Genomic DNA, 72,089 nt, shown 5'->3' with positions numbered 1-72,089 from the left:
CCAACTCGTTACTTGTGAAATCTTTTGCAAATTTTATATATAAAATATCAATTATTTAAATTTTAAAGAGTAAAAATTAGTAAAAAATTAAAAAAGTGTCACAAAAAGAAGAATATTTTCAAATTTCATAACACCAATAATCCCTTTGACAATTTGCAACAAGTTTCTTCTGAAATTTTGAGCAATTTTTATGAAAAAACAACATATATTTAAATTGTAAATAGTAGAAAGTAGTAAAAAATAATTGAAAATTTGTTACCTATAGATTGAATTTTATAAATTTCAGAAACTAATCCCATTTGAGTATCTTCCAACCTGTTTCTTATGAAATTTTTAGATCTTTTTGTACATATCAGTTGAATTATTTGAATTGCAAATAGTTAAAAATAGTAAAAAGAATTAAAAATTGTTACCAAGGGATGGAATTTTTCAAATTTAAGAGCACAAATCCTATGCTAGTATTGGCCAACTCGTTACTTGTGAAATTTTTTGCATTTTTTATATATAAAATATCAATTATTTAATTTGTAAAGAGTAAAAATTAGTAAAAAATTAAAAAAGTGTCACAAAAAGAAGAAAATTTTCAAATTTTATAATACCAATAATCCCTTTGAAAATTTGAACAATTTTCTTCTGAAATTTTGAGCAATTTTTATGAAAAAAACATGATTTATTTAAATTGTAAATAATAGAAAGTAGTAAAAAACAATTGAAAAATATGTTACCTATAGATTGAATTTTATAAATTTCAGAAACTAATCCCATTTGAGTATCTGCCAACCTGTTTGTTATGAAATTTTTAAATCTTTTTGTACATATCAGTTCAATTATTTGAATTGCAAATAGTTAAAAATAGTAAAAAGAATTAAAAAATTGATACCAAGAGATGGAATTTGTCAAATTTAAGAGCACAAATCCTATGCTAGTATTGGCCAACTCGTTACTTGTGAAATTTTTTGCAATTTTTATATATAAAATATCAATTATTTAAATTGTAAAGAGTAAAAATTAGTAAAAAATTAAAAAAGTGTCACAAAAAGAAGAAAATTTTCAAATTTCATAACACCAATAATCCCTTTGACAATTTGCAACAAGTTTCTTCTGAAATTTTCAGCAATTTTTATGAAAAAGACATGATTTATTTATATCGTAAATAGTAGAAAGTAGTAAAAAACAATTGAAAAATTGTTACCTTGAGATTGAATTTTTTAAATTTAGAAACAAATTGTTTGAGTATTCGCGAACCTGTTTTTTATGAAATTTTGAGATATTTTTGTACATAAAATTTTAATTACTTGAATTGTAAATAGTTAGAAATAGTAAAAAGAAATAAAAAAGGGTTACCAGGTGATGGAATTTGTCAAATTCAAGAACACAAATCCTATCCTAGTATTGGTTAACTTGTATCTTGTTAAACTTTTTGCAATTTTTTTATATAAAATATCAATTATTTAATTTGTATATAGTAAGAATTAGTAAAAAATTAAAGAAGTGTGACAAAAAGAAGAAAATTTTCAAATTTCATAACACCAATAATCCTCTTTGACTATTTGCAACAAGTTTCTCATGAAATTTTGAGCAATTTTTAAGTAGAAAACATGAATTATTTAAATTGTAAACAGTAGAAAGTAGTAAAAAACCATTGAAAATTTGTTACCTAGAGATCGAATTTTATAAATTTCAGAAAATAATCCCATTTGAGTATCTGCCAACCTGTTTGTTATGAAATTTTGAGATCTTTTTGTACATATAAGTTCAATTATTTGAATTGTAAATAGTTAAAAATAGTAAAAAGAATTAAAAAATTGTTACTAGGAGATGGAATTTGTCAAATTTAAGAACACAAATCCTATCCTAGTATTGGCCCACTCGTTACTGGTGAAATTTTTTTCAATTTTTATATATAAAATATCAATTATTTAAATTGTAAAGAATAAAAATTAGTAAAAAATTAAAAAAGTGTCACAAAAAGAAGAACACAAATAAGCCCTTTGACAATTTGCAAAAAGTTTCTACTGAAATTTTGAGGAATTTTTATGAAAAAAACATGACTTATTTAAATGGTAAATAGTAGAAAGTAGTAAAAAACCATTGAAAATTTGTTACCTAGAGATTGAATTTTTTAAATTTAGAAACAAATTGCATTTGAGTATCCGCAAACCTGTTTGTTATGAATTTTTGAGATATTTTTGTACATAAAATTGTAATTACTTGAATTGTAAATAGTTAAAAATAGGAAAAAGAATTAAAAAAGGGTTACCAGGAGATGAAATTTGTCAAATTCAAGAAAACAAATCCTATCCTAGTATTGGTTAACTTGTATCGTGTTAAACTTTTTGCAATTTTTTTTATATAAAATATCAACTATTTAATTTTTATATAGTAAAAATTAGTAAAAAATTAAAGAAGTGTGACAAAAAGAAGAAAACTTTCAAATTTCATAACACCAATAATCCTCTTTGACTATTTCCAACAAGTTTCTCATGAAATTTTGAGCAATTTTTATGTAGAAAACATGAATTATTTAAATTGTAAATAGTACAAAGTAGTAAAAAACCATTGAAAATTTGTTACCTAGAGATTGAATTTTATAAATTTCATAAACTAATCCCATTTAAGTATCTGCCAACTTGTTTGTTATGAAATTTTGAGATCTTTTTGTACATATAAGTTCAATTATTTGAATTGTAAATAGGTAAAAATAGTAAAAAGAATTAAAAAATTGTTACCAGGAGATGGAATTTGTCAAATTTAAGAACACAAATCCTATCCTAGTATTGGCCAAGTCGTTACTTGTGAAATTTTTTGCAATTTATATATATAAAATATCAATTATTTAAATTGTAAAGAGTAAAAATTAGTAAAAAATAAAAAAAATGTCACAAAAAGAAGAAAATTTTCAAATTTCATAACACCAATAATCCCTTTGACAATTTGCAACAAGTTTCTTCTGACATTTTGAGCAATTTTTATGAAAAAAAACATGATTTATTTAAATTGTAAATAGTAGAAAGTTGTAAAAAACAATTGAAAAATTGTTACCTAGAGATTGAATTTTTTAAATTTAGAAACAAATTCCATTTGAGTATCCGCGAACCTGTTTGTTATGAAATTTTGAGATATTTTTGTACATAAAATTTTTATTACTTGAATTGTAAATAGTTAAAAATAGTAAAAAGAATTAAAAAAAGGGTTACCAGGAGATGGAATTTGTCAAATCCAAGAACACAAATGCTTTCCTAGTATTGGTTAACTTCTTTCTTGTTAAACTTTTTGCAATTTTTTTATATAAAATATGAATTATTCAATTTGTATATAGTAAAAATTAGTAAAAAATCAAAGAAGTGTGACAAAAAGAAGAAAATTTTAAAATTTCATAACACCAATAATCCTCTTTCACTATTTGCAACAAGTTTCTCATGAAATTTTGAGCAATTTTTATGTGGAAAACATGAATTATTGTAAATAGTAGAAAGTAGTAAAAAACAATTGAAAATTTGTTACCTAGAGATTGAATTTTATGAATTTCAGACACTAATCCCATTTGAGTATCTGCCAACTTGTTTGTTATGAATATTTGAGATCTTTTTGTACATATAAGTTCAATTATTTGAATTGTAAATAGTTAAAAATAGTAAAAAGAATTAAAAAATTGTTACCAGGAGATGGAATTTGTCAAATTTAATAACAAAAATCCTATCCTAGTAATTGCCAACTCGTTACTTGTGAAATTTTTAGCAATTTTTATATATAAAATATCAGTTATTTAAATTGTAAAGAGTAAAAATTAGTAAAAAATTAAAAAAGTGTCACAAAAAGAAGAAAATTTTCAAATTTCATAACACCAATAATCCTCTTTGACTATTTGCAACAAGTTTCTCATGAAATTTTGAGCAATTTTTATGAAGAAAACATGAACAATTTAAATTGTAAATAGTAGAAAGTAGTAAAAAACAATTGAAAATTTGTTACCTAGAGATTGAATTTTATAAATTTCAGACACTAATCCCATTTGAGTATCTGCCAACATGTTTGTTATGATAATTTGAGATATTTTTGTACATATAAGTTCAATTATTTGAATTGTAAATACTTAAAAATAGTAAAAAGAATTAAAAAATTGTTACCAGGAGATGAAATTTGTCAAATTTAATAACAAAAATCCTATCCTAGTAATTGCCAACTCTTTACTTGTGAAATTTTTAGCAATTTTTATATATAAAATATCAGTTATTTAAATTGTAAAGAGTCAAAATTAGTAAAAAATTAAAAAAGTGTCACAAAAACAAGAAAATTTTCAAATTTCATGACACCAATAATCCCTTTGACAATTTGCAACAAGTTTCGTATGAAATTTTGAGCAATTTTTTTGAAGAAAACATGAATTATTTAAATTGTAAATAGTAGAAAGTAGTAAAAAAAATTAAAAAATTGTTACCTAGAGATTGAATTTTTTAAATTTCGAAACAAATTGCGATTGAGTATCCGCAAACCTGTTTGTTCTGAAATTTTGAGATATTTTTGTACATAAAATTTTAATTACTTGAATTGTAAATAGTTAAAATTAGTAAAAAGAATTTGAAAAAGGGTTACCAGGAGATGGAATTTGTGAAATTCAAGAACACAAATCCTATCCTAGTATTGGTTAACTTGTTTCTTGTTAAACTTTTTGCAATTATTTATATAAAATATCAATTATTTAATTTGTATATAGTAAAAATTAGTAAAAAATCAAATTTCATAACACCAATCATCCCTTTGACAATTTGCAACAAGTTTCGTATGAAATTTTGAGCAATTTTTATGTGGAAAACATGAATTATTTAAATTGTAAATAGAAGAAACTAGTAAAAAACAATTGAAAATTTGTTACCTAGAGATTGAATTTTATAAATTTCAGAAACTAATTCGATTTGAGTATCCGCAAACGTCTTTGTTATGAAATTTTGAGTTCTTTTTGTACATAAAAAGAATTAAAAATTTGTTACCAAGAGATGGAATTTGTCAAATTTAAGAACACAAATCCTATCCTAGTATTGGCCAACTCGTTACTTGTGAAATTTTTAGCAATTTTTATTTATAAAATATCAATTATTTAAATTGTAAATACTAAAAATTAGTAAAAAATTTAAAAAGTGTGACAAAAAGAAGAAAATTTTCAAATTTCAAAACCCCAATAATCCTCTTTGACTATTTGCAACAAGTTTCTCATAAAATTTTGAGTAATTTTTATGTAGAAAACATGAATTGTTTAAATTGCAAATAGTAGAAAGTAGTAAAAAACAATTGAAAATTTGTTACCTAGAGATTGAATTTTATAAATTTCAGAAACTAATCCCATTTGAGTATCTGCCAACCTGTTTGTTATGAAATTTTGAGATCTTTTTGTATATAAAAGTTCAATTATTTGGATTGTAATTAGTTAAAAATAGTAAAAAGAATTAAAAAAGTGTTACCAGGAGATGGACTTTGTCAAATTTCAGAACACAAATCCTATCCTAGTATTGGCCAACTCGTTACTTGTGAAATGTTTTGCAATTTTTATATATAAAATATAAATTATTTAAATTGTAAAGAGTAAAACTTAGTAAAAGAATTAAAATAAACGGTAGAAAAACAGGAAATTTTTCAAATTTCATAACACCAGTAATCCCCTTTGAGTATTTGCGACAAGTTTCTTAAGAAACTTTGACCAATATTTATGTAGAAAACATGAATTATTTAAATTGTAAATAGTAGAAAGTAGTAAAAAACAATTGAAAATTTGTTGCCTAGAGATTGAATTTTTTAAATTTCAGAAACTAATCCAATTTAAGAACACAAATTCTATCCTAGTATTGGCGAACTTAATTCTTGTGATTTTTTTCCCATTTTCATATATAAAATTTCAATTATTTAGATCTTAAATAGTAAAAATGAGTAAAAAATTAAGGAACTGTCACGAAAACAAGAAAAATTTCAAATTTCGTAACACCATTAATCCCCTTTGAGTATTTGCAACAAGTTTCTCATGAAAATTTGAGCAATTTGTATGTAGAAAACATGAATTATTTAAATTGTATATGGTAGAAAGTAGTAAAAAAAATTGAAAAATTGTTACCTAGAGATTTAATTTTTTAAATTTCAGAAACAAATCGCATGTGAGTATCTGTCAACCTGTTTGTTATGAAATTTTGAGATATCTTTGTACATAAAATTTCAATTATTTCAATTGTAAATAGTTAAAACTAGTAAAAAGAATTAAAAAAGTGTTACCAGGAGATGAAACTTGTCAAATTTAAGAACACAAATCCTATCCTAGTATTGGCGAACTTAATTCTTGTGATTTTTTTCCCATTTGCATATATAAAATTACGATTATTTAGATCTTAAATAGTAAAAATTAGTAAAAAATTAAGGAACTGTCACGAAAACAAGAAAAATTTCAAATTTCGTAACACCATTAATCCCCTTTGAGTATTTGCAACAAGTTTCTCATGAAAATTTGAGCAATTTGTATGTAGAAAACATGAATTATTTAAATTGTATATGGTAGAAAGTGGTAAACAAAATTGAAAAATTGTTACCTAAAGATTTAATTTTTTAAATTTCAGAAACAAATCAAATTTGAGTATCTGTCAACCTGTTTGTTATGAAATTTTGAGATATCTTTGTACATAAAATTTCAATTATTTCAATTGTAAATAGTTAAAACTAGTAAAAAGAATTACAAAAGTGTTACCAGGAGATGGAACTTGTCAAATTTAAGAACACAAATCCCATCCTGGTATTGGCGAACTTGTTTCTTGTGTAAATTTTTTGAAATTTTTATATATAAAATATCAATTATTTAATTAGTAAATAGTAAAACTTTGTAAAAGAATTAAAATAAACGGTAGAAAAACAGGAAATTTTTCAAATTTCATAACACCCGTAATCCACTTTGAGTATTTGCGACAAGTTTCTTAAGAAACTTTGAGCAATATTTATGTAGAAAACATGAATTATTTAAATTGTAAATAGTAGAAAGTAGTAAAAAACAATTGAAAATTTGTTGCCTAGAGATTGAATTTCTTAAATTTCAGAAACTAATCCAATTTGAGTATCCGCCAACATGTTTGTTATGAAATTTTGAGATCTTTTTGTACATGAAAGTTCAATTATTTGAAATGTAAATAGTTAAAAATAGTAAAAAGAATTTAAAAAGTGTTACAGGAGATGGAACTTGTCAAATTTAAGAACACAAATCCTATCCTAGTATTGGCGAACTTAATTCTTGTGATTTTTTCCCATTTTCATTTATAAAATTTCGATTATTTAGATCTTAAATGGTAAAAATTAGTAAAAAATTAAGGAACTGTCACGAAAACAAGAAAAATTTCAAATTTCGTAACACCATTTATCCCCTTTGAGTATTTGCAACAAGTTTCTCATGAAAATTTGAGCAATTTGTATGTAGAAAACATGAATTATTTAAATTGTATATGGTAGAAAGTAGTAAAAAAAATTGAAAAATTGTTATCTAGAGATTTAATTTTTTAAATTTCAGAAACAAATCGCATATGAGTATCTGTCAACCTGTTTGTTATGAAATTTTGAGATATCTTTGTACATAAAATTTCAATTATTTCAATTGTAAATAGTTAAAAATAGTAAAAAGAATTAAAAAAGTGTTACCAGGAGATGGAACTTGTCAAATTTAAGAACACAAATCCCATCCTGGTATTGGCCAACTTGTTTCTTGTGTAAATTTTGTGAAATTTTTATATATAAAATATCAATTATCTAATTAGTAAATAGTAAAACTTCGTAAAAGAATTCAAATAAACGGTAGAAAAACAGGAAATTTTTCAAATTTCATAACACCCGTAATCCCCTTTGAGTATTTGCGACAAGTTTCTTAAGAAACTTTGAGCAATATTTAAGTAGAAAACATGAATTATTTAAATTGTAAATAGTAGAAAGTGGTAAAAAACAATTGAAAATTTGTTGCCTAGAGATTGAATTTTTTAAATTTCAGAAACTAATCCAATTTGAGTATCCGCCAACATGTTTGTTATGAACTTTTGAGATCTTTTTGTACATGAAAGTTCAATTATTTGAAATGTAAATAGTTAAAAATAGTAAAAAGAATTGAAAAAGTGTTACAGGAGATGGAACATGTCAAATTTAAGAACACAAATCCTATCCTAGTATTGGCGAACTTAATTCTTGTGATTTTTTTCCCATTTTCATATATAAAATTACGATTATTTAGATCTTAAATAGTAAAAATTAGTAAAAAATTAAGGAACTGTCACGAAAACAAGAAAAATTTCAAATTTCATAACACCAGTAATCCCCTTTGAGTATTTGCGACAAGTTTCTTAAGAAACTTTGAGCAATATTTATGTAGAAAACATGAATTATTTAAATTGTAAATAGGAGAAAGTAGTAAAAAACAATTGAAAATTTGTTGCCTAGAGATTGAATTTTTTAAATTTCAGAAACTAATCCAATTTAAGAACACAAATTCTATCCTAGTATTGGCGAACTGAATTCTTGTGATTTTTTTCCCATTTTCATATATAAAATTTCAATTATTTAGATCTTAAATAGTAAAAATTAGTAAAAAATTAAGGAACTGTCACGAAAACAAGAAAAATTTCAAATTTCGTAACACCATTAATCCCCTTTGAGTATTTGCAACAAGTTTCTCATGAAAATTTGAGCAATTTGTATGTAGAAAACATGAATTATTTAAATTGTATATGGTAGAAAGTAGTAAACAAAATTGAATAATTGTTACCTAGAGACTTAATTTTTTAAATTTCAGAAACAAATCGCATATGAGTGTCTGTCAACCTGTTTGTTATGAAATTTTGAGATATCTTTGTACATAAAATTTCAATTATTTCAATTGTAAAGAGTTAAAACTAGTAAAAAGAATTAAAAAAGTGTTAGCAGGAGATGGAACTTGTCAAGTTTAAGAACACAAATCCCATCCTGGTATTGGCCAACTTGTTTCTTGTCTAAATTTTTTGAAATTTTTATATATAAAATATCAATTACTTAATTAGTAAATAGTAAAACTTAGTAAAAGAATTAAAATAAACGGTAGAAAAACAGGAAATTTTTCAAATTTCATAACACCAGTAATCCCCTTTGAGTATTTGCGACAAGTTTCTTAAGAAACTTTGAGCAATATTTATGTAGAAAACATGAATTATTTAAATTGTAAATAGTAGAAACTAGTAAAAAACAATAGAAAATTTGTTGCCTAGAGATTGAAGTTTTTAAATTTCACAAACTAATCCAATTTGAGTATCCGCCAACATGTTTGTTATGAAATTTTGAGATCTTTTTGTACATGAAAGTTCAATTATTTGAAATGTAAATAGTTAAAAATAGTAAAACGAATTGAAAAAGTGTTACAGGAGATGGAACTTGTCAAATTTAAGAACACAAATCCTATCCTAGTATTGGCGAATTTAATTCTTGTGATTTTTTTCCCATTTTCATATATAAAATTTCGATTATTTAGATCTTAAGTGGTAAAAATTAGTAAAAAATTAAGGAACTGTCACGAAAACAAGAAAAATTTCAAATTTCGTAACACCATTAATCCCCTTTGAGTATTTGCAACAAGTTTCTCATGAAAATTTGAGCAATTTGTATGTAGAAAACATGAATTATTTAAATTGTATATGGTAGAAAGTAGTAAAAAAAATTGAAAAATTGTTATCTAGAGATTTAATTTTTGAAATTTCAGAAACAAATCGCATATGAGTATCTGTCAACCAGTTTGTTATGAAATTTTGAGATATCTTTGTACATAAAATTTCAATTATTTCAATTGTAAATAGTTAAAACTAGTAAAAAGAATTAAAAAAGTGTTACCAGGAGATGGAACTTGTCAAATTTAAGAACACAAATCCCATCCTGGTATTGGCCAACTTGTTTCTTGTGTAAATTTTTTGAAATTTTTATATATAAAATATCAATTATTTAATTAGTAAATAGTAAAACTTCGTAAAAGAATTAAAATAAACGGTAGAAAAACAGGAAATTTTTCAAATTTCATAACACCCGTAATCCCCTTTGAGTATTTGCGACAAGTTTCTTAAGAAACTTTGAGCAATATTTATGTAGAAAACATGAATTATTTAAATTGTAAATAGTAGAAAGTAGTAAAAAACAATTGAAAATTTGTTGCCTAGAGATTGAATTTTTTAAATTTCAGAAACTAATCCAATTTGAGTATCCGCCAACATGTTTGTTATGAAATTTTGAGATCTTTTTGTACATGAAAGTTCAATTATTTGAAATGTAAATAGTTAAAAATAGTAAAAAGAATTGAAAAAGTGTTACAGGAGATGGAACTTGTCAAATTTAAGAACACAAATCCTATCCTAGTATTGGCGAACTTAATTCTTGTGATTTTTTTCCCATTTTCATATATAAAATTTCGATTATTTAGATCTTAAATAGTAAAAATTAGTAAAAAATTAAGGAACTGTCACGAAAACAAGAAAAATTTCAAATTTCGTAACACCATTAATCCCCTTTGAGTATTTGCAACAAGTTTCTCATGAAAATTTGAGCAATTTGTATGTAGAAAACATGAATTATTTAAATTGTATATGGTAGAAAGTAGTAAAAAAAATTGAAAAATTGTTACCTAGAGGTTTAATTTTTTAAATTTCAGAAACAAATCGCATGTGAGTATCTGTCAACCTGTTTGTTATGAAATTTTGAGATATCTTTGTACATAAAATTTCAATTATTTCAATTGTAAATAGTTAAAACTAGTAAAAAGAATTAAAAAAGTGTTACCAGGAGATGGAACTTGTCAAATTTAAGAACACAAATCCCATCCTGGTATTGGCCAACTTGTTTCTTGTGTAAATTTTTTGAAATTTTTATATATAAAATATCAATTATTTAATTAGTAAATAGTAAAACTTTGTAAAAGAATTAAAATAAACGGTAGAAAAACAGGAAATTTTTCAAATTTCATAACACCCGTAATCCCCTTTGAGTATTTGCGACAAGTTTCTTAAGAAACTTTGACCAATATTTATGTAGAAAACATGAATTATTTAAATTGTAAATAGTAGAAAGTAGTAAAAAACAATTGAAAATTTGTTGCCTAGAGATTGAATTTTTTAAATTTCAGAAACTAATCCAATTTGAGTATCCGCCAACATGTTTGTTATGAAATTTTGAGATCTTTTTGTACATGAAAGTTCAATTATTTGAAATGTAAATAGTTAAAAATAGTAAAAAGAATTGAAAAAGTGTTACAGGAGATGGAACTTGTCAAATTTAAGAACACAAATCCTATCCTAGTATTGGCGAACTTAATTCTTGTGATTTTTTTCCCATTTTCATATATAAAATTTCGATTATTTAGATCTTAAATAGTAAAAATTAGTAAAAAATTAAGGAACTGTCACGAAAACAAGAAAAATTTCAAATTTCGTAACACCATTAATCCCCTTTGAGTATTTGCAACAAGTTTCTCATGAAAATTTGAGCAATTTGTATGTAGAAAACATGAATTATTTAAATTGTATATGGTAGAAAGTAGTAAAAAAAATTGAAAAATTGTTACCTAGAGGTTTAATTTTTTAAATTTCAGAAACAAATCGCATGTGAGTATCTGTCAACCTGTTTGTTATGAAATTTTGAGATATCTTTGTACATAAAATTTCAATTATTTCATTTGTAAATAGTTAAAACTAGTAAAAAGAATTAAAAAAGTGTTACCAGGAGATGGAACTTGTCAAATTTAAGAACACAAATCCCATCCTGGTATTGGCCAACTTGTTTCTTGTGTAAATTTTTTGAAATTTTTATATATAAAATATCAATTATTTAATTAGTAAATAGTAAAACTTTGTAAAAGAATTAAAATAAACGGTAGAAAAACAGGAAATTTTTCAAATTTCATAACACCCGTAATCCCCTTTGAGTATTTGCGACAAGTTTCTTAAGAAACTTTGACCAATATTTATGTAGAAAACATGAATTATTTAAATTGTAAATAGTAGAAAGTAGTAAAAAACAATTGAAAATTTGTTGCCTAGAGATTGAATTTTTTAAATTTCAGAAACTAATCCAATTTGAGTATCCGCCAACATGTTTGTTATGAAATTTTGAGATCTTTTTGTACATGAAAGTTCAATTATTTGAAATGTAAATAGTTAAAAATAGTAAAAAGAATTTAAAAAGTGTTACAGGAGATGGAACTTGTCAAATTTAAGAACACAAATCCTATCCTAGTATTGGCGAACTTAATTCTTGTGATTTTTTTCCCATTTTCATATATAAAATTTCGATTATTTAGATCTTAAATAGTAAAAATTAGTAAAAAATTAAGGAACTGTCACGAAAACAAGAAAAATTTCAAATTTCGTAACACCATTAATCCCCTTTGAGTATTTGCAACAAGTTTCTCATGAAAATTTGAGCAATTTGTATGTAGAAAACATGAATTATTTAAATTGTATATGGTAGAAAGTAGTAAAAAAAATTGAAAAATTGTTACCTAGAGGTTTAATTTTTTAAATTTCAGAAACAAATCGCATGTGAGTATCTGTCAACCTGTTTGTTATGAAATTTTGAGATATCTTTGTACATAAAATTTCAATTATTTCAATTGTAAATAGTTAAAACTAGTAAAAAGAATTAAAAAAGTGTTACCAGGAGATGGAACTTGTCAAATTTAAGAACACAAATCCCATCCTGGTATTGGCCAACTTGTTTCTTGTGTAAATTTTTTGAAATTTTTATATATAAAATATCAATTATTTAATAGTAAAACTTTGTAAAAGAATTAAAATAAACGGTAGAAAAACAGGAAATTTTTCAAATTTCATAACACCCGTAATCCCCTTTGAGTATTTGCGACAAGTTTCTTAAGAAACTTTGACCAATATTTATGTAGAAAACATGAATTATTTAAATTGTAAATAGTAAAAAGTAGTAAAGAACAATTGAAAATTTGTTGCCTAGAGATTGAATTTTTTAAATTTCAGAAACTAATCCAATTTGAGTATCCGCCAACATGTTTGTTATGAAATTTTGAGATCTTTTTGTACATGAAAGTTCAATTATTTGAAATGTAAATAGTCAAAAATAGTAAAAAGAATTTAAAAAGTGTTACAGGAGATGGAACTTGTCAAATTTAAGAACACAAATCCTATCCTAGTATTGGCGAACTTAATTCTTGTGATTTTTTTCCCATTTTCATATATAAAATTTCGATTATTTAGATCTTAAATAGTAAAAATTAGTAAAAAATTAAGGAACTGTCACGAAAACAAGAAAAATTTCAAATTTCGTAACACCATTAATCCCCTTTGAGTATTTGCAACAAGTTTCTCAAGAAAATTTGAGCAATTTGTATGTAGAAAACATGAATTATTTAAATTGTATATGGTAGAAAGTAGTAAAAAAAATTGAAAAATTGTTACCTAGAGGTTTAATTTTTTAAATTTCAGACACAAATCGCATGTGAGTATCTGTCAACCTGTTTGTTATGAAATTTTGAGATATCTTTGTACATAAAATTTCAATTATTTCAATTGTAAATAGTTAAAACCAGTAAAAAGAATTAAAAAAGTGTTACCAGGAGACGGAACTTGTCAAATTTAAGAACACAAATCCCATCCTGGTATTGGCCAACTTGTTTCTTGTGTAAATTTTTTGAAATTTTTATATATAAAATATCAATTATTTAATTAGTAAATAGTAAAACTTAGTAAAACAATTAAAATAAACGGTAGAAAAACAGGAAATTTTTCAAATTTCATAACACCAGTAATCCCGTTTGAGTATTTGCGACAAGTTTCTTAAGAAACTTTGAGCAATATTTATGTAGAAAACATGAATTATTTAAATTGTAAATAGTAGAAAGTAGTAAAAAACAATTGAAAATTTGTTGCCTAGAGATTGAATTTTTTAAATTTCAGAAACTAATCCAATTTGAGTATCCGCCAACATGTTTGTTATGAAATTTTGAGATCTTTTTGTACATGAAAGTTCAATTATTTGAAATGTAAATAGTTAAAAATAGTAAAAAGAATTGAAAAAGTGTTACAGGAGATGGAACTTGTCAAATTTAAGAACACAAATCCTATCCTAGTATTGGCGAACTTAATTCTTGTGATTTTTTTCCCATTTTCATATATAAAATTTCGATTATTTAGATCTTAAATAGTAAAAATTCGTAAAAAATTAAGGAACTGTCACGAAAACAAGAAAAATTTCAAATTTCGTAACACCATTAATCCCCTTTGAGTATTTGCAACAAGTTTCTCATGAAAATTTGAGCAATTTGTATGTAGAAAACATGAATTATTTAAATTGTATATGGTAGAAAGTAGTAAAAAAAATTGAAAAATTGTTACCTAGAGGTTTAATTTTTTAAATTTCAGACACAAATCACATGTGAGTATCTGTCAACCTGTTTGTTATGAAATTTTGAGATATCTTTGTACATAAAATTTCAATTATTTCAATTGTAAATAGTTAAAACCAGTAAAAAGAATTAAAAAAGTGTTACCAGGAGATGGAACTTGTCAAATTTAAGAACACAAATCCCATCCTGGTATTGGTCAACTTGTTTCTTGTGTAAATTTTTTGAAATTTTTATATATAAAATATCAATTATTTAATTAGTAAATAGTAAAACTTAGTAAAACAATTAAAATAAACGGTAGAAAAACAAGAAATTTTTCAAATTTCATAACACCAGTAATCCCGTTTGAGTATTTGCGACAAGTTTCTTAAGAAACTTTGACCAATATTTATGTAGAAAACATGAATTATTTAAATTGTAAATAGTAGAAAGTAGTAAAAAACAATTGAAAATTTGTTGCCTAGAGATTGAATTTTTTAAATTTCAGAAACTAATCCAATTTGAGTATCCGCCAACATGTTTGTTATGAAATTTTGAGATCTTTTTGTACATGAAAGTTCAATTATTTGAAATGTAAATAGTTAAAAATAGTAAAAAGAATTGAAAAAGTGTTACAGGAGATGGAACTTGTCAAATTTAAGAACACAAATCCTATCCTAGTATTGGCGAACTTAATTCTTGTGATTTTTTTCCCATTTTCATATATAAAATTTCGATTATTTAGATCTTAAATAGTAAAAATTAGTAAAAAATTAAGGAACTGTCACGAAAACAAGAAAAATTTCAAATTTCGTAACACCATTAATCCCCTTTGAGTATTTGCAACAAGTTTCTCATGAAAATTTGAGCAATTTGTATGTAGAAAACATGAATTATTTAAATTGTATATGGTAGAAAGTAGTAAAAAAAATTGAAAAATTGTTACCTAGAGATTTAATTTTTTCAATTTCAGAAACAAATCGCATATGAGTATCTGTCAACCTGTTTGTTATGAAATTTTGAGATATCTTTGTACATAAAATTTCAATTATTTCAATTGTAAATACTTAAAACTAGTAAAAAGAATTAAAAAAGTGTTACCAGGAGATGGAACTTGTCAAATTTAAGAACACAAATCCCATCCTGGTATTGGCCAACTTGTTTCTTGTGTAAATTTTTTGAAATTTTTATATATAAAATATCAATTATTTAATTAGTAAATAGTAAAACTTAGTAAAAGAATTAAAATAAACGGTAGAAAAATAAGAAATTTTTCAAATTTCATAACACCAGTAATCCCGTTTGAGTATTTGCGACAAGTTTCTTAAGAAACTTTGAGCAATATTTTTGTAGAAAACATGAATTATTTAAATTGTAAATAGTAGAAAGTAGTAAAAAACAATTGAAAATTTGTTGCCTAGAGATTGAATTTTTTAAATTTCAGAAACTAATCCAATTTGAGTTTCCGCCAACATGTTTGTTCTGAAATTTTGAGATCTTTTTGTACATGAAAGTTCAATTATTTGAAATGTAAATAGTTAAAAATAGTAAAAAGAATTGAAAAAGTGTTACAGGAGATGGAACTTGTCAAATTTAAGAACACAAATCCTATCCTAGTATTGGCGAACTTAATTCTTGTGATTTTTTCCCATTTTCATATATAAAATTTCGATTATTTAGATCTTAAATAGTAAAAATTAGTAAAAAATTAAGGAACTGTCATGAAAACAAGAAAAATTTTAAATTTCGTAACACCATTAATCCCCTTTGAGTATTTCCAACAAGTTTCTCATGAAAATTTGAGCAATTTGTATGTAGAAAACATGAATTATTTAAATTGTATATGGTAGAAAGTAGTAAAAAAAATTGAAAAATTGTTATCTAGAGATTTAATTTTTGAAATTTCAGAAACAAATCGTATATGAGTATCTGTCAACCTGTTTGTTATGAAATTTTGAGATATCTTTGTACATAAAATTTCAATTATTTCAATTGTAAATAGTTAAAACTAGTAAAAAGAATTAAAAAAGTGTTACCAGGAGATGGAACTTGTCAAATTTAAGAACACAAATCCCATCCTGGTATTGGCCAACTTGTTTCTTGTGTAAATTTTTTGAAATTTTTATATATAAAATATCAATTATTTAATTAGTAAATAGTAAAACTTCGTAAAAGAATTAAAATAAACGGTAGAAAAACAGGAAATTTTTCAAATTTCATAACACCCGTAATCCCCTTTGAGTATTTGCGACAAGTTTCTTAAGAAACTTTGAGCAATATTTATGTAGAAAACATGAATTATTTAAATTGTAAATAGTAGAAAGTAGTAAAAAACAATTGAAAATTTGTTGCCTAGAGATTGAATTTTTTAAATTTCAGAAACTAATCCAATTTGAGTATCCGCCAACATGTTTGTTATGAAATTTTGAGATCTTTTTGTACATGAAAGTTCAATTATTTGAAATGTAAATAGTTAAAAATAGTAAAAAGAATTGAAAAAGTGTTACAGGAGATGGAACTTGTCAAATTTAAGAACACAAATCCTATCCTAGTATTGGCGAACTTAATTCTTGTGATTTTTTTCCCATTTTCATATATAAAATTTCGATTATTTAGATCTTAAATAGTAAAAATTAGTAAAAAATTAAGGAACTGTCACGAAAACAAGAAAAATTTCAAATTTCGTAACACCATTAATCCCCTTTGAGTATTTGCAACAAGTTTCTCATGAAAATTTGAGCAATTTGTATGTAGAAAACATGAATTATTTAAATTGTATATGGTAGAAAGTAGTAAAAAAAATTGAAAAATTGTTACCTAGAGGTTTAATTTTTTAAATTTCAGAAACAAATCGCATGTGAGTATCTGTCAACCTGTTTGTTATGAAATTTTGAGATATCTTTGTACATAAAATTTCAATTATTTCAATTGTAAATAGTTAAAACTAGTAAAAAGAATTAAAAAAGTGTTACCAGGAGATGGAACTTGTCAAATTTAAGAACACAAATCCCATCCTGGTATTGGCCAACTTGTTTCTTGTGTAAATTTTTTGAAATTTTTATATATAAAATATCAATTATTTAATTAGTAAATAGTAAAACTTTGTAAAAGAATTAAAATAAACGGTAGAAAAACAGGAAATTTTTCAAATTTCATAACACCCGTAATCCCCTTTGAGTATTTGCGACAAGTTTCTTAAGAAACTTTGACCAATATTTATGTAGAAAACATGAATTATTTAAATTGTAAATAGTAGAAAGTAGTAAAAAACAATTGAAAATTTGTTGCCTAGAGATTGAATTTTTTAAATTTCAGAAACTAATCCAATTTGAGTATCCGCCAACATGTTTGTTATGAAATTTTGAGATCTTTTTGTACATGAAAGTTCAATTATTTGAAACGTAAATAGTTAAAAATAGTAAAAAGAATTGAAAAAGTGTTACACGAGATGGAACTTGTCAAATTTAAGAACACAAATCCTATCCTATTATTGGCGAACTTAATTCTTGTGATTTTTTTTCCCATTTTCATATATAAAATTTCGATTATTTAGATCTTAAATAGTAAAAATTAGTAAAAAATTAAGGAACTGTCACGAAAACAAGAAAAATTTCAAATTTCGTAACACCATTAATCCCCTTTGAGTATTTGCAACAAGTTTCTCATGAAAATTTGAGCAATTTGTATGTAGAAAACATGAATTATTTAAATTGTATATGGTAGAAAGTAGTAAAAAAAATTGAAAAATTGTTACCTAGAGGTTTAATTTTTTAAATTTCAGAAACAAATCGCATGTGAGTATCTGTCAACCTGTTTGTTATGAAATTTTGAGATATCTTTGTACATAAAATTTCAATTATTTCAATTGTAAATAGTTAAAACTAGTAAAAAGAATTAAAAAAGTGTTACCAGGAGATGGAACTTGTCAAATTTAAGAACACAAATCCCATCCTGGTATTGGCCAACTTGTTTCTTATGTAAATTTTTTGAAATTTTTATATATAAAATATCAATTATTTAATTAGTAAATAGTAAAACTTAGTAAAAGAATTAAAATAAACGGTAGAAAAATAGGAAATTTTTCAAATTTCATAACACCAGTAATCCCCTTTGAGTATTTGCGACAAGTTTCTTAAGAAACTTTGAGCAATATTTATGTAGAAAACATGAATTATTTAAATTGTAAATAGTAGAAAGTAGTAAAAAACAATTGAAAATTTGTTGCCTAGAGATTGAATTTTTTAAATTTCAGAAACTAATCCAATTTGAGTATCCGCCAACATGTTTGTTATGAAATTTTGAGATCTTTTTGTACATGAAAGTTCAATTATTTGAAATGTAAATAGTTAAAAATAGTAATAAGAACTGAAAAAGTGTTACAGGAGATAGAACTTGTCAAATTTAAGAACACAAATCCTATCCTAGTATTGGCGAACTTAATTCTTGTGATTTTTTTCCCATTTTCATATATAAAATTTCGATTATTTAGATCTTAAATAGTAAAAATTAGTAAAAAATTAAGGAACTGTCACGAAAACAAGAAAAATTTCAAATTTCGTAACACCATTAATCCCCTTTGAGTATTTGCAACAAGTTTCTCATGAAAATTTGAGCAATTTGTATGTAGAAAACATGAATTATTTAAATTGTATATGGTAGAAAGTAGTAAAAAAAATTGAAAAATTGTTACCTAGAGGTTTAATTTTTTAAATTTCAGAAACAAATCGCATGTGAGTATCTGTCAACCTGTTTGTTATGAAATTTTGAGATATCTTTGTACATAAAATTTCAATTATTTCAATTGTAAATAGTTAAAACTAGTAAAAAGAATTAAAAAAGTGTTACCAGGAGATGGAACTTGTCAAATTTAAGAACACAAATCCCATCCTGGTATTGGCCAACTTGTTTCTTGTGTAAATTTTTTGAAATTTTTATATATAAAATATCAATTATTTAATTAGTAAATAGTAAAACTTTGTAAAAGAATTAAAATAAACGGTAGAAAAACAGGAAATTTTTCAAATTTCATAACACCCGTAATCCCCTTTGAGTATTTGCGACAAGTTTCTTAAGAAACTTTGACCAATATTTATGTAGAAAACATGAATTATTTAAATTGTAAATAGTAGAAAGTAGTAAAAAACAATTGAAAATTTGTTGCCTAGAGATTGAATTTTTTAAATTTCAGAAACTAATCCAATTTGAGTATCCGCCAACATGTTTGTTATGAAATTTTGAGATCTTTTTGTACATGAAAGTTCAATTATTTGAAATGTAAATAGTTAAAAATAGTAAAAAGAATTGAAAAAGTGTTACAGGAGATGGAACTTGTCAAATTTAAGAACACAAATCCTATCCTAGTATTGGCGAACTTAATTCTTGTGATTTTTTCCCATTTTCATATATAAAATTTCGATTATTTAGATCTTAAATAGTAAAAATTAGTAAAAAATTAAGGAACTGTCATGAAAACAAGAAAAATTTTAAATTTCGTAACACCATTAATCCCCTTTGAGTATTTCCAACAAGTTTCTCATGAAAATTTGAGCAATTTGTATGTAGAAAACATGAATTATTTAAATTGTATATGGTAGACAATAGTAAAAAAAATTGAAAAATTGTTACCTAGAGGTTTAATTTTTTAAATTTCAGAAACAAATCGCATGTGAGTATCTGTCAACCTGTTTGTTATGAAATTTTGAGATATCTTTGTACATAAAATTTCAATTATTTCAATTGTAAATAGTTAAAACTAGTAAAAAGAATTAAAAAAGTGTTACCAGGAGATGGAACTTGTCAAATTTAAGAACACAAATCCCATCCTGGTATTGGCCAACTTGTTTCTTATGTAAATTTTTTGAAATTTTTATATATAAAATATCAATTATTTAATTAGTAAATAGTAAAACTTAGTAAAAGAATTAAAATAAACGGTAGAAAAATAGGAAATTTTTCAAATTTCATAACACTAGTAATCCCCTTTGAGTATTTGCGACAAGTTTCTTAAGAAACTTTGAGCAATATTTATGTAGAAAACATGAATTATTTTAATTGTAAATAGTAGAAAGTAGTAAAAGACAATTGAAAATTTGTTGCCTAGAGATTGAATTTTTTAAATTTCAGAAACTAATCAAATTTGAGTATCCGCCAACATGTTTGTTATGAAATTTTGAGATCTTTTTGTACATGAAAGTTCAATTATTTGAAATGTAAATAGTTAAAAATAGTAATAAGAACTGAAAAAGTGTTACAGGAGATAGAACTTGTCAAATTTAAGAACACAAATCCTATCCTAGTATTGGCGAACTTAATTCTTGTGATTTTTTTTCCCATTTTCATATATAAAATTTCGATTATTTAGATCTTAAATAGTAAAAATTAGTAAAAAATTAAGGAACTGTCACAAAAAAAAGAAAAAATTTCAAATTTCGTAACACCATTAATCCTCTTTGAGTACTGCAACAAGTTTCTCATGAAAATTTGACCAATTTGTATGTAGAAAACATGAATTATTTAAATTGTATATGGTAGAAAGTAGTAAAAAAAATTGAAAAATTGTTACCTAGAGATTTAATTTTTTCAATTTCAGAAACAAATCGCATATGAGTATCTGTCAACCTGTTTGTTATGAAATTTTGAGATATCTTTGTACATAAAATTTCAATTATTTCAATTGTAAATAGTTAAAACCAGTAAAAAGAATTAAAAAAGTGTTACCAGGAGATGAAACTTGTCAAATTTAAGAACACAAATCCCATCCTGGTATTGGCCAACTTGTTTCTTGTGTAAATTTTTTGGAATTTTTATATATAAAATATCAATTATTTAATTAGTAAATAGTAAAACTTAGTAAAACAATTAAAATAAACGGTAGAAAAACAAGAAATTTTTCAAATTTCATAACACTAGTAATCCCGTTTGAGTATTTGCGACAAGTTTCTTAAGAAACTTTGACCAATATTTATGTAGAAAACATGAATTATTTAAATTGTAAATAGTAGAAAGTAGTAAAAAACAATTGAAAATTTGTTGCCTAGAGATTGAATTTTTTAAATTTCAGAAACTAATCCAATTTGAGTATCCGCCAACATGTTTGTTATGAAATTTTGAGATCTTTTTGTACATGAAAGTTCAATTATTTGAAATGTAAATAGTTAAAAATAGTAAAAAGAATTGAAAAAGTGTTACAGGAGATGGAACTTGTCAAATTTAAGAACACAAATCCTATCCTAGTATTGGCGAACTTAATTCTTGTGATTTTTTTCCCATTTTCATATATAAAATTTCGATTATTTAGATCTTAAATAGTAAAAATTAGTAAAAAATTAAGGAACTGTCACGAAAACAAGAAAAATTTCAAATTTCGTAACACCATTAATCCCCTTTGAGTATTTGCAACAAGTTTCTCATGAAAATTTGAGCAATTTGTATGTAGAAAACATGAATTATTTAAATTGTATATGGTAGAAAGTAGTAAAAAAAATTGAAAAATTGTTACCTAGAGGTTTAATTTTCTAAATTTCAGACACAAATCGCATGTGAGTATCTGTCAACCTGTTTGTTATGAAATTTTGAGATATCTTTGTACATAAAATTTCAATTATTTCAATTGTAAATAGTTAAAACCAGTAAAAAGAATTAAAAAAGTGTTACCAGGAGATGGAACTTGTCAAATTTAAGAACACAAATCCCATCCTGGTATTGGTCAACTTGTTTCTTGTGTAAATTTTTTGAAATTTTTATATATAAAATATCAATTATTTAATTAGTAAATAGTAAAACTTAGTAAAACAATTAAAATAAACGGTAGAAAAACAAGAAATTTTTCAAATTTCATAACACCAGTAATCCCGTTTGAGTATTTGCGACAAGTTTCTTAAGAAACTTTGACCAATATTTATGTAGAAAACATGAATTATTAAAATTGTAAATAGTAGAAAGTAGTAAAAAACAATTGAAAATTTGATGCCTAGAGATTGAATTTTTTAAATTTCAGAAACTAATCCAATTTGAGTATTCGCCAACATGTTTGTTATGAAATTTTGAGATCTTTTTGTACATGAAAGTTCAATTATTTGAAATGTAAATAGTTAAAAATAGTAAAAAGAATTGAAAAAGTGTTACAGGAGATGGAACTTGTCAAATTTAAGAACACAAATCCTATCCTAGTATTGGCGAACTTAATTCTTGTGATTTTTTTCCCATTTTCATATATAAAATTTCGATTATTTAGATCTTAAATAGTAAAAATTAGTAAAAAAATTAAGGAACTGTCACGAAAACAAGAAAAATTTCAAATTTCGTAACACCATTAATCCCCTTTGAGTATTTGCAACAAGTTTCTCATGAAAATTTGAGCAATTTGTATGTAGAAAACATGAATTATTTAAATTGTATATCGTAGAAAGTAGTAAAAAAAATTGAAAAATTGTTACCTAGAGATTTAATTTTTTCAATTTCAGAAACAAATCGCATATGAGTATCTGTCAACCTGTTTGTTATAAAATTTTGAGACATCTTTGTACATAAAATTTCAATTATTCCAATTGTAAATAGTTAAAACCAGTAAAAAGAATTAAAAAAGTGTTACCAGGAGATGGAACTTGTCAAATTTAAGAACACAAATCCCAACCTGGTACTGGCCAACTTGTTTCTTGTGTAAATTTTTTGAAATTTTTATATATAAAATATCAATTATTTAATTAGTAAATAGTAAAACTTAGTAAAAGAATTAAAATAAACGGTAGAAAAACAGGAAATTTTTCAAATTTCATAACACCAGTAATCCCCTTTGAGTATTTGCGACAAGTTTCTTAAGAAACTTTGAGCAATATTTATGTAGAAAACATGAATTATTTTATTTGTAAATAGTAGAAAGTAGTAAAAGACAATTGAAAATTTGTTGCCTAGAGATTGAATTTTTTAAATTTCAGAAACTAATCAAATTTGAGTATCCGCCAACATGTTTGTTATGAAATTTTGAGATCTTTCTGTACATGAAAGTTCAATTATTTGAAATGTAAATAGTTAAAAATAGTAATAAGAACTGAAAAAGTGTTACAGGAGATAGAACTTGTCAAATTTAAGAACACAAATCCTATCCTAGTGTTGGCGAACTTAATTCTTGTGATTTTTTTCCCATTTTCATATATAAAATTTCGATTGTTTAGATCTTAAATAGTAAAAATTAGTAAAAAATTAAGGAACTGTCACAAAAAAACGAAAAAATTTCAAATTTCGTAACACCATTAATCCTCTTTGAGTATTGCAACAAGTTTCTCATGAAAATTTGAGCAATTTGTATGTAGAAAACATGAATTATTTAAATTGTATATGGTAGAAAGTAGTAAAAAAATTGAAAAATTGTTACCTAGAGATTTAATTTTTTCAATTTCAGAAACAAATCGCAGATGAGTATCTGTCAACCTGTTTGTTATGTAATTTTGAGATATCTTTGTACACAAAATTTCAATTATTTCAATTGTAAATAGTTAAAACTAGTAAAAAGAATTAAAAAAGTGTTACCAGGAGATGGAACTTGTCAAATTTCAGAACACAAATCCTTTCCTGATATTGGCCAACTAATCCAATTTGAGTATCCGCCAACATGTTTGTTATGAAATTTTGAGATCTTTTTGTACATGAAAGTTCAATTATTTGAAATGTAAATAGTTAAAAATAGTAATAAGAATTGAAAAACTGTTACAGGAGATGGAACTTGTCAAATTTAAGATCACAAATCCTATCCTAGTATTGGCGAACTTAATTCTTGTGATCTTTTTCCCATTTTCATATATAAAATTTCGATTATTTGGATCTTAAATAGTAAAAATTAGTAAAAAATTAAGGAACTGTCACAAAAAAAAAAAATTTCAAATTTCGTAACACCATTAGTCCCCTTTGAGTATTTGCAACAAGTTTCTCATGAAAATTTGAGCAATTTGTATGTAGAAAACATGAATTATTTAAATTGTATATGGTAGAAAGTAGTAAAAAAAATTGAAAAATTGTTACCTAGAGATTTAATTTTTTCAATTTCAGAAACAAATCGCATATGAGTATCTGTCAACCTGTTTGTTATGAAATTTTGAGATATCTTTGTACATAAAATTTCAATTATTTTAATTGTAAATACTTAAAACTAGTAAAAAGAATTAAAAAAGTGTTACCAGGAGATGGAACTTGTCAAATTTAAGAACACAAATCCCATCCTGGTATTGGCCAACTTGTTTCTTGTGTAAATTTTTTGAAATTTTTATATATAAAATATCAATTATTTAATTAGTAAATAGTAAAACTTTGTAAAAGAATTAAAATAAACGGTAGAAAAACAGAAAATTTTTCAAATTTCATAAAACCCGTAATCCCCTTTGAGTATTTGCGACAAGTTTCTTAAGAAACTTTGACCAATATTTATGTAGAAAACATGAATTATTTAAATTGTAAATAGTAGAAAGTAGTAAAAAACAATTGAAAATTTGTTGCCTAGAGATTGAATTTTTTAAATTTCAGAAACTAATCCAATTTGAGTATCCGCCAACATGTTTGTTATGAAATTTTGAGATCTTTTTGTACATGAAAGTTCAATTATTTGAAATGTAAATAGTTAAAAATAGTAAAAAGAATTGAAAAAGTGTTACAGGAGATGGAACTTGTCAAATTTAAGAACACAAATCCTATCCTAGTATTGGCGAACTTAATTCTTGTGATTTTTTTCCCATTTTCATATATAAAATTTCGATTATTTAGATCTTAAATAGTAAAAATTAGTAAAAAATTAAGGAACTGTCACGAAAACAAGAAAAATTTCAAATTTCGTAACACCATTAATCCCCTTTAAGTATTTGCAACAAGTTTCTCATGAAAATTTGAGCAATTTGTATGTAGAAAACATGAATTATTTAAATTGTATATGGTAGAAAGTAGTAAAAAAAATTGAAAAATTGTTACCTAGAGGTTTAATTTTTTAAATTTCAGACACAAATCGCATGTGAGTATCTGTCAACCTGTTTGTTATGAAATTTTGAGATATCTTTGTACATAAAATTTCAATTATTTCAATTGTAAATAGTTAAAACCAGTAAAAAGAATTAAAAAAGTGTTACCAGGAGATGAAACTTGTCAAATTTAAGAACACAAATCCCATCCTGGTATTGGTCAACTTGTTTCTTGTGTAAATTTTTGAAATTTTTATATATAAAATATCAATTATTTAATTAGTAAATAGTAAAACTTAGTAAAAGAATTAAAATAAACGGTAGAAAAACAGGAAATTTTTCAAATTTCAACACACCAGTAATCCCGTTTGAGTATTTGCGACAAGTTTCTTAAGAAACTTTGAGCAATATTTATGTGGAAAACATGAATTATTTAAATTGTAAATAGTAGAAAGTATTAAAAAACAATTGAAAATTTGTTGCCTAGAGATTGAATTTTTTAAATTTCAGAAACTAATCCAATTTGAGTATCCGCCAACATGTTTGTTATGAAATTTTGAGATCTTTTTGTACATGAAAGTTCAATTATTTGAAACGTAAATAGTTAAAAATAGTAAAAAGAATTGAAAAAGTGTTACAGGAGATGGAACTTGTCAAATTTAAGAACACAAATCCTATCCTAGTATTGGCGAACTTAATTCTTGTGATTTTTTTCCCATTTTCATATATAAAATTTCGATTATTTAGATCTTAAATAGTAAAAATTAGTATAAAATTAAGGAACTGTCACGAAAACAAGAAAAATTTCAAATATCGTAACACCATTAATCCCCTTTGAGTATTTGCAACAAGTTTCTCATGAAAATTTGAGCAATTTGTATGTAGAAAACATGAATTATTTAAATTGTATATGGTAGAAAGTAGTAAAAAAAATTGAAAAATTGTTACCTAGAGATTTATTTTTTTAAATTTCAGAAACAAATCGCATGTGAGTATCTGTCAACCTGTTTGTTATGAAATTTTGAGATATCTTTGTACATAAAATTTCAATTATTTCAATTGTAAATAGTTAAAACCAGTAAAAAGAATTAAAAAAGTGTTACCAGGAGATGGAACTTGTCAAATTTAAGAACACAAATCCCATCCTGGTATTGGCCAACTTGTTTCTTGTGTAAATTTTTGAAATTTTTATATATAAAATATCAATTATTTAATTAGTAAATAGTAAAACTTAGTAAAAGAATTAAAATAAACGGTAGAAAAACAGGAAATTTTTCAAATTTCATAACACCAGTAATCCCATTTGAGTATTTGCGGCAAGTTTCTTAAGAAACTTTGAGCAATATTTATGTAGAAAACATGAATTATTTAAATTGTAAATAGTAGAAAGTATTAAAAAACAATTGAAAATTTGTTGCCTAGAGATTGAATTTTTTAAATTTCAGAAACTAATCCAATTTGAGTATCCGCCAACAAGTTTGTTATGAAATTTTGAGATCTTTTTGTACATGAAAGTTCAATTATTTGAAATGTAAATAGTTAAAAATAGTAAAAAGAATTGAAAAAGTGTTACAGGAGATGGAACTTGTCAAATTTAAGAACACAAATCCTATCCTAGTTTTGGCGAACTTAATTCTTGTGATTTTTTTCCCATTTTCATATATAAAATTTCGATTATTTAGATCTTAAATAGTAAAAATTAGTTAAAAATTAAGGAACTGTCACGAAAACAAGAAAAATTTCAAATTTCGTAACACCATTAATCCCCTTTGAGTATTTGCAACAAGCTTCTCATGAAAATTTGAGCAATTTGTATGTAGAAAACATGAATTATTTAAATTGTATATGGTAGAAAGTAGTAAAAAAAATTGAAAAATTGTTACCAAGAGATTTAATTTTTTAAATTTCAGAAACGCATATGAGTATTTGTCAACCTGTTTGTTATGAAATTTTGAGACATCTTTGTACATAAAATTTCAATTATTTCAATTGTAAATAGTTAAAACCAGTAAAAAGAATTAAAAAAGTGTTACCAGGAGATGGAACTTGTCAAATTTAAGAACACAAATCCCATCCTGGTATTGGCCAACTTGTTTCTTGTGTAAATTTTTTGAAATTTTTATATATAAAATATCAATTATTTAATTAATAAATAGTAAAACTTAGTAAAAGAATTAAAATAAGTGGTAGAAAAACAGGAAATTTTTCAAATTTCATAACACCAGTAATCCCCTTTGAGTATTTGCGACAAAGTTTCTTAAGAAACTTTGAGCAATATTTATGTAGAAAACATGAATTATTTAAATTGTAAATAGTAGAAAGTAGTAAAAAACAATTGAAAATTTGTTGCCTAGAGATTGAATTTTTTAAATTTCAGAAACTAATCCAATTTGAGTTTCCGCCAACATGTTTGTTATGAAATTTTGAGATCTTTTTGTACATGAAAGTTCAATTATTTGAAATGTAAATAGTTAAAAATAGTAAAAAGAATTGAAAAAGTGTTACAGGAGATGGAACTTGTCAAATTTAAGAACACAAATCCTATCCTAGTATTGGCGAACTTAATTCTTGTGATTTTTTTCCCATTTTCATATATAAAATTTCGATTATTTAGATCTTAAATAGTAAAAATTAGTAAAAAATTAAGGAACTGTCACGAAAACAAGAAAAATTTCAAATTTCGTAACACCATTAATCCCCTTTGAGTATTTGCAACAAGTTTCTCATGAAAATTTGAGCAATTTGTATGTAGAAAACATGAATTATTTAAATTGTATATGGTAGAAAGTAGTAAAAAAAATTGAAAAATTGTTACCTAGAGATTTATTTTTTTAAATTTCAGAAACAAATCGCATGTGAGTATCTGTCTTCCTGTTTGTTATGAAATTTTGAGATATCTTTGTAGTTCAATTATTTCAATTGTAAATAGTTAAAACCAGTAAAAAGAATTAAAAAAGTGTTACCAGGAGATGGAACTTGTCAAATTTAAGAACACAAATCCCATCCTGGTATTGGCCAACTTGTTTCTTGTGTAAATTTTTGAAATTTTTATATATAAAATATCAATTATTTAATTAGTAAATAGTAAAACTTAGTAAAAGAATTAAAATAAACGGTAGAAAAACAGGAAATTTTTCAAATTTCATAACACCAGTAATCCCGTTTGAGTATTTGCGGCAAGTTTCTTAAGAAACTTTGAGCAATATTTATTTAGAAAACATGAATTATTTAAATTTTAAATAGTAGAAAGTATTAAAACACAATTGAAAATTTGTTGCCTAGAGATTGAATTTTTTAAATTTCAGAAACTAATCCAATTTGAGTATCCGCCAACATGTTTGTTATGAAATTTTGAGATCTTTTTGTACATGAAAGTTCAATTATTTGAAATGTAAATAGTTAAAAATAGTAAAAAGAATTGAAAAAGTGTTATAGGAGATGGAACTTGTCAAATTTAAGAACACAAATCCTATCCTAGTATTGGCGAACTTAATTCTTGTGATTTTTTTCCCATTTTCATATATAAAATTTCGATTATTTAGATCTTAAATAGTAAAAATTAGTAAAAAATTAAGGAAATGTCACGAAAACAAGAAAAATTTCAAATTTCGTAACACCATTTATCCCCTTTGAGTATTTGCAACAAGTTTCTCATGAAAATTTGAGCAATTTGTATGTAGAAAACATGAATTATTTAAATTGTATATGGTAGAAAGTAGTAAAAAAAATTGAAAAATTGTTACCTAGAGATTTAATTTTTTAAATTTCAGAAACAAATCGCATGTGAGTATCTGTCAACCTGTTTATGATGAAATTTTGAGATATCTTTGTACATAAAATTTCAATTATTTCAATTGTAAATAGTTAAAACCAGTAAAAATAATTAAAAAAGTGTTACCAGGAGATGGAACTTGTCAAATTTAAGAACACAAATCCCATCCTGGTATTGGCCAACTTGTTTCTTTAGTAAATTTTTTGAAATTTTTATATATAAAATATCAATTATTTAATTAGTAAATAGTAAAACTTAGTAAAAGAATTAAAATAAAAGGTAGAAAAACAGGAAATTTTTCAAATTTCATAACACCAGTAATCCCGTTTGAGTATTTGCCACAAGTTTCTTAAGAAACTTTGAGCAATATTTATGTAGAAAACATGAATTATTTAAATTGTAAATAGTAGAAAGTAGTAAAAAACAATTGAAAATTTGTTGCCTAGAGATTGAATTTTTTAAATTTCAGAAACTAATCCAATTTGAGTATCCGCCAACATGTTTGTTATGAAATTTTGAGATCTTTTTGTACATGAAAGTTCAATTATTTGAAACGTAAATAGTTAAAAATAGTAAAAAGAATTGAAAAAGTGTTACACGAGATGGAACTTGTCAAATTTAAGAACACAAATCCTATCCTATTATTGGCGAACTTAATTCTTGTGATTTTTTTTCCCATTTTCATATATAAAATTTCGATTATTTAGATCTTAAATAGTAAAAATTAGTAAAAAATTAAGGAACTGTCACGAAAACAAGAAAAATTTCAAATTTCGTAACACCATTAATCCCCTTTGAGTATTTGCAACAAGTTTCTCATGAAAATTTGAGCAATTTGTATGTAGAAAACATGAATTATTTAAATTGTATATGGTAGAAAGTAGTAAAAAAAATTGAAAAATTGTTACCTAGAGATTTATTTTTTTAAATTTCAGAAACAAATCGCATGTGAGTATCTGTCTTCCTGTTTGTTATGAAATTTTGAGATATCTTTGTACATAAAATTTCAATTATTTCAATTGTAAATAGTTAAAACCAGTAAAAAGAATTAAAAAAGTGTTACCAGGAGATGGAACTTGTCAAATTTAAGAACACAAATCCCATCCTGGTATTGGCCAACTTGTTTCTTGTGTAAATTTTTGAAATTTTTATATATAAAATATCAATTATTTAATTAGTAAATAGTAAAACTTAGTAAAAGAATTAAAATAAACGGTAGAAAAACAGGAAATTTTTCAAATTTCATAACACCAGTAATCCCGTTTGAGTATTTGCGGCAAGTTTCTTAAGAAACTTTGAGCAATATTTATGTAGAAAACATGAATTATTTAAATTTTAAATAGTAGAAAGTATTAAAAAACAATTGAAAATTTGTTGCCTAGAGATTGAATTTTTTAAATTTCAGAAACTAATCCAATTTGAGTATCTGCCAACATGTTTGTTATGAAATTTTGAGATCTTTTTGTACATGAAAGTTCAATTATTTGAAATGTAAATAGTTAAAAATAGTAAAAAGAATTGAAAAAGTGTTATAGGAGATGGAACTTGTCAAATTTAAGAACACAAATCCTATCCTAGTATTGGCGAACTTAATTCTTGTGATTTTTTTCCCATTTTCATATATAAAATTTCGATTATTTAGATCTTAAATAGTAAAAATTAGTAAAAAATTAAGGAACTGCCACGAAAACAAGAAAAATTTCAAATTTCGTAACACCATTAATCCCCTTTGAGTATTTGCAACAAGTTTCTCATGAAAATTTGAGCAATTTGTATGTAGAAAACATGAATTATTTAAATTGTATATGGTAGAAAGTAGTAAAAAAAATTGAAAAATTGTTACCTAGAGATTTAATTTTTTAAATTTCAGAAACAAATCGCATGTGAGTATCTGTCAACCTGTTTATGATGAAATTTTGAGATATCTTTGTACATAAAATTTCAATTATTTCAATTGTAAATAGTTAAAACCAGTAAAAAGAATTAAAAAAGTGTTACCAGGAGATGGAACTTGTCAAATTTAAGAACACAAATCCCATCCTGGTATTGGCCAACTTGTTTCTTGTGTAAATTTTTGAAATTTTTATATATAAAATATCAATTATTTAATTAGTAAATAGTAAAACTTAGTAAAAGAATTAAAATAAACGGTAGAAAAACAGGAAATTTTTCAAATTTCATAACACCAGTAATCCCGTTTGAGTATTTGCGGCAAGTTTCTTAAGAAACTTTGAGCAATATTTATGTAGAAAACATGAATTATTTAAATTTTAAATAGTAGAAAGTATTAAAAAACAATTGAAAATTTGTTGCCTAGAGATTGAATTTTTTAAATTTCAGAAACTAATCCAATTTGAGTATCCGCCAACATGTTTGTTATGAAATTTTGAGATCTTTTTGTACATGAAAGTTCAATTATTTGAAATGTAAATAGTTAAAAATAGTAAAAAGAATTGAAAAAGTGTTATAGGAGATGGAACTTGTCAAATTTAAGAACACAAATCCTATCCTAGTATTGGCGAACTTAATTCTTGTGATTTTTTTCCCATTTTCATATATAAAATTTCGATTATTTAGATCTTAAATAGTAAAAATTAGTAAAAAATTAAGGAACTGTCACGAAAACAAGAAAAATTTCAAATTTCGTAACACCATTAATCCCCTTTGAGTATTTGCAACAAGTTTCTCATTAAAATTTGAGCAATTTGTATGTAGAAAAAATGAATTATTTGAATTGTATATAGTAGAAGGTAGTAAAAAAAAATTGAAAAATTCTTACCTAGAGATTTAATTTTTTAAATTTCAGAAACAAATCGCATATGAGTATCTGTCAACCTGTTTGTTATGAAATTTTGAGATATCTTTGTACATAAAATTTCAATTCATTCAATTGTAAATAGTTAAAACTAGTAAAAAGAATTAAAAAAGTGTTACCAGGAGATGGAACTTGTCAAATTTAAGAACACAAATCCCATCCTGGTATTGGCTGACTTGTTTCTTGTGTAAATTTTTGAAATTTTTATATATAAAATATCAATTATTTAATTAGTAAATAGTAAAACTTAGTAAAAGAATTAAAATAAACGGTAGAAAAACAGGGAATTTTTCAAATTTCATAACACCATTAATCCCCTTTGAGTATTTGCGACAAGTTTCTTAAGAAACTTTGAGCAATATTTATGTAGAAAACATGAATTATTTAAATTGTAAATAGTAGAAAGTAGTAAAAAACAATTGAAAATTTGTTGCCTAGAGATTGAATTTTTTAAATTTCAGAAACTAATCCAATTTGAGTATCCGCCAACATGTTTGTTATGAAATTTTGAGATCTTTTTGTACATGAAAGTTCAATTATTTGAAATGTAAATAGTTAAAAATAGTAAAAAGAATTGAAAAAGTGTTACAGGAGATGGAACTTGTCAAATTTAAGAACACAAATCCTATCCTAGTATTGGCGAACTTAATTCTTGTGATTTTTTCCCATTTTCATATATAAAATTTCGATTATTTAGATTTTGAATAGTAAAAATTAGTAAAAAATTAAGGAACTGTCACGAAAACAAGAAAAATTTTAAATTTCGTAACACCTTTAATCCCCTTTGAGTATTTGCAACAAGTTTCTCATGAAAATTTGAGCAATTTGTATGTAGAAAACATGAATTATTTAAATTGTATATGATAGAAAGTAGTAAAAAAAATTGAAAAATTGTTACCTAGAGATTTAATTTTTTAAATTTCAGAAACAAATCGCATATGAGTATCTGTCAACCTGTTTGTTATGAAATTTTGAGATATCTTTGTACATAAAATTTCAATTATTTCAATTGTAAATATTTAAAACTAGTAAAAAGAATTAAAAAAGTGTTACCAGGAGATGGAACTTGTCAAATTTAAGAACACAAATCCTATCCTGGTATTTGCCAACTTGTTTCTTGTGTAAATTTTTTGAAATTTTTATATACAAAATATCAATTATTTAATTAGTAAATAGTAAACCTTGGTAAAAGAATTAAAATAAACGGTGGAAAAACAGGAAATTTTTCAAATTTCATAACACCAGTAATCCCCTTTGAGTATTTGCGACAAGTTTCTTAAGAAACTTTGAGCAATATTTATGTAGAAAACATGAATTATTTAAATTGTAAATAGTAGAAAGTAGTAAAAAACAATTGAAAATTTGTTGCCTAGAGATTGAATTTTTTAAATTTCAGAAACTAATCCAATTTGAGTATCCGCCAACATGTTTGTTATGAAATTTTGAGATCTTTTTGTACATGAAAGTTCAATTATTTGAAATGTAAATAGTTAAAAATAGTAAAAAGAATTGAAAAAGTGTTACAGGAGATGGAACATGTCAAATATAAGAACACAAATCCTATCCTAGTATTGGCGAACTTAATTCTTGTGATTTTTTTCCCATTTTCATATATAAAATTTCGATTATTTAGATCTTAAATAGTAAAAATTAGTAAAAAATTAAGGAACTGTCACGAAAAAAAGAAAAATTTCAAATTTCGTAATACCATTAATCCCCTTTGAGTATTTGCAACAAGTTTCAAATAAAAATTTGCGCAATTTGTATGTAGAAAACATGAATTATTTAAATTGTATATGGTAGAAAGTAGTAAAAAAAATTGAAAAATTGTTACCTAGAGATTTAATTTTTTAAATTTCAGAAACAATCGCATATAAGTATCTGTCAACCTGTTTGTTATGAAATTTTGAGATATCTTTGTACATAAAATTTCAATTATTTCAATTGTAAATAGTTAAAACTAGTAAAAAGAATTAAAAAAGTGTTACCAGGAGATGGAACTTGTCAAATTTAAGAACACAAATCCCATCCTGGTATTGGCCAACTTGTTTCTTGTGTAAATTTTTTCAAATTTTTATATATATAATATCAATTATTTAATTAGTAAATAGTAAAACTTAGTAAAAGAATTAAAATAAACGGTAGAAAAACAGGAAATTTTTCAAATTTCATAACACCAGTAATCCCCTTTGAGTATTTGCGACAAGTTTCTTAAGAAACTTTGAGCAATATTTATGTAGAAAACATGAATTATTTAAATTGTAAATAGTAGAAAGTAGTAAAAATAAATTGAAAATTTGTTGCCTAGAGATTGAATTTTTTAAATTTCAGAAACTAATCCAATTTGAGTATCCGCCAACATGTTTGTTATGAAATTTTGAGATCTTTTTGTACATGAAAGTTCAATTATTTGGAATGTAAATAGTTAAAAATAGTAAAAAGAATTGAAAATTTGTTACAGGAGATGGAACTTGTCAAATTTAAGAACACAAATCCTATCCTATTATTGGCGAACTTAATTCTTGTGATTTTTTTTCCCGTTTTCATATATAAAATTTCGATTATTTAGATCTTAAATAGTAAAAATTAGTAAAAAATCAAGGAACTGTCACAAAAAAAACAAAAATTTCAAATTTCGTAAAACCATTAATCCTCTTTGAGTATTTGCAACAAGTTTCTCATGAAAATTTGAGCAATTTGTATGTAGAAAACATGAATTATTTGAATTGTATATGGTAGAAAGTAGTAAAAAAAATTTGAAAAATTGTTACCTAGAGATTTAATTTTTTAAATTTCAGAAACAAGTCGCATATGAGTATCTGTCAACCTGTTTGTTATGAAATTTTGAGATATCTTTGTACATAAAATTTCAATTATTTCAATTGTAAATAGTTAAAACTAGTAAAAAGAATTAAAAAAGTGTTACCAGGAGATGGAACTTGTCAAATTTAAGAACACAAATCCCATCCTGGTATTGGCCAACTTGTTTCTTGTGTAAATTTTTTGAAATTTTTATATATAAAATATCAATTATTTAATTAGTAAATAGTAAAACTTAGTAAAAGAATTAAAATAAACGGTAGAAAAACAGGAAATTTTTCAAATTTCATAACACCAGTAATCCCCTTTGAGTATTTGCGACAAGTTTCTTAAGAAACTTTGAGCAATATTTATGTAGAAAACATGAATTATTTAAATTGTAAATAGTAGAAAGTAGTAAAAATAAATTGAAAATTTGTTGCCTAGAGATTGAATTTTTTAAATTTCAGAAACTAATCCAATTTGAGTATCCGCCAACATGTTTGTTATGAAATTTTGAGATCTTTTTGTACATGAAAGTTCAATTATTTGGAATGTAAATAGTTAAAAATAGTAAAAAGAATTGAAAATTTGTTACAGGAGATGGAACTTGTCAAATTTAAGAACACAAATCCTATCCTAGTATTGGCGAACTTAATTCTTGTGATTTTTTTTCCCGTTTTCATATATAAAATTTCGATTATTTAGATCTTAAATAGTAAAAATTAGTAAAAAATCAAGGAACTGTCACAAAAAAAACAAAAATTTCAAATTTCGTAAAACCATTAATCCTCTTTGAGTATTTGCAACAAGTTTCTCATGAAAATTTGAGCAATTTGTATGTAGAAAACATGAATTATTTGAATTGTATATGGTAGAAAGTAGTAAAAAAAATTTGAAAAATTGTTACCTAGAGATTTAATTTTTTAAATTTCAGAAACAAGTCGCATATGAGTATCTGTCAACCTGTTTGTTATGAAATTTTGAGATATCTTTGTACATAAAATTTCAATTATTTCAATTGTAAATAGTTAAAACTAGTAAAAAGAATTAAAAAAGTGTTACCAGGAGATGGAACTTGTCAAATTTAAGAACACAAATCCCATCCTGGTATGGGCCCACTTGTTTCTTGTGTAAATTTTTTGAAATTTTTATATATAAAATATCAATTATTTAATTAGTAAATAGTAAAACTTAGTAAAAGAATTAAAATAAACGGTAGAAAAACAGGAAATTTTTCAAATTTCATAACACCAGTAATCCCCTTTGAGTATTTGCGACAAGTTTCTTAAGAAACTTTGAGCAATATTTATGTAGAAAACATGAATTATTTAAATTGTAAATAGTAGAAAGTAGTAAAAATAAATTGAAAATTTGTTGCCTAGAGATTGAATTTTTTAAATTTCAGAAACTAATCCAATTTGAGTATCCGCCAACATGTTTGTTATGAAATTTTGAGATCTTTTTGTACATGAAAGTTCAATTATTTGGAATGTAAATAGTTAAAAATAGTAAAAAGAATTGAAAATTTGTTACAGGAGATGGAACTTGTCAAATTTAAGAACACAAATCCTATCCTAGTATTGGCGAACTTAATTCTTGTGATTTTTTTTCCCGTTTTCATATATAAAATTTCGATTATTTAGATCTTAAATAGTAAAAATTAGTAAAAAATCAAGGAACTGTCACAAAAAAAACAAAAATTTCAAATTTCGTAAAACCATTAATCCTCTTTGAGTATTTGCAACAAGTTTCTCATGAAAATTTGAGCAATTTGTATGTAGAAAACATGAATTATTTGAATTGTATATGGTAGAAAGTAGTAAAAAAAATTTGAAAAATTGTTACCTAGAGATTTAATTTTTTAAATTTCAGAAACAAGTCGCATATGAGTATCTGTCAACCTGTTTGTTATGAAATTTTGAGATATCTTTGTACATAAAATTTCAATTATTTCAATTGTAAATAGTTAAAACTAGTAAAAAGAATTAAAAAACTGTTACTAGGAGATGGAACTTGTCAAATTTCAGAACACAAATCCCATCCTGGTATGGGCCAACTTGTTTCTTGTGTAAATTTTTTGAAATTTTTATATATAAAATATCAATTATTTAATTAGGAAATAGTAAAACTTAGTAAAAGAATTAAAATAAACGGTAGAAAAACAGGAAATTTTTCAAATTTCATAACACCAGTAATCCCCTTTGAGTATTTGCGACAAGTTTCTTAAGAAACTTTGAGCAATATTTATGTAGAAAACATGAATTATTTAAATTGTAAATAGTAGAAAGTAGTAAAAATAAATTGAAAATTTGTTGCCTAGAGATTGAATTTTTTAAATTTCAGAAACTAATCCAATTTGAGTATCCGCCAACATGTTTGTTATGAAATTTTGAGATCTTTTTGTACATGAAAGTTCAATTATTTGAAATGTAAATAGTTAAAAATAGTGAAAAGAATTGAAAAAGTGTTACAGGAGATGGAACTTGTAAAATTTAAGAACACAAATCCTATCCCAGTATTGGCGAACTTAATTCTTGTGATTTTTTTCCCATTTTCATATATAAAATTTCGATTATTTAGATCTTAAATAGTAAAAAATAGTAAAAAATTAAGGAATTGCCACAAAAAAAAGAAAAAATTTCAAATTTCGTAACACCATCAATCCCCTTTGAGTATTTGCAACAAGTTTCTCATGAAAATTTGAGCAATTTGTATGTAGAAAACATGAATTATTTAAATTGTATATGGTAGAAAGTAGTAAATAAAATTGAAAAATTGTTACCTAGAGATTTAATTTTTTCAATTTCAGAAACAAATCGCATATGAGTATCTGTCAACCTGTTTGTTATGAAATTTTGAGATATCTTTGTACATAAAATTTCAATTATTTCAATTGTAAATAGTTAAAACTAGTAAAAAGAATTAAAAAAGTGTTACCAAGAGATGGTACTTGTCAAATTTAAGAACACAAATCCTATCATGGTATTGGCCAACTTGTTTCTTGTTAATTTTTTTGCAATTTTTATATATAAAATATCAATTATTTAATTAGTAAATAGTAAAACTTAGTAAAAGAATTAAAATAAACGGTAGAAAAACAGGAAATTTTTCAAATTTCATAACACTAGTAATCCCCTTTGAGTATTTGCGACAAGTTTCTTAAGAAACTATGAGCAATATTTATGTAGAAAACATGAGTTATTTAAATTGTAAATAGTAGAAAGTAGTAAAAAACAATTGAAAATTTGTTGCCTAGAGATTTAATTTTTTAAATTTCAGAAACTAATCCAATTTGAGTATCCGCAAACATGTTTGTTATGAAATTTTGAGATCTTTTTGTACATGAAAGTTCAATTATTTGGAATGTAAATAGTTAAAAATAGTAAAAAGAATTGAAAATTTGTTACAGGAGATGGAACTTGTCAAATTTAAGAACACAAATCCTATCCTAGTATTGGCGAACTTAATTCTTGTGATTTTTTTTCCCGTTTTCATATATAAAATTTCGATTATTTAGATCTTAAATAGTAAAAATTAGTAAAAAATCAAGGAACTGTCACAAAAAAAACAAAAATTTCAAATTTCGTAAAACCATTAATCCTCTTTGAGTATTTGCAACAAGTTTCTCATGAAAATTTGAGCAATTTGTATGTAGAAAACATGAATTATTTGAATTGTATATGGTAGAAAGTAGTAAAAAAAATTTGAAAAATTGTTACCTAGAGATTTAATTTTTTAAATTTCAGAAACAAGTCGCATATGAGTATCTGTCAACCTGTTTGTTATGAAATTTTGAGATATCTTTGTACATAAAATTTCAATTATTTCAATTGTAAATAGTTAAAACTAGTAAAAAGAATTAAAAAAGTGTTACCAGGAGATGGAACTTGTCAAATTTAAGAACACAAATCCCATCCTGGTATGGGCCAACTTGTTTCTTGTGTAAATTTTTTGAAATTTTTATATATAAAATATCAATTATTTAATTAGTAAATAGTAAAACTTAGTAAAAGAATTAAAATAAACGGTAGAAAAATAGGAGAGGGCCTTTGATGGACGTCCTTGGTGTAGGAGAGTAAGGAGAGCCATGAAAGACACCAAAAAGAAGATGAAATGCAGCGGAAATGAAGATAAGAGCAAGAAGAGCTCTAGGCAATGGAGGTTTTTGGTGAAGATGAAGAATAGAAGTGAAGCTATGGTATGGAAGGTGGCTAGAGGAGATGAAGGAGAAGGTTAGCCATGTGTGCTCTCAAAATAATAGAAGAGTGGAGTGATCTCAACACAAACATTCTATTAGAAATTTCAAGAGTTCAAATGTACAAATGGTATACTTTTGGCTTTTATATGTGAGCCTAAAAGCTAGACTAATTCTTGGCCCTTAGATTAAGCTTGGAGGAGAAGCTTTAATCATCACCCTTGGATGGTGGCTTGGAGAAGGAGGCATCTTCCTAGCCTTTGGATGAAGGCTTGGAAAAGAAGACACTCTCTTAGCCCTTGGATGAAGGAGGCACATGGGTGGAGTGTGGACTTGGCTCCATGGGATGCATGATCCATGAGGTGTAGGAAGGAATGTTGACTTCCACTTAGTCCACCTTTGACCTTTGGTAGCTCATGACCAAATCTCCTATTGGGCTTAGTCAAGCCCAATTTTATCCATTTAACTACACAATGTTTGACTTATTATTCTAGAAAAACAAGGCCTAAACAATGGCCCAATTTAAATCTATACTACTTCCTTCATGCATAATCTCATATTTTAGAGATTTCTTTAGCCCATGTGAATAATGTAAAAAGCCCATGATTGACTTGATCATCTTGTGAGAGGCCCATGTGAATCTTTCTCATCATGCTTCTAGTGATTGGGCCTTGATGTGGGTTTGGGCTTGTTGATGCACTTGAGCTTGGGCTTGTTGGGGTCACATCAGCCTTGATGTAAACATAAGAAAATCAATGACCATTCCATCGGAGAGGGCCTTGATGTGACAAAAATCAATGACCATTCCATCGGAGAGGGCCTTGATGTAAACATAAGAAAATCAATGACCATTCCATCGGAGAGGGCCTTGATGTAAAAGAGGATCTGGACTTGACCAATCCTAAGGAGAGGGTCGTTGTCCGAAAGGAGAACATAAGAGTTGACCATTCCTAAGGAGAGGGTCCCGAGATAGGCTTAGCGGGCCAAGTGAGATGGGCTTTATGGGCCAGTACAGAACTGGGCTTGGTGGCCAGTACGAAACTGGGCTTAGAGGATATATAGGTCTTTGAAGATGATCCTTAATTTGAGAAATGCCAAGAAGAGGTTTTTGTAAATCGACTCCTTCAGAAGAAACAATGGTTGAAGATGTATGATGCATGAAAATGCTCACTCATGTTATGATGTCAAGATATTTGTGCTTTTCGAATCTGGAGTCAATACATGAACAATGATATATCATGCAAATGGTTATTCATGATAAAAAGCATGTTTTCTCATTTCAAGCACAAGGGATCAAAACATTATTGTAGAGATCAAGATCCTGAAATGTATGAATGCATGATGAAAAACTTGTTATGCTCTACCTTTTGAAAATTTTTGCTAGAGTCAATTGTTCTGTTTTTAATCATCAGAATCATTGTCATAGAAATACGTAGAATGAAATTCCACGTATTTTGAAATGGAGTAATGATTGCAAGAGAGAGTTGACAAGGTGTTCAGACTTTGGTAGCCATGTTCTTAAAGAGAAGAAACAATGTGTTGAAACCTTGACAGAATGTTGAAACCCCAACTTAGTAAGGAGAAAAACAAGATGTAGAACCTTGGCAAAGCGTAGGAACCCTAACTTAGACAAGAGGGACAAGATGTCGAAACCTTAGTGCAGGGATCAGGGTGTTGTAACCTCGATGTGTAGGAGAAAAAAGGTGTCAAAACCTTGGTGTAGGGATTAGGGTGTCGTAACCTCGATATGCAAGAGAAACAAGGTGTCAAAACCTTAGTGCAGGGATCAGGGTGTTGTAACCTCGATGTGTAGAAGAAACAAGGTGTCAAAACCTTGGTGTAGGGATTAGGGTGTCGTAACCCCGATATGCAAGAGAAACAAGGTGTCAAAACCTTGATGCAAGGATGAGGGTGTCGAAACCCAGATATACATGAAAAAATGAATGCCTGATGAAAACAATGTTGGTTATGTTTTGTCCTTTGATTATTCTATGCAAGTATGAGCCAACTGTTTCATTTGCAATCATCAAACTCATATTTATTTTCAATGTTTCATGAAAGTGAGGAATGTCACATTATCGAGGTCTAACATCTGAAATTAGTATATCTTTGACTTTCTCTTTCATGATATTAGTGCACGCATGTTTGAATTCACAAGTGAGTGAAAGCTAGAAATGTTTGGGAAGAGTTTGAAGGAGACTGAGATAGTCGTGCGGGCACGTTGTCTCCTACACACCCTTCAAAGGAGAAGCAATATGTGAATATCAGGTTGAAAAACACAAGAATCCCAAAAATTGCCCTAATTATGGTGTATGAGAAAAAGGGTATAAGGATATTGATCAATGAATGTTAGGGTGAGATATTCATGTGAAACCCATGAAACTGCCCCAATTTTGGTGTTTGGAGAAGAATTTGAATGAATGAGGGATGTTGTTTCAAAAGGGGTAGTGGAAATGAAGGATTGGGTGAAAAGGATTGCCCTAGTTGGTTTTTTTTTTCACTTGCCTTCGGTCAGATAATAGGGTGTTCCCTTCTTCATGAGACATTATTTTTCTTTCATTTTTTCTTCACTTTTGAAATCAACTCTTTGGTTTGATCAATTTATTGAAAATCTCTATTTTTTATCATTTTCTTTGAAGCATCATCTAAACAACATGCATAAAATTTCCAAGGGTTTAGGAGGGGTTGGATGAGATGACAAGGACCGACTATAGAGCTGACCCAGTTTGATTTAGTCTTAGGGCACCAAGTATGTTTGGGCTTGCCCCAGATATTGATGACATGAAGAAAATGATATGGACTTCAAAAGTTGGCCCAACTTGAGAGTATGGATTGGTTTCAGGGTACAAAATGTGTTTGACTTCCCCATTTATTGATGAAAGGGTTAGACAAATTAAGAAGACTTCAAAGATTTCTCTGATTTGAGGACCTGGATTGACACACAGATTGTGTTTGATCTGCCCAAGTTATAGTAAGGCATGAAAAGGTTGAAATGTGGTAACCATGATGGTTAGGGTGAAAGTGCCCTATCTTGGGATAAATGACAAGTCATATGAATGGTGAAATGAAGCAACTGTCTAGTTTGGATTTTAGAGAAAAAGGTTGGACAATTGTATGAAATTGTTGGACAAGTTTGGGTTGATAGCAGAGGATATGGTAGGAAATGAAGATGAAATCCATGAAGAGGGTGAGAATGAAACAACGAAGGAGGATGCCCCTTATCTAATTGATTAACCAGACTTATTTTAAGGAGCTTTAGGCACATGTGAATGAAACGCTGTTTGAATCACTGAAAGCAAATCTCAAAACATATTTTTCAATTTTTATTTTCCTTTTTTTTTGAATTTTGGACAAACCTGTCAGCACGTCAATATGATTTCCATGAATTAAACTTTTCGAAAGGTATCGACAATCAGTCTTGGATCTGTGTGGGCTTTATTATGCTTGTATCGTGGTCAAGGCTATGGGTATGAAAGCAAATGTGGATAGTAAAAACTCAAAAAGATGTGATGGTATTTTGGAAAAATGATTTTTGAATAATGCTGCATCATAAATTCATTTGCCTCTTATGTGTTCACCATTTCTCTTTTTTTTTCTCTAAACATCGATTCTCTTTTTTTTATTTCTTCTTGATGTAACCAAATCATCATCATCATTTTTTGTCTTTTTCAAATTTTTTGATTCTGATGGAATTTTTTATTGATGAACCGTCTGTCAAACAAAAGTGCAAACCATCAATGTGAGATGACCCTTGTTCAAGGTAATTTGAAAGAAAAATATTTGCTCTTTTAAGTCTCAAAGGGGTAACAAAGGATCACATTTTGTGTTTTATGATAAAGAAACATGGCCACACATCATTTCCAAAACATGATTATTTTCTCTTTCAATAAATTTTAACTCAAGAAAAAAAAATTGGTTCATGTTAAAGTTTGTCCCTTACTTTTATTCATTTTTTTATTCTTTTTTTTTGCCTAAACCACCCTTTCAGGTTTTCAGTCTAGCAGACATTTTTATATTTTTATTTTCATGCTAAGAGATTTGCTCGTAGTCTATCCAGGCCAGTGTGCCCCTTTTATGTTGATCCTCCATGAAATTCAAAATGTAGGCTTTATGGTGAAAATGTAATGAAAAAAAAGGATGAGTTTGAAAATCTCATGTTATGCAGATTAGACAAATGCTTCAAAAGATATGATATTAAACATTATCTATTCATTCAACCTACTAATTTGACCAAAGCATGTTTTTTTTTTGTTGCCAAAACTGCCTTTTTTGATTTTTAGTCTAGCAAACTTTATTTTCTTCTTTCCTCATTTTCCCTTTTTTTAATGATTTTTTTTTGTCTCGATGGATTCAAGGACCACCCAACAAGTGTAGACAAGGATAAACTTAGAAAATCTACCAACTCTAAGGGTTTATGTTTATCAACTTGGGTAATGCCAATGTTGATAGGGCAAATCCTTCATTGTAGGGAAGTCGAAGGATGGACTGTTTCAAACCATGCGCACACGAACGTCTCAAAAGAAAAAGTTAAGTCGTTATTCTTGATTAAACATTTGACCCCAGAAAAGCGTGACACCCCATTATTCTCTTTTTTTTCAAGAAGTGAATTTGATGATTTGCGAGAAAAACAAGTGACTCAAAATGTAACAACCTTTTTCATTTCCTTCCTCTCTTTTGCAGAGTCTGTTTATCCATATGAGGTGAGATGCATGATATGGATTAAAAAAAACTATGTACATGCCACTATGACTAAAAACAACAATTGCAACGCAAGTTTGTGCCCAAGAGGCACTTACTCACTTGTATGTCGATGCGATTAAAGAGTACCATGCATGATATGCAGTTAATTGAAAAAACCTACATGAGATGTAATGCATGTGCCTCAAGAGGCATTTATTCCCATGATATGATGATGAAATGTGATACAAGTATTTGGAAACATCATGCATGATATGCAGAGTGACATAATGAAATGCATGTTTATGCCTCAAGAGGCGATTATTTTCATGAGATGAGATGTATGATATAAAAATGCTATGCATGATTGTGCCTAAATAGGCACTTATTCACATGTAGATGATTAAAGCAAGCAATCTCCCTTTGTGCTTAATAGAGGTTTGGCGCTTAAGGTCTTGGGTGAAGTACATGCGCTCACCAGGATGGTTCCCTAAACTTAAGGATCAAGGTCACTAGAGTTATGGCTCACTTCATGATATTTCCCACAACAGTTGGTATACAACAAGGAGTAAGAGTACCAAGAAAACAAGCAAACTCTAGTTGTGGTTCTCACAATGACCACTTGGGAAGTTCATCCACTGTGGCACTGCTACACAATCCCCTCTAATTCTAAGTTACACAGACCCAGGTATAGGGCCCTACTCATGATATGCACAATGTGTGTATGAAGGGAGAATGATGCATTCCCAAACCCCCACCTGCAAAACAACCAGAAAATTTCCCAGGCAAGTAGAGCAATTCCATATATATCAAAATAAGCAAAGTAATTCACACACAATTAATCCAAAAAGAAAATATATACAAACACATATAAAGACAAGAATACACAAATAAAAGAAATGGGGAAAGAAAACATTAGGGAAATTATATCAAGTTTGCATATCTAATTAAAAGGCTTGACTCTCTAGCGTCCCCAGTAGAGTCGCCAGCTGTCGCAACCGGAATCGCGACGGGAAGGCGAACCGAAAAAAGAAAACGGGTTTAAAAAGAGATTTGGAGTCGCCACCATAGTTATTCCGGAAAACTATGGAAAACCATAAAAATAAAACAAGTCTGCGAAAAACTAGATTTTGGATCCGGGAGTCGGTTACGCGTAGGGAAGGTGTTAGCACCCTACTGCGCCCGCCCGAGGGCGGTACCTTTAATTAAAAATGCAAAGCTGATGTGATTTTCAAAATATTAATTTTCCCCAAAAATAATAAGACAAAAATCCTAAAAGAAACAAAATATTTTGTTTTAATTTTTTGGGTCCGACAAGGATTGACCTTGTCTTACGTATTCTCATTTAAAGTGAGAAATCAGGGTTACGTAGTTCTTTAAAAGATATTTGGAAAACAATTTTTTAAAAAAAAAGATTTAACTTTTTGGAGGTGAACCTGACAAGGATTGGCCTTGCTCCTACGTATCTCACAATGGAGAATCAAGGATCACGTAGTTCTTAAAAGGGTATCTTGTTTAAAAACGTGGATGTTTTTATATTTTGAAACTTTATATATATTTTTTTTGGTGTTTTTGAATTATTTCAAAACATGTGTCATACGATGCAAGCGATCAGACATACACTAAAATATAAAGAAAACTATTTTTGGTATTTTGAAAATGAGTGTCACACGGTGCGGGCAAACAGACAGACACAATAAAGCAAAAGAGAACATTTTTCATTTTTAGATTTTCCTATTTTTTTCTTTGTAATTTTTATAATTTAAAACATTTTTTGTTTTCTCTTTTTTTTTTGAGAAAAAAAATGGATAAATAACAAAAAAGGATAAAAGAAAATTTAATAACAAAAAGGACAAAAGTGAAAGAAAAAAATAATAATAGGGTGCATGAGTAATGTGTGAGGTGCATGAAATAAACATAAAACACAGGCCCAAAACAAGATAAACATAAACAGAGGTGCAAGGTTATCAATTATGGAGGTGTATGAAATGAAAACAAGGGTGCATAGAATAAGAAACAGGGGATGCGCAAAGACAAAAAATGGGGTGTGCAAGGATTAGAGATGGAGGTGCGCAGAGTACGGATGGAGGTGTGCAAAGTAAAAACTGAAAATGGAGGGAAAATGCAGGAGAGGTGTAAACAGTGAAAATTGGGGTACAGTCAGCAAATGAAAATCAAAAACACAATAATTCAAATCTGCAAATAGGGGAGGTGCAGATATTAAGATGGGAGGTACACGGATCAAGGGTCAGATCCAAAGCACACATTAGGGGTGGGGTGCAGTGGCTGAAAAGGTAGGTGTAATGAGTAGAAGTGGGCTGAGCCCAACTCTTCAAAATAGAACAAAAATAGGGTTTCCTCCCAAACTCCAAGAGCTCTTCTTCTCTAACACACAACAAAACCAGTCGTTACTGCTTCTCTCGCAGCGCCACTGACAGTCAGGCAAAGTCGTCGCCATCACCTCCTTTCCATACTGGAGTCGTCGTCATTGGCTCCGGTTATCATCGGCGTAAACGCATCTTCGCTCTTCGATCTTTTCTTCCGCGAGACTTCCCTTACTCACGAATGCCGTTGGTGCAACCAAAGCCACCTCTGACGACATCGATTGTCACCGGAGTAATCACCGACGTCCACGCATCTCCTCCTTCCTTTTTTTGATTTCTCCTTCACACCCAACAGCCACTACGACTTGTCGCCGCCACACCAACCACCGTGAATGGGTCTGCAATCGTCGCGCAACTACACTCCTCCATTCGAACTCCGACTCGCCGCAATCGTCACTGGGCAAAATTTTCCTCTCTGTTTTGATGTTCTAGAATTCGGATTGGTGGAGTTGAAGATGGTGTTGGAATGTGTTGAACAAAATCAGGTTTGTGAATGTGTTTGAGGTTAAAATGAAGACGCGAATGGAGGGGAACTTGTACGTGTGTGTTTTCTTGGATCTCTGTTTTTTTTGTTGTTTTTTGTAGATGGATGACATGGTGTGGGTATGTGATAGTGGGGACCTGGTGAGTGGACGATAACCGTGAATGTAGGTGTAAATGAAGTGATAAGGGGAGAATCTGCTAATATTAGGGTGGAGCGAAATGAAAGGGTGATGGATTATGGTGGTGTAGGTGGAAGAAGGTTGGGGAAGATGAAGGTGGTGATTTTGTTTTTTTAGAGAACAGAACGAGGGAAAGCCCCCCTCAGTGAAGAAGGTGAAGGTCTCCTTGAATGAAGGGATCTTGATGATATTTGTTGTGTCTGCTTTGTTCATTTCCTACCTCGAGACGTGAGATAAGGCTGAAAGCAGATGTGGCTTCTTGCTCTTTCCTTGTTCAACCATCATGACCATGGCCAGCTAGCTACCACCCATAACTGTTAGAGACCTTACGTTAATCTCTTGGTCTTCTCTCTTTTTTTTCATTTCATTTTTTTTCTTAAATAATAAAAAGTAAAAAGGAAAATAAAGAAAATTGTAAATAAAATAAAAATATATAAAATAAGATTAAAACAAAATAAATAAATAAATAAAATAATAATAATAATAATAAAATAATATAATATAATATAATATAAAATAATATAAAATATAAAATATAAAAAAATAAAAATAGAATAATAATAAAAATAAAAATAAAAAATAAAATAAAAGTAAAATAAGATGAAAGACAAAAAACAAAATAAAAGTAAAATAAGATTATGAGAAAAAAAGTAAAATACACTATACCCCAGACAAAATTGGGTGTTGACATTACCTAGAGATTGAATTTTTTAAATTTCAGAAACAAATCGCATATGAGTATCTGCCAATCTGTTTGTTATGAAATTTTGAGATATTTTTGTACATAAAATTTCAATTATTTGAATTGTAAATAGTTAAAATAGTAAAAACAATTAAAAAAGGGTTACTAAGAGATGAAATTTGTCAAATTTAAGAACACAAACCCTATCCTAGTATTGGCCAACTTGTTTCTTGTGAAATTTTTTAGAATTTTTATATTTAAAATGTCAATTATTTAATTTGTAAATAGTAAAATTTAGTAAAAGAATTAAAATAAACGGTAGAAAAATAGAAAAATTTTCAAATTTCATCTCACCAATAATCCCCTTTGAGTATTTGCAACAAGTTTCTTAAGAAACTTTGAGCAATTTTTATGTAGAAAACATGAATTATTTAAATTGTAAATAGTAGAAAGTAGTTAAAAACAATTGAAAATATCTTACCTAGAGATTGAATTTTTTAAATTTCAGAAACTAATCCCATTTGAGTATCTGCCAAAATGTTTGTTATGAAATTTTGAGATCTTTTTGTACATAAAAGTTCAATTATTTGAAATGTAAATAGTTAAAAATAGTAAAAAGAATTAAAAAAGTGTTACCCAGAGAAAAAATTTGTCAAATTTAAGAACACAAATCCTATCCTAGTATTGGCCAACTTCTTTTTTGTAAAATTATTTCCAATTTTCATATATAAAATTTCGATTATTTAGATCTTAAATAGTAAAAATTAGTAAAAAATTAAGGAACTGTCACAAAAACAAGCAAAATTTCAAATTTTGTAACACAATTAATCCCCTTCGAGTATTTGCAAGATGTTTCTCATGAAATTTTGAGCAATTTTTATGTAGAAAACATCAATAATTTAAGTTGTAAATTGTAGAAAGTAGTAAAAAAATTTAAAAATTGTTACCTGATGATGAATATCACCCTAAGAGGCTTTTCATAGCATTGGCCAATGCCTAAGCCCTTTCCTTTTTAATTTTCTTTTATTTTTTAATTTTTAATTAAATAAATGTTGTTTCTAATTAGGCTTGTTTGTTACTTGCAGCCCATGTTTACAACTTATCTCATGAGTGGGCCAATCAAATAATGAGCCTGAAGCCCAATTCTTAATTTAGCTCATGACTCCATCAATTCTTCAAGCCTGCATCTGAAATTGGAATTGAAGAGTGAATCTTGAAGCCAATAAGCGTTGCACACGCTTACATTGTGGGCTTCCTTTGTTACGGGTAGCCCATTTATAATATGCAGCCACCAATCTGATTAGGCCGCAAGCGGGACACCGACTTTCATCCGTTCATCACGTTGCAACCAATTTTCAAGTTGAGTGCAGAGCAGGCATTTGGGCTCATCTTCAGTCAGCATAATTCATCATCCAGCAGAATGGAGGTGTCTCTGCTAACCAGCCCATTCACGCAAATCTCTTGCTCCGCATCCACCAAATCCAATTCCAATTTCGTCTAAGCACTATTAGGGCTTCCTTCATTTGAACACAGCTCCAGCCACACCTTTTCGTTGCTGCGCAGTGCTAACCAACCCTAACACCTCTTCACGCGTCTGAAGCAACAATCCAACGAGGGTTTCTTTTTTCTTTTCCCCATCACGCGTGCAAACCTTTGCTAGGATTACAAAATCACGCAACGCATACCTTTGTAGTTAGGATTCTTGTTAGAGGGCATCCACTTTCTTCCATTCTGTTTTCACACGGTTGCCATTCGAGCTATAAAATGGCCAGCCATTTCATTGTAAGGTAGCTTTGATGAATGAGAGTGATAAATTTCCCCTTTCGTCTCAGCTCAACCCTAACCCTAGATTAGGTTATTAATCTCGTCGGTTACCAATTTAGTGAGAGTTCCCCACTGGAACTCCGTCTTCCGCTGCCGATTTGGTGGATTTCCATCGAACGTTTGATGATTCACGACCTTGCAAAGAGTTTTCCACCGAAGATTCGCTGAGGCTCACTTATCATGTGGTAATTAGAGCTCCGGTTTCGAGCTTGGAGCATGGAGGTCTTCAAAGATGAGTATCTCTATTCGTTTTTCTTCTTCACTGTTTGCGTTTTGGTCTTGTTCTTCTGCGATTGGGTCGTTATTATTCTCTGATTTGCATCTCTGCTGATTTTCTGTTGAAATTTATTGCTGAAATTGATTCATTAAAATTGTTCATATTTGCCTTGAATCAATACCGTGATTGGAATGTCTAGGTTCTATATTCTGGCGTTAATTGCATGTCCTAGGTTCACTATTATTTTTTTTAGTTAGCTTTAATGTTTTAAAATCCTCTGTTTTTTGTCTTAGTTACCAATGGATCAATGTCATGGTTAGCTTATTTGGCCAAGTAGCTAAAAACAAGAAATGCCTCAGTCATATCAAATCATGCATGTTCACCTAAGATGCAAGACAACAGAATCAAGCTAAAAATTTTAGTATCAACAAGACATGAGCAAGTCACACAAGAAAAATAGGAATGACACATGGTAGTTCATCCTTACAGTAAAGCTCAAAACTCAGAAGGTCAAAAACTCTTTCACAAAAGATTTATTCCAAAAACTCTCAAATCAACTCAATCAGTAAATCACAGAACCAATCCATTCATAGCACAATACTTTTATTTTCCCAGAATTATGATCGTCCGAATTAGTGAATCACATCCAAAAAATCCAATGTCAACATGTTTTATTGAAAGCAAAAACCTTTTTTTTAATAAAAACAAACAAAAAACAAAATTAGAAAAGAAAAAATAAAACAAATAGAAAACAAAATCAGAAAAGGGGGAAATCTCCCCACACCCCCACACTTTATCCATGCATTGTTCTCAATGTATTCAATATGTATAAAATGCAAAGAAAAAGTATGAAGGGTACTTACCTCCTCAAGGTGGAAGGTATGAGGGAGAAGTCAAGTTCATCCCATCCGTCGTCTTATTCAGCATATCTTGATTTTCATTGAATATCCGAAGACGATGCCCATTAACTTTAAAAGTTCTTGCTGAGGATTCTTCTTTGATCTCCACTCCTCCATAAGGGAAGACTTCTGTAACAATGTATGGTCCTTCCCAAGTAGAGCGCAATTACCACTCATGTGACCAAGCTTGGATTTGTATAGTAACACCGTCTGGCCTACCTTGAAATCCTTTCTAACCACAAGCTTTTGGTCATGGAACTTCTTGGTTTTCTCTTTGCAGAACTTTGAGTTTTCATAGGCTGCAAGCCTAATCTCCTCTAGTTCTTGCAACTGAAGTTTACGCTCATTTCCTGCTTCTTCAAAATCCAAGTTGCATGCTTTCACGGCCCAATAGGCCCGATGTTCAATCTCCACAGGTAGATGACAAGCCTTTCCAAAAACCACCCTGAAAGGTGACATACCTATAGGTGCTTTGTAGGCTGTCCTGTGTGCCCAAAGAGCATCATCCAATCTTGTGGCCCAATCCTTTCGACTAGGCTTCACTACTTTCTCTAGTATCTTTTTAATCTCCCTATTAGAGATCTCTGCTTGCCCATTAGTTTGGGGGTGATATGGTGTAGCAATGCGATGTGTCACCCCATACTTCTTCAACATGTTCTCAAGTAGCTTATTACAGAAATGAGTCCCCTAGTCACTGATGATGGCTCGTGGTATCCCAAACCTATAAAAAATGTTAGACTTGACAAAACTCATAACAACTCGAGAATCATTAGTCCTTGTAGTTATGGCTTCCACCCATTTGGAGACATAGTCTACAGCAAGCAAAATATAAGAAAACCCAAAAGAAGGAGGAAAAGGACCCATAAAATCAATACCCCAAATATCAAATACCTCACAATATAGCATGGGTTGTTGAGGCATTTCATCCCTTCTTGTAATGGATCTGGCTACCCTTTGGCACTACTCACAATTTTCATATACCCTTTGTGCATCTTTAAAGACAGTAGGCCAATATATTCCACAATCCAACACCTTCCTACCTGTTCTTTGTGTGCCATAATGTCCACTAAAAGGAGACGAATGACAAAACTCAAGCACATGAGGTATCTCGATATCGAGAACACACCTCCTTATGACTTGGTCACTACCAATGTGCCATAAGATTGGGTCTTCCCAGATATAGTACTTTGCCTCACTTCTTAGCTTGGTTCTTTCATATTTGGAGAAGGAATAGCAGAAACAACCAAATAGTTAACAATGTCAGCAAACCAAGGTTCAGGAAACATACCTTTCACAGCAGTCAATGTTAGGAGGACTTCATCAGGAAAGTCATCCTTAATAGGAATGTTATCTTCTCCATTTTCAATCCTACTAAGATGGTTGGCTACTAAGTTATGTGCTCCACTTCTGTCTAGAATCTCAATGTCAAATTCTTGGAGCAGTAGCATCCATTTGATCAACCTTGGTTTCGAATCTGCTTTCTTCAGAAGGAATTTTAATATTGCATGATCAGTATAAACAATTACCTTAGAACCAAGTATATACGGTCTGAATTTGTCCAAGACAAACACAACAGCCAATAATTCCTTTTCAGTCGTGGTGTAGTTATCCTGAGCTGTGTCCAACGTTCTGGAAGCATAATATATCACATGTGATAGCTTCCCATCTTTTTGTGCAAGCACCGCTCCTACTGCAAAGTTTGATGCATCACACATCAACTCGAATGGTAATGTCCAGTCAGGTGGTTGGATGATAGGAGTGGTGGTAAGCGCCTTTTTCAATGTATCAAACGCATCTTTGCACCTCTCTCCAAAGTCAAATGCTACATCCTTTTGCAACAAGTTGGAGAGAGGGTTGGCTATCTTGCTGAAGTCCTTAATAAACCTCCTGTAAAATCCTGCATGTCCAAGAAAAGATCGAACCTCTTTCACAGAAGAGGGGTAAGGTAATTGTTAAATAATATCAATTTTAGCAGGATCTACAGATATACCATTCTTGGAAACAATGTGACCTAAAACTATACCTTGTTCCACCATAAAATGACATTTTTCAAAATTTAAAACAAGGTTAGTTTCTTCACATCTCTCCAAGACTCTGGCAAGATTAGACAAGCAGTGATCAAAAGATGAACCATATACATTAAAATCATCCATAAAAACCTCAATACAATGCTCCAACAAAAACTTGGTGACTTCTTTCTTCACAACCTTCATCAGCTGAGGATTCAGTCTCCTCTGAGGTTGCCTTACTGGCTTATCATCCTCCTCCAAGAGTATTCTGTACATGCAGAAAGAAGGACTAATACCAGGAATATCTACTAAAGTCCAGCCTATTGCTCGCTTGTGATCTTTGATAACCTGAAATAGCTTTTGTTCCTGTTCGTCAGTAAGCAAGGTAGATATAATAACAGGGAGTTTCCCATCCCTCTCAAGATAAACATATTTCAAATGAGATGGTAAAGGTTTTAACTCCAAAATGGGTGGCTGTTCCACAGATGGCAACATTTTACTGCCTAAGGTAATTTCAGCCACCTTACATCAAATTCGGACGCCTCAGAGGTATCATATAGTGGCATCGCGTCCTCAATATCACCTGTTTTACAATTTTCTCTTTCGTCTAAAATCGAGCCCGAAATATTTGAAAAAGAAAATTCCAAAGAAGAAGAAAAACCAGATAAAACGTCCAAAAGTCCAAAAGCATAATTGTTCACTACATTACTCAATAAATCAATACAAAAAAAATAATGGTCTTCGGTCGGGTGCTTCATGGCTTCTAGCACATTGAACTGCACCTTCTCATCTCTTATCTCCATAGTCAAGGAACCCTGCATGCACGTCTGTCTTGGTACGTGCTGTCATCATGAATGGTCTTCCCAAGATAATTGTGGTTGAACTCATTCCTTCATCATCCTTCATGTCCAAGATGTAGAAATCTGCAGGAAAAATTAACTTGTCCACACGGACAAGCACATCTTCTAGCACACCTGCAGGGTTAACTGTGCTACGGTTGGCCAATTGAATGACCACACCAGTAGACTTAAGAGGTCCAAGATGAAGTGAAGTAAACACTGATAAAGGCATTACATTAATGGAAGCTCCTAAATCTAACATAGCATTATCAAACTTAGTACTTCCTATGCAGGGAACAGAAAACATACATGGATCCTTACACTTTTGCGGCATTCTGACTGTAGGCTTCTTAATTAAGCTAGACACGTTTCTTCCCATGTTCACTACCTCTTTGTCCATAATACGCCTTTTATGTGTACATAATTATTTGAGAAACTTGGCGTATTTAGGAATTTGTCTTACAGCATCCAACAAAGGGATGTTTATCTCCACTTTCTTGAAAGTATTCAAGATTTATTTGTCTAACTCCTACATCTTTTTAGTTTTTGGTTTCAAACGGTTTGGATAGGGAGGAGGAGGAGAATAAGGAGAAGAATTTTTAGAGGAAGTATTAGGGGATACCAACCTGGAATTATCATTGGGTGCAGGCATTTCAGATGTTGCTTGTGTTGCTTCATCTGATCTTCCACTTTGATTATTAGGTACAACTTCATTGTCCTTATCTTCATCTTCTTGGGCATCCCCAAGGCCTTGTATTTGCTTACCCGATCTTAAAGTAATAGCACTTACATTTCGCGGGTTAATTACAGTTTGTACAGACAAATTGCTTGAGCCTTGTTGAGACTTCATCTAATTTAACTCATTTGCAATTTGTCCAATCTAGTTTTGCAAATTTTGATTGGTTGCTTCCATTGTCTGTTTCAAGTCATTGATTTGTCCCTTCATCATGTCAGCCATCATTTTCATCATTGCTTCCATGTTCTAATCACCAGAGGTTGCAGCTGGTTGTGGTTGTTGGCTCTGTTAAGATGGAAGATAGACTTGTTGGTGTTGAGGCTGTTGATTTCCCCATTTCTGACTGGGATATTCCTTCCAATCTGGGTTGTACTTGTTGGAGGACAAATAATGGTTGTATTGCTGTCGAGGTGGTCTATTATTGCCATAGATGTTTGCAGCATATGCCTGAGGTTGTTCATTGTCTAACGTCCCTGTCTCTTTTAACATAGAACAAGCCTCTATAGGATGATTAGTAGAAGCACAAATTCCACATAAAGTAGAAGGGATAGGCTTTTTCGGCAAGTTTGTCAAGGTCCTTACCATTGCCGCTAAGTCATCCAACTTCCCTTCTATTTTCTTGTGATCTGTAACATATGAAGCATCTACTCCATGGGTTCCCTTCAATAGAGTTATAGAATTACTCCTGGTGGAAAATTGTTGATGGTTCGACGCCATATTTTCAATCAATTGTCTTGCATTTGTTGGCGTTTTGTCCACCAATGACCCTCCACTTGCAGCATCTATCATTTGTCTATCCATGATACTCAACCCTCATAAAAGTACTGAATGAGGAGATGCTCGTTTATTTGGTGATGAGGACAGGAAGCACATAACTTTTTGAATCTTTCCTAATACTCGTGAAGATTTTCTCTTTCTTGTTGCCTTATCCCATAAATATCTTTGCGAATAGCAACAACTCTAGATGCTGGAAAAAACTTTTCCAAAAATAATCTTTTAAGAGTCTCCCAAGTATTGATGGATCCTGGTGGAAGGCAGTATAACCAATTCTTAGCGGCATCTTGCAATGAGAATGGAAAAGCCTTAAGCTTGATATGTTCCTCTGTCACTGTTGTAGGTCTCATGGATGAACAAACAACATGAAATTCCTTCAAATTATGGTACGGGTCTTCTCCTGCTAATCCATGGAATTTAGGTGGAAGATGGATTAATCTAGACTTAAGCTCACATTCTCCATCTGGATATTGGATGCACATGTTTTGTGTAATTGTTGCATCCGGTGAAGCCAACTCTCTTATTGTTCTTTCTTCCATTCTATCTTCTTGAATTTCTGGTTCAGGTGATGGATCAGAAGATATGTTAATCACCGGAGGTGATTCTAGTGGTACACTTTTAGTGGTAGGTTCAGATGATGACGGTGCTCCTTCAGTAGAACACCTGAGTTCAAGTCTCCTACGTGATTTACGCAAGTTCTGAATAAAGTTGATAAAATTGACCCGAATTGGCCCGAGTCATGCACTATGCAGTCCACCTGAAAGTGTTTCCCTGTGTGTTTTTTTTTCTTCCTATTCTTGTTTTGGAGAAAGATTTCAAGAAAGAAATGAGTTAAGATGTCGTTGGGTCTACTCCCAGGAAAGAGAGGTGCGTCATAGTGGACAACTTAAATACGAAATCTTTCCTAGACAGGGTTTTCCAAACTAGTCTCAAAAAATTTCTTAAAAGAAATTCTTAATCAAAACAAAAATAGAACTTTGCTTGAAATTTATAAAAAGAAAACTAAAGACTACAAAAAACACAAACTATATTAAACACAAACTCTACAATTGTGAAATACAATCACATGTGATAGAGTTAAAGATCATTTCAAATGCAAAAAGGGACCTCATTGTTAAGGATTTGGTGTTAAATCTTTCACTAATCCCTTCCATTAGGTTCCAATTTTCAAACGAAGTTCTTCCATCTTTAAACTCTATTCACTTTGTCATTAAATCTTTTGTTTTGTTTTTTTCTCAACCATTTTGTTCTCAATCTCATTCCTTTATTTCACCTTCTTCAACATCTTGTGTACCAACACACTTTGATTCTAAAATTCATTTCAAAAATCATCTTGGTCAAAGTGTAAAACATTCTTTTTGTGAAGTGGGCCTAATACCATCTTTTTTAATCTTTAAGAGCCCATTTTCACACATTTCCCAATCACCTATACTGCATGGTCATTATGATTTTAATTCAATTTTATTTGATGACTATTGAAGATATATTTTTGATCCTGGAGAAATTCATCTTTAATTACTGTGAGCCTTAAAGAAACCTCTTGATCTGAGGACATATCCTTTTTAAGAGGGAGGGGATGATGAATATCACCCTAAGAGGCTTTTCATAGCATTGGCCAAGGCCTAGGCCTTTTCCTTTTTAATTTTCTTTTATTTTTTAATTTTTAATTAAATAAATGTTGTTTCTAATTAGGCTTGTTTGTTACTTGCAGCTCATGTTTACAACTTATCTCATGAGTGGGCCAATCAAATAATGAGCCTGAAGCCCAATTCTTAATTCAGCTCATGACTCCATCAATTCTTCACGCCTGCATCTGAAATTGGAATTGAAGAGTGAATCTTGAAGCAAATAAGCGTTGCGCACGCTTACATTGTGGGCTTCCTTTGTTACGAGCAGCCCATTTATAATATGCAGCCACCAATCTAATTGGGCTGCAAGCGGGACACCAACTTTCATCCGTTCATCACGTTGCAACCAATTTTCAAGTTGAGTGCGGAGCAGGCATTTGGGCTCGTCTTCAGTCAGCCCAATTCATCATCCATTAGCATGGAGGTGTCTCTGCTAACCAGCCCATTCACGCAAATCTCTTGCTCCACATCCACCAAATCCAATTCCAATTTCGTCAAAGCACTATTAGGGCTTCCTTCATTTGAACACAGCTCCAGGCACACCTTTTCGTTGCTGCACAGCGCTAACCAACCCTAACACCTCTTCACGCGTCTGAAGCAACAATCCAACGAGGGTTTCCTTTTTCTTTTCCCCATCACGCGTGCAAACCTTTGTTAGGATTGCAAAATCACGCAACACACACCTTTGTCGTTAGGATTCTTGTTAGAGGGCATCCACTTTCTTCCATTCTATTTTCACACGGTTGCCATTCGAGCTATAAAATGGCCAGCCATTTCATTGTAAGGTAGCTTTGATGAATGAGAGTGATAAATTTCCGCTTTCGTCTCAGCTAAACCCTAACCCTAGATTAGGTTATTAATCTCGTCGGTTACCAATTCAGTGAGAGTTTCCCACTGGAACTCCGTCTTCCGCTGCCGATTTGGTAGATTTCCACTGAACATTTGACGATTCACGACCTTGCGAAGAGTTTTCCACCGAAGATTCACCGAGGCTCGCTCTTCACCTAGAGATTGAATTTTTTAAATTTAAGAAACAAATCACATATGAGTATCTACCAACTTGTTTGTTCTGAAATTTTGAGATATTTTTGTACATAAAAGTTCAATTATTTGAATTGTAAATAGTTAAAATTAGAAAAAAGTATTTGAAAAGTGTTACAGGAGATGGAACTTGTCAAATGTAAGAACAAAAATCCTATCCTGGTATTGGCCAATTTGTTTCTTGTTAATTATTTTGCAATTTTTATATATAAAATATCAATTATTTAAATTGTAAATAGTAAAAATTAGTAAAATATTAAAGAAGTGTCACAAAAAGAAGAAAAGTTTCAAATTTCCTAACACCATTATTCCCCTTTGAGTATTTGCATCATGTTTCTCATGCAATGTTGAGCAATTTTTATGTAGAAAACATGAATTATTTAAGTTGTAAATAGTAGAAAGTAGTAAAAAAAATTGAAAAATTGTTACCTAGAGATTGAATTTTTTAAATGTGAGAAAGAAATTGCTTTTGAGTATCTGCGAACCTGTTTGTTATGAAATTTTGAGATATTTTTGTACATAAAATTTCAATTATTTGAGTTGTAAATAGTTAAAAATAGTTAAAAATAGTAAAAACAATTTAAAAAGGGTTACCAGGAGATGGAATTACTCAAATTTAAGAACACAAACCCTATCCTAGTATTGGCCAACTTGTTTCTTGTGAAATTTTTTAGAATTTTTATATATAAAATATCCATTATTTAATTTGTAAATAGTAAAAATTAGTAAAAGAATTAAAAAAAAATAGTAGAAAAATAGGAAATTTTTCAAATTTCATAACACCAATAATCCCCTTTGAGTATTTGAAACAAGTTTCTTAAGAAACTTTGAGTAATTTTTATGTAGAAAACATGAATCATTTAAATTGTAAATAGTAGAAAGTAGTAAAAAACAATTGAAATTTTTTTACCTAGAGATTGAATTTTTTAAATTTCAGAAACAAATCGCATTTAAGTGTTCGTCAACCTGTTTGTTATGAAATATTGAGATTTTTTGGTACATTAAATTTCGATTATTTAAATTGTTAATAGTTAAAAATAGTAAAAAGAATTATAAAAGTCTTACCAGAAGATGAAATTTGTCAAATTTAAGAACACAAATCCAATCCTAGTATTGACCAACTTTTTTCTTGTGAAATATTTTGCAATTTTTATATATAAAATATCAATTATTTAAATTGTAAATAGTAAAAATTAGTAAAAAATTAAAGAAGAGTCACAAAAAGAAGAAAATTTTCAAATTTCATAACACCAATAATCCCTTTGACAATTTGCAACAAATTTCTTATGAAATTTTGAACAATTTTTATGTAGAAAACATGAATTATTTAAATTGTAAATAGTAGAAACTAGTAAAAAAATTGGAAAACTTTTACCTAGAGATTGAATTTTTTAAATTTCAGCAACAAATCACATATGAGTATCTGCCAACCTGCTTGTTATGAAATTTTGTGATATTTTTGAACATAAAATTTCAATTATTTGAATTGTAAATAGTTAAAAATAGTAAAAACAATTTAAAAAGGGTTACCAGGGGATGGAATTTGTCAAATTTAAGAACACAAACCCTATCCTAGTACTGGCCAACTTGTTTCTTGTGAAATTTTTTTGAATTTTTATATATTAAATATCCATTATTTAATTTGTAAATAGTAAAACTTAGTAAAAGAATTAAAAAAAATAGTAGAAAAATAGGAAATTTTTCAAATTTCATAACACCAATAATCCCCTTTGAGTATTTGAAAAAGTTTCTTAAGAAACTTTGAGCAATTTTTATGTAGAAAACATGAATCATTTAAATTGTAAATAGTAGAAAGTAGTAAAAAACAATTGAAAATTTGTTACCTAGAGATTGAATTTTTTAAGTTTCAGAAACTAATCCCATTTGAGGATCCGCCAATTTGTTTGTTATGAAATTTTGAGATCTTTTTGTACATAAAAGTTCAATTATTTGAATTGTAAATAGTTAAAAATAGTAAAAAGAATTAAAAAAGTATTACCAGGAGGTGAAATTTGTCAAATTTAAGAACACAAATCCTATCCTAGTATTTGTAAGGCCCTAATTATTATACCTTTAACTAGAAGGGCTGCCCAAAAAATCTAATGGGCCTAAGAGCTGGCCAAAAGTATAAAGCTGAACCCTAGTCTGCCCTAACAGTTCCACTTTCACTCTTTCAGAAAAATCAGCCGTCACCTTACTCCTTTCGCACAAGACGCTCTGTTAGGGTTTTGCACTAGGTCTTCTTTGAGCTAACACACATCAGTTCCTACGCAGCGTAAATATTTTCTTTAGGTTGTGTGGTTTCCATCGATCTTCTTCGTATTTGACAGTTAGGATTTCATAATAATATGGCCTTGTGCCATTTATCCTCTGTTTTCAGCTCTTTAGCCAACTCCCAAAGCTACAGTGCTCGCTATCGTGCCGCCAAGGCTTCTGTTAACCCTTCCTCCAGGTACGGGAAGTTAGGGTTTCGAGTTTGAGTTGTTTTTGATCTGTTTTAAGAATTTGCTGGATATTTGTATGGATAAATCGTGGTTTGGGGTGCGTGGGATACCTTGTATATGATTGGTGGGTTTGGAAAAGATACATCTGCTGCAGGTGAGACCAGGGCGAGAACTGGTAATCTCGCCCAGGCGAGTCGGACTCGCCTAAGCGAGTTTGGCGGAGGCTCGCCCAAACCTTTTTCGCGAAAGGTCGCCCAGGCGACCAGCTCATTATTTTGAGCGAGCGAACAACTCGCCTAGGCGAGAGGGGTCTCACCTAAGCGAGATCCCACGTTGGTTCTTGTTTCTGTTTCTGAGCCCTCGCCTAGGCGAAGGGGGCTCGCCTGAGCAAGACTATCTCGCCTGAGCGAGGGGCTGGGCGAGACAGTGCGTGGTTTGGGTGCTTGGTTGCTCTTGAATGATTGGTAATTGTTGGGGTATGATTGTTATGTTGAGATATGTAAATATATATAATGGACTGACATGCATGCGTGACATAATTCATGAATGGAATGATGGATATCGTGGAAACTTGGCATGTGAAATTAATGAGTGAGTTGGTATTAATGGGACATGGTATTGATATGAGATGAGGCCCCACACACATGAGGTGGTAAGGACCAGTGGTAAGGATTCAACATATGATACGAATGAGGAATTATTTTCAGAGGATGGTATGAAATTGAAAGCATGATTAGTGTTTTCTCTTTGTTGTTTTATGATTCTTGGTTTGTGTCAGTGTGTAATTCCTTGGAGTCTCTAGGTGAGACCTTCGGGGTTGCGCTTCAGTGGTCGGGACGTAATTTCATGGCCCCTGTTAGTGGGTGTCTATGGTGGTGCCCCACCTATATAACTAGGTAAGGATTCAAGGTAAGGTTGCATCCTAACGCTCTAAGGGGTCATTTAGTCTCACCTAGAGCGGATTGACTCCTGTGGTGAGAGTAGAAGGAGGCCTGAAATTCATTAAGGGCTAACCTTGTGGTGAGGGAAAACTGATTCATTGTAACACTTGTAACACATAGCTCGGTGGTGACTAACTCGGGGGTGAGCAGAGGTATCCACCACAAGTGCAACCATCCGCTGAATCTGACCAGGTTATACGTATCCGGATGAGTCGAGTCGAGTCGTAGTGTATTGATTGAAAAGTCATAACATGCTTGGTTGTTGTATGGATATTGGATGGTGAAAGTATATTTGACTGTATGATGAAAATGTTGTTGGCTCTAGCTTACCCTGTTTGTTGTATGGTTGTCTTGTATGTGGCTCTTCTTTCTTGCGATGATCATCAATTTAATTGATGGGAGTAGATGGGCGAGGTTCCCGCGGTCAGCAAGGAAATGGCGATTCCGCTGCTTAGCCATCTGGACTGGATTTTATGTTTCTTTTCTTCATGGGTTTTCTTTAGAGCTACGACCCACGCATTGCTCTATGCCTTACTATTCTACTCTCATCATTTTGTTAGACATTTATTTGGTTTCCGTTGGCATCATGGTGTGCCCAGTTTGTAGGGGTTGTGTTAATGACCCAGGACTACTCTACATTACTATTTTGTATGATGTGTCTTTTAATTTGGCTTAATAATTAAATGGGACGTTACAGTATTGGCCAACTTCTTTCTTGTGAATTTTTTCCCATTTTCATATATAAAATTTGGATTATTTAGATCTTAAATAGTAAAAATTACTAAAAAAATTAAGTAATTGTCACAAAAACAAGAAAACTTTCAAATTTCGTAACACCATTAATTCCCTTTGAGTATTTGCAACAAGTTTCCCATGAAATTTTGAGCAATTTGTATGTAGAAAACATGAATTATTTAAGTTGTAAGTAGTAGAAAGTAGTAAAAAAATTTGAAAAATTGTTACCTAGAGATTGAATTTTTTAAATTTCAGAAACAAATCGCATATGAGTATCTGCCAATCAGTTTGTTATGAAATTTTGAGATATTTTTATACATAAAATTTCAATTATTTGAATTGTAAATAGTTAAAATAGTAAAAACAATTAAAAAAAGGTTACTAGGAGATGAAATTTGTCAAATTTAAGAACACAAACCCTATCCTAGTATTGGTCAAATTGTTTCTTGTGAAATTTTATAGAATTCTTATATATAAAATTTCAATTATTTAATTAGTAAATAGTAAAATTTAGTAAAAGAATTAAAATAAACGGTAGAAAAATAAGAAATTTTTCAAATTTCATCACACCAGTAATCCCCTTTGAGTATTTGCGACGAGTTTCTTAAGAAACTTTGAGCAATTTTTATGTAGAAAACATGAATTATTTAAATTGTAAATAGTAGAAACTAGTAAAGAACAATTGAAAATTTGCTACCTAGAGATGGAATTTTTTAAATTTCAGAAACTAATCCCATTTGAGTATCTGCCAACCTGTTTGTTATGAAATTTTGAGATCTTTTTGTACATAAAATTTCAATTATTTGAGTTGTAAATAGTTAAAAATAGTAAAAACAATTTAAAAAGGGTTACAAGGAGATGGAATTACTCAAATTTAAGAACACAAACCCTATCCTAGTATTGGCCAACTTGTTTCTTGTGAAATTTTTTAGAATTTTTATATATAAAATATCCATTATTTAATTTGTAAATAGTAAAAATTAGTAAAAGAATTAAAAAAAAAAATAGTAGAAAAATAGGAAATTTTTCAAATTTCATAACACCAATAATCCCCTTTGAGTATTTGAAACAAGTTTCTTAAGAAACTTTGAGTAATTTTTATGTAGAAAACATGAATCATTTAAATTGTAAATAGTAGAAAGTAGTAAAAAACAATTGAAATTTTTTTACCTAGAGATTGAATTTTTTAAATTTCAGAAACAAATCGCATTTAAGTGTTCGTCAACCTGTTTGTTATGAAATATTGAGATTTTTTGGTACATTAAATTTCAATTATTTAAATTGTTAATAGTTAAAAATAGTAAAAAGAATTAAATAGAGTTACAAGAGATGGAACTTGTCAAATTTAAGAACACAAATTCTATCCTAGTACTGGCCAATTTGTTTCTCGTTAATTTTTTTGCAATTTTTATATATAAAATATAAATTATTTAAATTGTAAATAGTAAAAATTAGTAAAAGTAAAAGAATTGTCACAGACCAATAATCCCTTTGACAATTTGTAACAAGTTTCTTATGAAATTTTCAGCAATTTTTATGTAGAAAACGTGAATTATTTAAATTGTAAATAGTAGAAAGTAGTAAAGAACAATTGAAAATTTGTTACCTAGAGATTGAATTTTTTAAATTTCAGAAATGAATCCCATTTGAGTATCCGCCAACATGTTTGTTATGAAATTTTGAGATCTTTTTGTACATAAAAGTTCAATTATTTGAAATGTAAATAGTTAAAAATAGTAAAAAGAATTAAATAGAGTTACAAGAGATGGAACTTGTCAAATTTAAGAACACAAATTCTATCCTAGTATTGGCCAATTTGTTTCTTGTTAATTTTTTTGCAATTTTTATATATAAAATATCAATTATTTAAATTGTAAATAGTAAAAATTAGTAAAAAATAAAAGAATTGTCACAGTCCAATAATCCCTTTGACAATTTGCAACAAGTTTCTTATGAAATTTTGAGCAATTTTTATGTAGAAAATGTGAATTATTTAAATTGTAAATAGTAGAAAGTAGTAAAAAAAGTTGAAAAATTGTTACCTAGAGATTAAATTTTTTTAAATTTCAGAAACAAATCGCATATGAGTATCAGCCAACCTGTTTGTTATGAAATTTTGAGATATTTTTGTACATAAAATTTCAATTATTTGAATTGTAAATAGTTAAAAATAGTAAAAACAATTAAAAAAGAGTTACCAGGATATGGAATTTATCAAATTTAAGAACACAAAGCCTATCCAAGTATTGGCCAACTTGTTTCTTGTTAAATTTTTTGCAAGTTTTGTATAAAAAATATCAATTATTTAAATTATAAATAGTAAAAATTAGTAAAAAAGTAAAGTAGTAAAAAAAAAAAGAACAAAATTTTCAAATTTCATAACAACAGTAATCCCTTTGACAATTTGCAACGACTTTCTTATAAAATTTTGAGGAATTTTTATGTAGAAAGCATGAATTATTTAAATTGTAAATAGTAGAAAGTAGTAAAAAACAATTGAAAAATTATTACCTAGAGATTAAATTTTTGAAATTTCAGAAACTAATCCCATTTGAGTATACGCCAACATGTTTATCATGAAATTATGAGTTCTTTTTGTACATAAAATTTCAATTATTTGAATTCTATATAGTTAAATACAGTAAAAAGATTTGAAAAAGTGTTACAGGAGATGGAACTTGTCAAATTTAAGAACACAAATCCTAACCTGGTATTGGCCAACTTGTTTCTTGTTAAACTTTTTGATAGTTTTGTATAAAAAATATCAATTATTTAAATTGTAAATAGTAAACATTAGTAAAAATATAAAGAAGTGTCATAAAAAGAACAAATTTTCAAAATTCATAACAGTAATCCCTTTGAAAATTTGCAACGAGTTTCTTATGAAATTTTGAGGAATTTTTATGTAGAAAACATGAATTATTTAAATTGTAAATAGTAGAAAGTAGTAAAAAACAATTGAAAAATTATTACCTAGAGATTGAATTTTTGAAATTTCAGAAACTAATCCCATTTGAGTATCCGCCAACATGTTTGTTATGAAATTTTGAGATCTTTTTGTACATAAAAGTCCAATTATTTGAAATGTAAATAGTTAAAAATAGTAAAAAGAATTAAATAGAGTTACAAGAGATGGAACTTGTCAAATTTAAGAACACAAATTCTATCCTAGTATTGGCCAATTTGTTTCTTGTTAATTTTTTTGCAATTTTTATATATAAAATATCAATTATTTAAATTGTAAATAGTAAAAATTAGTAAAAAATAAAAGAATTGTCACAGACCAATAATCCCTTTGACAATTTCCAACAAGTTTCTTATGAAATTTTGAGCAATTTTTATGTAGAAAACGTGAATTATTTAAATTGTAAATAGTAGAAAGTAGTAAAAAAAGTTAAAAAATTGTTACCTAGAGATTAAATTTTTTTAAATTTCAGAAACAAATCGCATATGAGTATCAGCCAACCTGGTTGTTATGAAATTTTGAGATATTTTTGTACATAAAATTTCAATTATTTGAATTGTAAATAGTTAAAAATAGTAAAAACAATTAAAAAAGAATTACCAGGAGATGGAATTTGTCAAATTTAAGAACACAAACCCTATCCAAGTATTGGCCAACTTATTTCTTGTTAAATTTTTTGCAAGTTTTGTATAAAAAATATCAATTATTTAAATTGTAAATAGTAAAAATTAGTAAAAAGGTAAAGTAGTAAAATAAAAAGAACAAAATTTTCAAATTTCATAACAACAGTAATCCCTTTGACAATTTGCAACGACTTTCTTATAAAATTTTGAGAAATTTTTATGTAGAAAACATGAATTATTTAAATTGTAAATAGTAGAAAGTAGTAAAAAACAATTGAAAAATTATTACCTAGATATTGAATTTTTGAAATTTCATAAACTAATCCCATTTGAGTATCCGCCAAACTGTTTGTTATGAAATTTTGAGATCTTTTTGTACATAAAGTTGAATTATTTGAATTGTAAATAGTTAAAAATAGTAAACAATTAAAAAAGTTTTAGCAGGAGGTGAAATTTGTCAAATTTAAGAACATAAATGCTATACTAGTATTGGCCAACTTCTTTCTTGTGAATTTGTTTCCTATTTTTATACTTAAAATTTCGATTATCTAGATCTCAAATAGTAAAAATTACAAAAAAATTAAGTAACTGTCACAAAAGCAAGAAAATTTTCAAGTTTCGTAACACCATTAATCCCTTTTAAGTATTTGCAACAAGTTTCTCATGAAATTTTGAGCAATTTGTATGTAGAAAACCTGAATTATTTAAGTTGTAAATAGTAGAAAGTATAAAAAAACAATTGAAAATTTGTTACCAAGAGATTGAATTTGTTAAATTTCAGAAACTAATCCCATTTGAGTATACGCCAACATGTTTATCATGAAATTTTGAGTTCTTTTTGTACATAAAATTTCAATTATTTGAATTGTATATAGTTAAATACAGTAAAAAGATTTGAAAAAGTGTTACAGGAGATGGAACTTGTCAAATTTAAGAACACAAATCCTATCCTGGTATTGGCCAACTTGTTTCTTGTTAAATTTTTTGATAGTTTTGTATAAAAAATATCAATTATTTAAATTGTAAATAGTAAAAATTAGTAAAAATATAAAGAAGTGTCATAAAAAGAACAAAATTTTCAAATTTCATAACAACAGTAATCCCTTTGACAATTTGCAACGAGTTTCTTATGAAATTTTGAGTAATTTTTATGTAGAAAACATGAATTATTTAAATTGTAAATAGTAGAAAGTAGTAAAAAACAATTGAAAAATTATTACCTAGAGATTGAATTTTTGAAATTTCAGAAACTAATCCCATTTGAGTATCCGCCAACATGTTTGTTATGAAATTTTGAGATATTTTTGTACATAAAAGTTCAATTATTTGAAATGTAAATAGTTAAAAATAGTAAAAAGAATTAAATAGAGTTACAAGAGATGGAACTTGTCAAATTTAAGAACACAAATTCTATCCTAGTATTGCCAATTTGTTTCTTGTTAATTTTTTTGCAATTTTTATATATAAAATATCAATTATTTAAATTGTAAATAGGAAAAATTAGTAAAAAATAAAAGAATTGTCACAGACCAATAATCCCTTTGACAATTTGCAACAAGTTTCTTATGAAATTTTGAGCAATTTTTATGTAGAAAACGTGAATTATTTAAATTGTAAATAGTAGAAAGTAGTAAAAAAAGTTGAAAAATTGTTACCTAGAGATTAAATTTTTTTAAATTTCAGAATCAAATCGCATATGAATATCAGTCAACCTGTTTGTTATGAAATTTTGAGATATTTTTGTACATAAAATTTCAATTATTTGAATTGTAAATAGTTAAAAATAGTAAAAACAATTAAAAAAGAGTTACCAGGAGATGAAATTTGTCAAATTTAAGAACACAAACCCTATCCAAGTATTGGCCAACTTATTTCTTGTTAAATTTTTTGCAAGTTTTGTATAAAAAATATCAATTATTTAAATTGTAAATAGTAAAAATTAGTAAAAAGGTAAAGTAGTAAAATAAAAAGAACAAAATTTTCAAATTTCATAACAACTGTAATCCCTTTGACAATTTGCAACGACTTTCTTATAAAATTTTGAGGAATTTTTATGTAGAAAACATGAATTATTTAAATTGTAAATAGTAGAAAGTAGTAAAAAACAATTGAAAAATTATTACCTAGATATTGAATTTTTGAAATTTCAGAAACTAATCTCATTTGAGTATCCGCCAAACTGTTTGTTATGCAATTTTGAGATCTTTTTGTACATAAAGTTGAATTATTTGAATTGTAAATAATTAAAAATAGTAAAAAATTAAAAAAGTTTTAGCAGGAGGTGAAATTTGTCAAATTTAAGAACACAAATCCTATACTAGTATTGGCCAACTTTTTTCTTGTGAATTTGTTTCCTATTTTTATACTTAAAATTTCGATTATTTAGATCTCAAATAGTAAAAATTACAAAAAAATTAAGTAACTGTCACAAAAGCAAGAAAATTTTCAAGTTTCGTAACACCATTAATCCCTTTTAAGTATTTGCAACAAGTTTCTCATGAAATTTTGAGCAATTTGTATGTAGAAAACCTGAATTATTTAAGTTGTAAATAGTAGAAAGTATAAAAAAACAATTGAAAATTTGTTACCAAGAGATTGAATTTGTTAAATTTCAGAAACTAATCCCATTTGAGTATACGCCAACATGTTTATCATGAAATTTTGAGTTCTTTTTGTACATAAAATTTCAATTATTTGAATTGTATATAGTTAAATACAGTACAAAGATTTGAAAAAGTGTTACAGGAGATGGAACTTGTCAAATTTAAGAACACAAATCCTATCCTGGTATTGGCCAACTTGTTTCTTGTTAAATTTTTTGATAGTTTTGTATAAAAAATATCAATTATTTAAATTGTAAATAGTAAAAATTAGTAAAAATATAAAGAAGTGTCATAAAAACAACAAAATTTTCAAATTTCATAACAACAGTAATCCCTTTGACAATTTGCAACGAGTTTCTTATGAAATTTTGAGTAATTTTTATGTAGAAAACATGAATTATTTAAATTGTAAATAGTAGAAAGTAGTAAAAAACAATTGAAAAATTATTACCTAGAGATTGAATTTTTGAAATTTCAGAAACTAATCCCATTTGAGTATCCGCCAACATGTTTGTTATGAAATTTTGAGATATTTTTGTACATAAAAGTTCAATTATTTGAAATGTAAATAGTTAAAAATAGTAAAAAGAATTAAATAGAGTTACAAGAGATGGAACTTGTCAAATTTAAGAACACAAATTCTATCCTAGTATTGCCAATTTGTTTCTTGTTAATTTTTTTGCAATTTTTATATATAAAATATCAATTATTTAAATTGTAAATAGTAAAAATTAGTAAAAAATAAAAGAATTGTCACAGACCAATAATCCCTTTGACAATTTGCAACCAGTTTCTTATGAAATTTTGAGCAATTTTTATGTAGAAAACGTGAATTATTTAAATTGTAAATAGTAGAAAGTAGTAAAAAAAGTTGAAAAATTGTTACCTAGAGATTAAATTTTTTTAAATTTCAGAATCAAATCGCATATGAGTATCAGTCAACCTGTTTGTTATGAAATTTTGAGATATTTTTGTACATAAAATTTCAATTATTTGAATTGTAAATAGTTAAAAATAGTAAAAACAATTAAAAAAGAGTTACCAGGAGATGAAATTTGTCAAATTTAAGAACACAAACCCTATCCAAGTATTGGCCAACTTATTTCTTGTTAAATTTTTTGCAAGTTTTGTATAAAAAATATCAATTATTTAAATTGTAAATAGTAAAAATTAGTAAAAAGGTAAAGTAGTAAAATAAAAAGAACAAAATTTTCAAATTTCATAACAACTGTAATCCCTTTGACAATTTGCAACGACTTTCTTATAAAATTTTGAGGAATTTTTATGTAGAAAACATGAATTATTTAAATTGTAAATAGTAGAAAGTAGTAAAAAACAATTGAAAAATTATTACCTAGATATTGAATTTTTGAAATTTCGGAAACTAATCTCATTTGAGTATCCGCCAAACTGTTTGTTATGAAATTTTGAGATCTTTTTGTACATAAAGTTGAATTATTTGAATTGTAAATAGTTAAAAATAGTAAAAAATTAAAAAAGTTTTAGCAGGAGGTGAAATTTGTCAAATTTAAGAACACAAATCCTATACTAGTATTGGCCAACTTCTTTCTTGTGAATTTGTTTCCTATTTTTATACTTAAAATTTCGATTATTTAGATCTCAAATAGTAAAAATTACAAAAAAATTAAGTAACTGTCACAAAAGCAAGAAAATTTTCAAGTTTCGTAACACCATTAATCCCTTTTAAGTATTTGCAACAAGTTTCTCATGAAATTTTGAGCAATTTGTATGTAGAAAACCTGAATTATTTAAGTTGTAAATAGTAGAAAGTATAAAATAACAATTGAACATTTGTTACTAAGAGATTGAATTTGTTAAATTTCAGAAACTGATCCCATTTGAGTATACGCCAACATGTTTATCATGAAATTTTGAGTTCTTTTTGTACATAAAATTTCAATTATTTGAATTGTATATAGTTAAATACAGTAAAAAGATTTGAAAAAGTGTTACAGGAGATGGAACTTGTCAAATTTAAGAACACAAATCCTATCCTGGTATTGGCCAACTTGTTTCTTGTTAAATTTTTTGATAGTTTTGTATAAAAAATATCAATTATTTAAATTGTAAATAGTAAAAATTAGTAAAAAGAAGTGTCATAAAAAGAACAAAATTTTCAAATTTCATAACAACAGTAATCCCTTTGACAATTTGCAACGAGTTTCTTATGAAATTTTGAGTAATTTTTATGTAGAAAACATGAATTATTTAAATTGTAAATAGTAGAAAGTAGTAAAAAACAATTGAAAAATTATTACCTAGAGATTGAATTTTTGAAATTTCATAAACTAATCCCATTTGAGTATCCGCCAACATGTTTGTTATGAAATTTTGAGATCTTTTTGTACATAAAAGTTCAATTATTTGAAATGTAAATAGTTAAAAATAGTAAAAAGAATTAAATAGAGTTACAAGAGATGGAACTTGTCAAATTTAAGAACACAAATTCTATCCTAGTATTGCCAATTTGTTTCTTGTTAATTTTTTTGCAATTTTTATATATAAAATATCAATTATTTAAATTGTAAATAGTAAAAATTAGTAAAAAATAAAAGAATTGTCACAGACCAATAATCCCTTTGACAATTTGCAACAAGTTTCTTATGAAATTTTGAGCAATTTTTATGTAGAAAACGTGAATTATTTAAATTGTAAATAGTAGAAAGTAGTAAAAAAAGTTGAAAAATTGTTACCTAGAGATTAAATTTTTTTAAATTTCAGAATCAAATCGCATATGAATATCAGTCAAACTGTTTGTTATGAAATTTTGAGATATTTTTGTACATAAAATTTCAATTATTTGAATTGTAAATAGTTAAAAATAGTAAAAACAATTAAAAAAGAGTTACCAGGAGATGAAATTTGTCAAATTTAAGAACACAAACCCTATCCAAGTATTGGCCAACTTATTTCTTGTTAAATTTTTTGCAAGTTTTGTATAAAAAATATCAATTATTTAAATTGTAAATAGTAAAAATTAGTAAAACGGTAAAGTAGTAAAATAAAAAGAACAAAATTTTCAAATTTCATAACAACTGTAATCCCTTTGACAATTTGCAACGACTTTCTTATAAAATTTTGAGGAATTTTTATGTAGAAAACATGAATTATTTAAATTGTAAATAGTAGAAAGTAGTAAAAAACAATTGAAAAATTATTACCTAGATATTGAATTTTTGAAATTTCGGAAACTAATCTCATTTGAGTATCCGCCAAACTGTTTGTCATGAAATTTGGAGATCTTTTTGTACATAAAGTTGAATTATTTGAATTGTAAATAGTTAAAAATAGTAAAAAATTAAAAAAGTTTTAGCAGGAGGTGAAATTTGTCAAATTTAAGAACACAAATCCTATACTAGTATTGGCCAACTTCTTTCTTGTGAATTTGTTTCCTATTTTTATACTTAAAATTTCGATTATTTAGATCTCAAATAGTAAAAATTACAAAAAAATTAAGTAACTGTCACAAAAGCAAGAAAATTTTCAAGTTTCGTAACACCATTAATCCCTTTTAAGTATTTGCAACAAGTTTCTCATGAAATTTTGAGCAATTTGTATGTAGAAAACCTGAATTATTTAAGTTGTAAATAGTAGAAAGTATAAAAAAACAATTGAACATTTGTTACCAAGAGATTGAATTTGTTAAATTTCAGAAACTGATCCCATTTGAGTATACGCCAACATGTTTATCATGAAATTTTGAGTTCTTTTTGTACATAAAATTTCAATTATTTGAATTGTATATAGTTAAATACAGTAAAAAGATTTGAAAAAGTGTTACAGGAGATGGAACTTGTCAAATTTAAGAACACAAATCCTATCCTGGTATTGGCCAACTTGTTTCTTGTTAAATTTTTTGATAGTTTTGTATAAAAAATATCAATTATTTAAATTGTAAATAGTAAAAATTAGTAAACATATAAAGAAGTGTCATAAAAAGAACAAAATTTTCATAACAACAGTAATCCCTTTGCCAATTTGCAACGAGTTTCTTATGAAATTTTGAGGAATTTTTATGTAGAAAACAAGAATTATTTAAATTGTAAATAGTAGAAAGTAGTAAAAAACAATTGAATAATTATTTCCTAGAGATTGAATTTTTGAAATTTCAGAAACTAATCCCATTTGAGTATCCGCCAACATGTTTGTTATGAAATTTTGAGATCTTTTTGTACATAAAAGTTCAATTATTTAAAATGTAAATAGTTAAAAATAGTAAAAAGAATTAAATAGAGTCACAAGAGATGGAACTTGTCAAATTTAAGAACACAAATTCTATCCTAGTATTGGCCAATTTGTTTCTTGTTAATTTTTTTGTAATTTTTATATATAAAATATCAATTATTTAAATTGTAAATAGTAAAAATTAGTAAAAAATAAAAGAATTGTCACAGACCAATAATCCCTTTGACAATTTGCAACAAGTTTCTTATGAAATTTTGAGCAATTTTTATGTAGAAAACGTGAATTATTTAAATTGTAAATAGTAGAAAGTAGTA

The sequence above is a fragment of the Vigna unguiculata genome, chromosome 10, assembly GCF_037176805.1.
Source record: "Vigna unguiculata cultivar grain cowpea cultivar isolate G323 ecotype 2 chromosome 10, ASM3717680v1, whole genome shotgun sequence".
In the NCBI taxonomy this organism is placed as follows: Eukaryota; Viridiplantae; Streptophyta; class Magnoliopsida; order Fabales; family Fabaceae; genus Vigna; species Vigna unguiculata.
Note: the sequence above shows the minus strand (reverse complement) of the source record.